This window comes from Vicugna pacos, chromosome 8 (assembly GCF_048564905.1).
Source record: "Vicugna pacos chromosome 8, VicPac4, whole genome shotgun sequence".
NCBI classification, from domain to species: domain Eukaryota; kingdom Metazoa; phylum Chordata; class Mammalia; order Artiodactyla; family Camelidae; genus Vicugna; species Vicugna pacos.
In genome coordinates, this window is record NC_132994.1 from 23,273,878 (window position 1) to 23,345,966 (window position 72,089).

A 72,089-nucleotide genomic window follows, 5' to 3' on the forward strand; every position below is an offset into this window, starting at 1 on the left:
TTTTTACCATTATTTATTTACCATTTCCAAGATTAATCATCATTAGATCTTGAACATCCAAGTTTCTCTCCAGTGAGTTTTCCCTTCTACCTAAAATGGTTCTCTCATTTCTTAGAGTATACATTTGGTACCAATGAGTTATTTTTTAATCTGAAAATATCTTTGTTGCCTTCATTTCTGAAAGATAATTTTGCTGAATATTATTTTTAGCTTCTAGTTTTGTTGTTGTTATTGTTCTTTCAGTACATAAAAGATGTTGTGTTACTGACTTCTGGCTTTCCTATTTTCTTATGAGAAGTTCATGTTTATTAGAATCAGTTTTTCCTTATATTTAATGTGTAATTTTTTTCTGTCTTGAATTCTGCTTTCAAGACTGTTTATTTTAGAACTTTTACTATGAGGTGGTAATCATGGTTTTCTTATTTTAAATTCTGTTTCTGCTTAATACTGAGTTTTTTAAATGTGTGTGTATATATGTATATATGTGTGTGTGTATATATATATATATAATAGGACCTCAAGCTGTATATATATATATATATATATACACACACACATATATATCTCCAAGGGAATTTGCCAATTGATTAATTGTAAGTTTGTCAGCTTGAGGTCCTATTATCTAGTAGATATGCTATGCCCTTTACTTAGATACTTTTCTGAATCAGTGTTCAGCAGATTAGTCCCAAAAGCTTATAGTCTGTTTAAAGAATTCTACTTTTATGTATTTTGGTCTTTTTTCACTTGTAACTAGTTCTGTAGAATTGTAGGATGTTGAAATAAGAAGGAAGCCCTGTGACCATTTATAATTCTATCTCCCATCTAATGCAAGAATTCCATCTTAATGTTCTTTACAAATGATTATGCAACTCAGCTTCAACACTATCAGCAGTTGGGTGTTCATTGCTCTGATTTCACTCAAAAACAGATGCAAACACTGTGTTTTACTGTGCAAGACGCACAATGAAAGAGAACAGATTCCTCATTATCCAAGATCCCACAGAATTAACCAGATTTGACAACTTAATTTCCATTCTGAGCTAATCAGTGGTATCATCTGATGAGGCCAGGACTAAGGCTGAACTTGTTTTAAAAATTCTGAGAAGCCAAGCAAGAGAACAAAGTTTTAGAAAAGAAAAACAAGTCAAAATTTTAATCTATTCATAGTTAAATTATAGTTGAATTTATGTCCAAAACAGAACAGAGTATATGGGACCATATTTTTATGATTTGTTGAATTTTCTCCTTATACTCAGTTATTTTGCAGTTTTGGAAATCCTGAGAGATTGATTACTACACACCTACCATTGTCTAAAACCAGCATTTTTTCCCCTCGAGTAACTTAGAACAAATAAAGCCAGGTCTACCACTTCTCAAAGTTTCTCTCTGTAACAACATCCTGGCTCTGCCTCAGGCTGAAACAGATATTGAGGCATAGGTTTATAAATGGCACTGAAGGTTTAGATTTCTACACTTCACGGAGACAGACTCAAAATGTGCTTTTATTTAAAATTGAATATACTTCTTTTCAGCCTAAGAAAATTGGTTACTATTTAAATAAACTAAGGAAGTGTAATTTATACACATTCATTCTATTACTTATAAAGTAGGCTTTGCATGTAAATTTCTTTTTACACATTATCTATGTGAGTTTACATATAAATATTTATAAATAGTGACAGAACTAGCTCAGTATCAGTTGGGTGAGCTTTGATATATCCTTTCCTTTTGTGATGCAAGCTATTAACGATTATCTTGCCCAAGGTTTTGCTGTCATGAAGCACATACACTTGTGAGATGACTAGTTAAGTGTGAGAGTCAACATTTTGCTACAAGTTTTACATGTCCATGGAATATAAGACATGACATAATTGCAAATGCTATGATAAATATGATGAAATATGACCTATATATTAAGGTCAAATCAATATATGTGAATTTCTTTAGGGTACCCAATAAAGGTGTAATTCAGAAACCATGTAATTTAGATATGCCCTTATTTATAGATCTTTATCTGTGAATTAAATCAGAGGATTATTGACAATCACACTTTAAAACATCAAAGAAAGAGAATTATTTAAAAGTCTCTAGATTATCTGTTCTACATGTAATTCTTTAAATAAAATTGCCAAAGCTTAGCAGTCTACTCTTTATTTGAGCGGAAGTTGGAAAAAGAAGGTGTTAGGAGGTAATTTTTGGACAATGGACAGAAGAAAATTTTTTTTCTGCTGGTGTAATAAAATAAGAGATTGTGAGATTGATAAAAATGGCTAAAAACAAATTCTCAGGTTTTGACATTATCAGTACCCAGTAGTAAATAGGGAGTTTATCGGTTTGGTGAAATTTGGTAAGGGAGTAAGATGAAAGTGTTATAAAAAAAAAACATAGAATTCTACTTTTATATGATATTTCAAACCTAAGTGATATGGAAGCTGGGAAGCTGTGCCAATGGGGTGTGTTAAATCTGTTCTTCTGCTAGAGCCAAGTACTATGTTTGGTAAATGAGAACAGGTTGCCAAATACACTGGAGAAAGTAAAAAGTCATGAATAATGTCCATATATGAGCTTAGACCATATAATGTGAGAAGGAGACTATAATGTGTATAATTTTTGAAGAGACAGATAAGTTCACAAATATTCAGAAACAGATGCACAATGATTCACAAACAGAAAATATAAAGAATGTGGATAAACATGGAAGAAAAAATAGAAAGTTCTGTTTTACTGAAAGTTACGTGACAAGTAATAATATCTGATACTCTATAAACCCATACTGTCTATAGAGGAAGTATTGAAGATTAAGAAAATATATGTGGCTTAGAAAACAAGGTATTCTTTTCAGTGGCTAATGCCTCACTGTTTATGGTTATGGTGGTAGTTTAATGCTGACTTAGAAACCTGACATGTCCCATTAAGTTGTATGCTATAAAGCGTGATCTAGGAATATTCTAAGAAAAAAATAAAAATACTAATTCAAAAAGATACATGCACCTCAAGATTCATAGCAGTATTACTTACAATAGTTAAGGCATGAAAGCAGCCTAAGTGTCCAATGACAGATGAATGGATAAAGATGTGGTGTGTGTGGGTGGGGGTGTGTGTGTGTGTATACACACAATGGAAAATTACTCAGCCATAAAAAAGAATAAAATAGGCAGCAAGAGAAAAGCGAAGAGTAAGTTACAAGGGAACCCCCATAAGGCTCTCAGCTGATTTCTCTACACAAACACTACAGGCCAGAAGGGAGTGGCAAGATATATTCAAAGCCCTGAATGAAAAAAAGATGCAGCCTAGGATACTATATCCAGCAAGGCTATTCTTTAGGATAGAAGGAGAAATAAAGACTTTCACAGACAAAAAAAGCTGCAGGAGTTTAGCAACACTAAGCCCATGTTAAAAGAAATATTGAAAGGGCTATTCTAAATAGAAAAGCAGCAAGATGCTATAGAAATGAGAAACTCACAACTGGAAAGGTGATAACTCATGAATTACAAATAAACACGAAATTGTTAAAGAAGACATCTAAATCATTGGGAGAGGGAGGCAGGAAAATATAGAATTTTTTTTTCTTTCTTTTTTGAATTTTTTGTTCTCGGTAGGATGGGTTTGAGATCATGTTACTATCAGTTTAATAAAAACAGTTATAGTAATGGGCTAATAGACTTACAAAAAAGGATAACCACAAGCCAAAAACTTACAAGGGAGTCACAAAAACTAAATAAAATCCATGATAATACAAAGGAAAATTACCAAACCACAAAAGGAAGAAGAAAGGAACAAAGAGGAAATACCAAATCAACTGTGAAGATAAGTTCAAAATGGCAATAAACACACATCTATCATTAATTACTGTAAATGTTAATGGACTAAATGCTCCAGTCAAAAGACGTAGAGTGGCAGACTGGATAATAAAACAAGAACCTTCAATATGCTGCATACAAGAGACCCACTTTAGGGAGAAGGACACATATAGATTGAGAGTGAAAGGATGGAAAAGGATATTCCATGTAAATGGAAAAACCAAAAAAGCAGGTGTTGCAGTACTGATTTCAGACAAAATAGACTTTAAAACAAAGGCTGTAAAGAAAGATAAAGAAGGACATTTTATAATGATTAAAGGAGTGATACAAGATGAAGATATTGCACTCATTAATATATATGCACCCAATATAGGAGCACCTAAGTACATACAAGAATTACTAACAGAGATAAAGGGGGATATTGATGGAAATACAATCATAGTTGGAGATTTTAACACTGCATTAACATCACTAGACAGATCTTCCAGACAGGAAATAAACAAGGCAACAGAGAAATTAAATAATACAATAGAAAAGCTAGATTTGGTGGATATTTTCAGAGCATTACGCCCCCCCAAAATAGGATATACATTCTTTTCAAGTGCACATGGAACATTTTCCAGGATCGATCATGTACTTGGGCACAAAAGAAACCTCAACAATTTTAAGAAGATAGAAATTATCTCAAGCATCTTTACTGACCACAATGCCATGAAACTGGAAATCAACAACAGAGAAACAAAGGAGAAAAAAAGAAAAGCATGGAGATTAAACAATATGTTATTGAAAAAATAATGGATCAATTAGGAAATCAAAGCTGAAATTAAAAAATACCTTGAGACAAATGATAATGAAAGCACAACCACTCAAAACCTATGGGACACAGCAAAGGCAGTGCTAAGAGGGAAGTTTATAGTGATACAGGCCTTCCTCAAAAAAGAAGAACAATCTCAAATAAACAAGTTAACCCACCACCTGAATGAATTAGAAAAAGAAGAACAAAAAGCCCCAAAAAGCAGCAGAAGGAAGGAAATAATAAAGATCAGAGAGGAATTAAATACAATAGAGATTAACAAGATCATAGAAAAAGTCAACCAAACCAAAAGCTGGTTTTTTGAGAAAGTAAATAAAATCGACAAACCTCTGGCCAAACTCACAAAGAAGAAAAAAGAGAGAGCACAGATTAGCAAAATTAGAAAGGAAAATGGAGAAATTACAACAAACAAAATAGAAATACAGAATATCATACGAGAATATTATGAAAAACTATATGGAACCAAACTGGATAACCTAGAGGAGATGGAGAAGTTTCTGGAAACATACTGTCCACCAAAACTGAATCAAGAAGAAACTGACCACTTGAACAATCCAATCACTAGAAAGGAAATATAAATAGCAATTAAAAACCTCTCTACAAATAAAAGTCCAGGACCAGACGGCTTCACTGGGGAATTCTACCAAACATACAAAGAAGAACTCAAACTCTTCCAGACGATTGAAAAGGAGGGAATACTCCCAAACTCATTCTATGAAGCCACCATCACCCTGATACCAAAACCAGGCAAAGACACTACCAAAAAAGAGAATTATAGGCCAGTATCACTGATGAACATAGACGCCAAAATCCTCACCAAAATTTTAGCAAATAGAACCCAACAACACATAAAAAAGATTATACATCATGACCAAGTGGGGTTCATCCCAGGAACACAAGGCTGGTTCAACATATGCAAATCAATCAATGTAATACATCACATCAACAAGAGAAAGGACAAAAACCACATGATCATCTCAATCGATGCAGAAAAAGCATTTGATAAAATTCAACACCCATTTATGATAAAAACTCTCGCCAAAGTGGATATAGAGGGAACATATCTCAACATAATAAAAGCTATATATGACAAACCTACAGCCAGCATAGTACTCAACGGTGAAAAACTCGAAAGATTCCCACTAAAATCTGGGACAAGACAAGGATGCCCACTATCACCACTCCTATTCAACATAGTCCTGGAAGTCCTAGCCACAGCAGTCGGGCAAGAGAAAGAAATAAAAGGGATCCGAATTGGAAAAGAAGAGGTAAAAGTGTCATTATATGCTGATGACATGTTACTATATACAGAAAACCCTAAAAGGCCCACACAAAAGCTACTAGAGCTGATTGAAGAATTCAGCAAGGTAGCAGGTTACAAAATTAACGTTCAAAAATCAGTTGCATTTCTTTACACTAACGATAAATCAACAGAAAAAGAAAGTAAAGAAACAATCCCCTTTAAAATAGCACCCAAAGTAATAAAATATCTGGGAATAAATCTAACCAAGGAGGTGAAAGAATTATACACAGAAAACTATAAACCATTGATGAAGGAAATTAAAGAAGACTTTAAAAAATGGAAAGATATTCCATGCTCTTGGATTGGAAGAATCAATATTGTTAAAATGGTCATACTGCCCAAGGCAATCTACAGATTTAATGCAATCCCTATTCAATTACCCAGGACATATTTCACAGAACTAGAACAAATCATAATAAAATTTATATGGAACCATCAAAGACCTAGAATTGCCAAAGCATTACTGAAGAAAAAGAAAGAGGCTGGAGGAATAACTCTCCCAGACTTCAGACAATACTATAGAGCTACAGTCATCAAGACAGCATGGTATTGGTACCAAAACAGACATATGGACCAATGGAACAGAATAGAGAGCCCAGAAATGAACCCACAAACTTTTGATCAACTAATCTTCGACAAAGGAGACAAGAATATACAATGGAATAAAGACAGTCTCTTCAGCAAGTGATGCTGGGAAAACTGGACAGCAGCATGTAAAACAATGAAGCTAGAACACACCCTTACACCATATACAAAAATCAACTCAAAATGGATTAAAGACTTAAACATAAGACAAGATACAATAAACCTCCTAGAGGAAAACATAGGCAAAACATTATCTGACATACATTTCAAAAATTTTCTCCTAGAAGAAATAAAAGCAAGAATAAACAAATGGGACCTAATGAAACTTACAAGCTTCTGCAGAGCAAAGGAAACCAGAAATAAAACAAGAAGAAAACCTACGGAATGGGAGAAAATTTTTGCAAGTGAAACCGACAAAGGCTTGATCTCCAGAATATATAAGCAGCTCATACGACACAATAAGAAAAAAATAAACAATCCAAAAATGGGCAGAAGACCTAAACAAGCAATTCTCCAAGGAAGACATACAAATGATCAAAAAGCACATGAAAAAATGCTCAATATCACTAATTATCAGAGAAATGCAAATCAAAACTACAATGAGGTATCACCTCACACCAGTCAGAATGGCCGTCATTCAAAAATCCACAAATGACAAATGCTGGAGAGGCTGTGGAGAAAGGGGAACACTCCTACACTGCTGGTGGGAATGCAGTTTGGTGCAGCCACTATGGAAAACAGTGTGGAGATTCCTCAAAAGACTAGGAATAGACTTACCATATGACCCAGGAATCCCACTCCTGGGCTTGTATCCAGAAGGAAATCTACTCCAGGATGACACCTGCACCCCAATGTTCATATCAGCACTATTTACAATAGCCAAAACATGGAAACAGCCTAAATGTCCATCAACAGGTGACTGGATAAAGAAGAAGTGGTATATTTATACAATGGAATACTACTCAGCCATAAAAACCTACAACATAATGCCATTTGCAGCAACATGGATGCTCCTGGAGAATGTCATTCTAAGTGAAGTAAGCCAGAAAGAGAAAGAAAAATACCATATGAGATCGCTCATATGTGGAATCTAAAAAACAAAAACAAAAACAAACAAACAAACAAAAACAAAGCATAAATACAGGACAGAAATAGACTCACAGACAGAGAATACAGACTTGTGGTTGCCAGGGGGGTGGAGGGTGGGAAGGGATAGACTGGGACTTCAAAATTGTAGAATAGATAGACAAGATTACACTGTGTAGCACAGGGAAATATAAACAAAATGTTGTGATAGCTCACAGAGAAAAAAATGTGACAATGAGTGTGTATATGTCCATGAATGACTGAAAAATTGTGCTGAACACTGGAATTTGACACAACATTGTAAAATGATTATAAATCAATAAAAATGTTAAAAAAAAGAATAAAATAATGCCATTTGCAGCAACATGGATGGACCTGGAGCTTATCATACTAATTGAATAAATCGAGCAGAGAAAAACAAATATCATATGATAGCACTTAAATGTAGAATCTAAAAAATTATATAAATGAGCTTATTTACAAAATAGACTCACAGACACAGAAAACGAACTTATGGTTGCCAAAGGGAGAAAGTAGGGAGTAGAGACAAATTAGGAGTTTGAGATTAACAAATATACATTACTATATATAAAATAGATAAACAACAAGGACCTACTGTATAGCACAGGAAACTATATTCAATATCTTATGATAACCTATAATGGAAAAGAATCTGAGAAAAATATATACATGTATGCATATAACTAAGTAACTGCTGTACACCAAAAGCTAATACAACATTGTAAGTCAACTGTATTTCAATAAATTTTAAATAGATAAAATAGCCTTGATATTCAAATTAAAGCAATATTTTTAACCATGAGAATATCAGTAAGTCTGGTAGATAAGACCCATAATTAGAATATTCTTAAGAAAGTATGATTTATTAAGAGAAATGGCTAAATAGCACATAGAATAGAACTATCTAAAGGGTTATACATATACATATTTTCTGTATGCTCTATGGAAAGTGAAATATTAATTAACTGTACTATTATACAATAGTTTAAGAATAGTAAACATTAAGTTGTTTTAAGTGGAGCCATGGTTTAAGGATAAAGAGGATAAAGATCATTCTCTTTCACCCTCATTGGACCATGTTTAGTTTTCAGGATTTTTTTTTGTATGTGCATGTCCAAAAACCCAATATAGGAAACCAACTTTGTAAAGGCATTCAGAATTATGCCATATGAGGAAAATCATCTCTGTAATAGTAGGCACCAGGACTGTCTTGTTTACTTCTGTATCATAGGTCTCTAGCACAATGTCTGATATGTTTTACATGAAAAATAAATCTGTATTAAGTTAATAAAATGTGGGGAAAACAGTGAAAGTGGACAAGAAACTATATTCAAATTTATCTTCTGAAAGAAGGATTAGCCTGGCTTTGAAATTATGTAACTGATAAAATTTTGACCAAAGTATGAAAGTAACCAGAAGCAAACAATTTTTCAGTAATAAAGTGGGTTGTCATTTCCTATAGTCAACTGAGAACAGGTTTGAAGATTAATTCTTTTGGTTTCTGTGGAAGGAATTCAAAACATAGTTAGTGGTGAAAGGTTTTGGAAAAATTATTTTGTATTCTTGCTAAACCTTTACAATCTGTAATTGTATGTTATCTCTTTTCTTCAGTTTTCTAATTGGCCAAGTATTAACAAAACCCTGCTGGCAAAATTAATTGAGGTTTTAAGTTGTTGTTAAGTGCTAAAACTTCACATAGTGATAATCAAAAACTATCAGCTATTTCATTTGAAAAGTCAGAGAAGTTACAGCTAAAAAATTACATAAAATGACTATATAAATTCAGTACACTCATACATTAATAAAGCTCATTTATTAAATTCGTTGACTAATTTAGAAACCTTACACAGTAATATGAATAAATGATTAAATCACAGGACCTATAAGATCCTGCTTAATCTGAAAATCATGTATTACACCATTCTTATTTTCCTATACCAGCCTAATGGATTACATACCTCTGGCATTACTTTCCATAACAGCTGCTATTCATCACTTGTATTTATGAGAGTGATTCTTAGTTGGTAGAGGCTTTTTCCCCCCCATTATTGTATAGGTTTGAGTTACTACTGTTGCATAGTGCTATCTCTTTTTTGGGTTATTTTGTAATTTTTAATTTATTTTTAGCTGAGGATGATTTTTCTACTGAGACTATTATAACAAAAACAACAAAAATTAATGGTCAGAGATCTGGAAGAAAACCCCTTTAAGCAGGGGAAAGAGTTGGATAAGAACCTGGCCAATTCCAGGAACCAAAGGACAGTGTGTCGACAAGTAGTAAGTAAGGGGCATGGGCTAGGAAATGAGAAGGAAGGGTGTTGGGAAAACTTTAGGGAGTTTCCAGCAGGGAACTGGCATGATCTGAGCTCTGTTTTTAAAAGGTCACCCTGACTGCTTTGTGGAGAATGGGTAACAAAGAGACAAAGGTGAGAAATGGGTTATTGCATTATTTTAGGCAAAAAATATTAATAGCTTTGAGTAGAGTATGAACAGTAATAATAGAATCTGATAGATTCTATATGATGTATACATTTGATTTGGAGACAATAGAACCTGATGAGGTATTCAACTGGGAAAAGCAGGAAAGAGAACAAGCACCAATTTGATAACTCCTAGAGTTCTGGCTTGCTCTACTGGATCAATCATTATTGCCATTTACAAAAATGAGAAGTACTCGGGAGAAACAAGTTTGGAGTAAGGGATGGGAAATCAAATATTTGTTTTTGACATGTTGATTTTTGGATGTTTACTATTGATGTCAAGCATGTAATTGAATGCACAAGTCTGGAGTTTAAGAAACAGGTTTACAAAATCTCCTTTCTAAGTCAGATATCCATCACTGCCTGGAGAGTTGTCAGAGTTCTTTGTGAGGCTTTTAAAAAATACAATCCCCAAATTTCTGATAGTTTTTCCAAAAATTAATTATTATTCTTCAATTCAACATTTATTCATGTAAAGAGAAACATTTTATTGGTGATTTGCATTTGTCATGTAAACTTTTAGAAACAGACGTTTCTAAAACTAAGAGGACAATAATAATAAAAAAAAGATTGTGCACTTATATCTTGATTCAGAGTTTGAATTGTTTCTCTCTGCTCTTTCATATATCCTAAGAAATTAATCTTGATTGTTGGTATGAATACTGAGTTATAGACTGAGAAAACAGTGGAGGTCTTTTAAATGTAGTTTAGCCTTGACATTTACAGCCTGTCCTCATTTTTCTTCTCGAGAACATTGTTCCTTTGCTTTTTTCTTTTTCCTTTGTATTATCACTTAAAATTTTTTATTTAGAGCATTCTTGCCTTTATAAGTTCACGATATATTTTGTTTCAACTGAAACAACTGGGAAAAGAGCAACTTTGTCAACATTTGTCTCTAAATAAAAACCCATGTGTCTGCCTTCTTTTTTATAGCAAAACTGTAAGCATTAATTGTCTAGACAACTAATTACTTTTCACTTGCTTTGCTTAAAATTGCTAATCTTCATCACAGTCCATAAAAGCTATTTAGTCAAGGCCATCAATGACCTACATATGTCCAACCAAACAAAATATTTCTATCCTAAGCTCATTTGATCTCTCAGTAGCACTTTATACATTTGTCCATCCCATATTTTATAAAATCCTTCTTAACATTTCATACTAACTTTCATGACAATATGCAGTCATGGCTTTTTCCTTAATTTATTGGTCACTCCTTCCCAATATTCTTTCCCAATTAATAAATTAAATCAGCCTCTAAATATTAGAGTTCCTTCTAATTATGTGCTGGGTCATTATCTTTTCATTTTATATGTTCTGCTCACTGAATCTTACTGCCATCTGTTTGTTGATTACTTTTGAAATTATACCTCAAGACAAATCAAATCTTCTGAATCTCAGACTGTTATATTCAAATTTCCACTTAATCATTCCAAACTTACTGTGTGCAAAATGGAAAGTTTGATTCTTTTTTCTCTCCAGACCTGTTACTCATTTAGTAGATGCAACAGTATCAAGTTTACTAAAGCCAAAAATTCAGGAGTCATAATCCACTAAATTTTTTCCCTTACTTCTCATATGCAGTTTCAGAAAATCCTGTTCATTTGATCTCTAATATATATTTGATGTCCATTCAGTTTTCTCCATTCCCACTCTACCCTAGTAGAGCCACCACATGTCTTATGTGGTTATTTCATTGACTTCTTAAATGATTCCTGTGTGTCCACTCTTGCCGCTCTAAAATGTGCTTAAAAGACATGACCCAGAGTAATCTTTAAAAAGAAAAGAACTGTTTTTATCATTCTCCTGCATGGCTTCCCTAGGACCAAGAAGGCCCTCGGAATCTGAAGGGTCCCTTCTTCCCATCCCATTCTTATGCTAATCCATCCTTTACTCAAGCCACTCCATTTCACATTTACCTTCTAATTCTTAAAAACAATGCCAATGCCTTCCTTCTTTTAAGGGTTTTACTGTCTCTCTTGATGGAATCTTTAATGCTAGCCTTTTGCTTATCTACTCTTTTTCTTTCATTCCAACTTAAAAATCGTCTTCACAAAGACTGATCTGTTCACCAAAGGACAAGGCCTCTGTTCATATTCTCTATCTCAGCATTCTACTTATTTCTTTCATAATATGGCCGATAGAAATCTCCTTGAACTTCAGAGACCACATATGTCTTGTTAACCTTTCCCTGTAATATCTTGCAGTGTGCTATGTGCTGAATGTTAGTGTCACCACAAAAATCACTTGCTGAAGCCTAAACCCCAATGTGATTGTATTTAGAGGTGGGGCCTTAAGGAGGTAATTAGGTCATGAGGGTGGAAGTCTTGTGAATGGTGAATGGGATTAATGACCTTATAAGAAAAGACAGGAGAAAGATGGCCTCTCTTGTGCTCTCCACCATGTGAGATAGGAGAAAATGGAATCTGGAAACTAGGAAGTAGATTCTTACAAAACCCAAATCTGCTGACACTTTGATCTTGCACTTCTGAGCCTCCAAAATGTGAGAAATAAATGCTTCTTGTTTAAGCCATCCAGTTTATGGTAATTTGTTATGTCAGCATCAGTAGAATAAGACATTCAGGTTTTGTTTGTTTGTTTGTTTGTTTTTTGTTTGGGTTTTTTTTTTGATAGAATGAAAGAGGAGCATGTCAAGGCAGATATAAGGTACTATATCTTAAAAACCTGTGAAAAATAACAGATAGTGATTGGAGTAACTACAATTTCATGGTCTTATCCTGTCACCAGGGTCTGAGGTTTGGATAGGGTGCTTTACTAGTCCATTGAATAAGCCATTGGTATTTCTTTGTAGTCTATGTAATCTTTCCTTGGAAAAAATTTATGGGTGGACTCTAGTCCGTGGAACACTCTGAAATTATATGCTGTTCTGTGAATTTTTTATTAGGAACATTTGCCAGGGATGAACTGTTGTAGTTTTCTATAGCTTTCACTCCAGTTGCAAAAGAAGAGCTCAGTTAAGAATAATTAATATTCACTGAAATCACTGTCTTGAAATTTTGAACACTACTCTGGGTCCTCAGTCTAATGTTGTTGTTCCTTTCTTCTTTTGGTAAATTACTTTCATACCTGGAATCCACTATGCAGTCACATAAAGAATGTTGATTTTGAAACTCTCAAAACCCAGCAAATACTGATTCCACTACTTACTTCCTGGATGAACTTGAGCAACATAGTTAACCATTCTGAAACACAGCTAAATCATATGTAAAATAAATCTAATAATATCTATCTTGCAGACTAATTATGAAAATAAGGAAAATGTATAGTAAGTACATAGTACCTAGTAGGAATTAATGGTCATTTGACATTGAAAAGCACTGATATTGTTATAATTGTCAGCATCATTATTCTGTATCCATCAATTCATTTACTTATATTTTCAAATAGCTTAGACTTAGTAAAGAATCTGTGAGTCAACTTGCCTATGTCCAAGATGTGCCTGCTATATGTGGGTCTCCCACTCTCCTTAAAACTCTCTTTTTTACCCTTCCCTGCCCTGTTCTGTGCTCAGGGAGGCTTATTTCTAAACATGGCATCATCCAAGCTCTCTTGATTTCTGGTCTCTGATTGGATATGGTCAATAGTATCACAGGATATCAGAAAGCTAGAGGAGAGAAAGGTGAAGGTATTTATCACTTCTAACAACCTCTGTCCTTGCCTTGCTTCATTTTTGGCAAAAGAAAGCATTCTGTGGTTAGAATTCTTATGCGGTAGCTCTGCTTCTATGGCTTCAACCTTCTGTTGGGCTTTAATAACATCATTTCACTCTTGACCAAGGGGGCCTGCCACTGGTACTCTGGTGTACATCCATTTCTTGCTGTGTTCCTTAACCCAGGTCACACCTGTGTAAAGAGTCCCTTCATAAAAATCTGTTAAATTAAAACTAAGTTTCCTAACAGTACCCTGAATGTTACCCTACTGTGTGCAAATTAATGGCCTAAGCATTGTTAGTCATCAGAACAGCCAAGAACAAAATGACTCTGCCTAATTGTACCATCACATAAAACTTTGCATTCAGCTGTGTACAGATGTGTTCTCAGTGATTCAACTCAGTCAGTGTCACAGTTTTATAAAGCAGATAGAAATAGGGAGCAATTTACTTTGCCGTTACAACGCTCCATTGCCACTTGGAAAAGGGAAATGTGCTAAACACAGAATGCTATCTTTCATTGTTCTCTTCTGAAAGAATGTTTCCATAATTCTTTTGAAATCCAAATATGTGTCTGTTGAATTAATGTCAGGGATTGAGTGGTAGCAATTCGCTTCTTCCTACACAATTTCAGGGAAGATGGCTTAAAAAGAAAAAAAAATGCTTTCACGTAAGTACTTTTGACTTAAAGCACAAATGTCAGGCAGGAAAAGTTACAAAAATATATTGATAAGAAACAAGTAGATTTTAGAATGCTGCTGTGCATCGTTTCCGTTTAAACTAGCCCTGGGTTTTGATAGATGTAAAAGGCAACATTATTCATTTAAACATATATAGATAACAATTATAAATATAGAATTAGGTATATACAAGCAAAAGCACATATATACATATATACCTTATCTTTTACATATGTTTCATGAATTTTAGCATTATAAAAATATCTTCCATTTGTTACCAATACTTGGAGAACACAAACAGGGATTATTTTTTAAATGTGCTTACATTACATTCTTTGCTTGGTAGGTACAAGAAGAAAATCTAAGCACATATTCCAAAATCTAGATTATTTAAAAATAAGTATATTAAAAACTTGATAACAAAAATTAGAGCAAGGCAAATACAAATAAAGGAAAAACTTCTTGGAGATTAGGTAAAATAGGCATCTCATTGGACTTGATTTCTATAGAGTGGATGGAATAAATTATATTTATCTTTATATACATTTTTTCCTATTATCCCCACTTCTTCCTTAAGCTATTGGGAAGCTTTATGTTCCCTACATGGGATTAATATCATGAAATTTCATTCATCCAGCATTTACTTATTGAAAGTCTAAAGTGCATTCATAGGCTCTTAAGATAACTTGGGAGAAAATTACTGCAAGGGCATTTGTTCTCAAGAAGCATTCAAACTGATAGGGAGTGTGTCAATCAGGGTTGTCCAAAGAAATAGAACCAATAAGAGATCGATGATGATAGATAGATAGACAGATGATTGATAGATAGATAAAAAGATAGCTAGATTTCAAGGAATTGGTTTATACAATAGTGAGGACTGGCAACTTTGAAATCTGTAGGGTTAGCTTAATAGCATAACTGTAAGGCAAGAACTAATATTGTAGTCTTGTGGTAGGATTACTTCTTTCTCCTGAAAACCCCAGCTTTGTTCTTAAGAACTTACAGTTGATTAGATATAGTCCATCCACATTTTCAAGGGAAAAATGTCTCCTTTACTTAAAGTCAACTGATTATAGATGTTAACCATATGCATTAAATACATTTACAATAACACTGAGATTCATGTTTAATTGAATAAATTCAGACTATATCCCAGCCTATTTGACACATAAAACTAACCATCACAGAGAGTAAAAAGCTCTGGTGTGTTAATAATTGATATTTGGATAGTAATTTAAAATATATAAAATTACTTTAAAAGCCATTATTATGATTGATCTTTGCAAAAAGATTGTAACAGAGATATTAGTGTTAACAGCCCAGTCTTTCACCTGAGGCATATGGACTCAAAGTGGTATGTACAGATCAAATAAGAGGAAGGGCAATCTATAGGAAAAAAAGAGATTTAAAAATTATGAGTATCTCAGGTAAACCCTTAAAGAGAGAAAACCAATAAGAAAAATATTTTAAAATTATAGCAACTTACTTGTAAGCATTTTGAAAGAATGAGCATGGTTGAGAACATTGATTCTCAGGTCAGAAAGACCTGATTATATTTACTTATTCAATCATTCCTTCCTCCCTTCATTCAGTTTATTTGTCTTTCCTGGCCTCTTTTTTTTTTTTTCCATGTGTAAAATGCATGTAAAAGTAGAGTTACCTCATAGGGTTGTTAAGAGGAATAATTAAGGAACTCCATGTAACATACTGAATGCAGAGCTGGAAGTATATCAAGCACAGAATATTTATTAATTGTTAACCTTGTAGTAATCTGTAAGACAAACTCTTTACTAGGTCTGTTTCTTCTATATGGAGAGAATTTTGTACACAATTACCCTTTAGAGGCCTCCCAAACTTTTAGATATATATTTTTTTTTTCATTTTTTTAAACTAATGATGAGGTAGTAACCCTTTTACATCTATGAAATTTTATATATTAAAACTTAAATCACACTATTAAGTGTCACTAATTTGGTTGTAGTTTTACCTCTCAGTTTCTAATGATCAGGGGAAATCTTAGCCTGAATTTGTTAAGGGAAATGTATCTATCCTGTTCCAGAATTTATCCAGTTTCTTATTCTGCATTAACTAATTATCTTGTTTTGATCCAGACAATTTAGAAGTCACAGTTTTCCACAGTAAGGGTCAATTCTTTGGTTCATCTCTTCTAGCATCCGTTGAAGAAACTGATGATTCTTCATCAATGGTATTTCTAGCAAAAGCTACTTCATAGACTTTTGCAACATTGAAATTTGGAAATAAATAAAATTTCCTTTAATTCATTGCTAACTGCTGTCTTCAGCTATTTATTGTCTCTGAGATTTGACTTGTTTCTGAGATTTTTTTCATGCTCTTTCAGCACTCCTTTCTTACCTAAAAACATACCAGAGTTCATTCTCAATTATCATCTCTGGTCAAGGTTTAAAGCAGACCGTATGAAAACTTACATTAACCTTTGGAACTGAGGAAAAACCAAATGGTAAAATTGATTATTTTTTCTTTGACCTTTCTTTGGTCTCTTACTATAGAGTCAAAATACAACCCTTCAAAAATGTAACTAAGTATATGTACCTGAAGTACATTAAAAGTACAGGAAGAAAAGCATAAGGCATAAGATAAATTTTTTAAATGTTCTTAAAATTAAGAAAATAAAAGTTTAAGAACAAAGTATGAAGAAGTAGCATATTGCAATGATGGATACATTGCTTACATTGTTAGGATTGACAAAATACAAATTGCCATGAATTGATAAAACAATGAGGGAGAATGACCTGAAAAATAATTTGGTAAAGTATATAAAAGAACATTTACACACAAAAATTATTAATGTCTAATAATAAACATAATCATATTTGAACTCTTTTGTAGTAAAAATATAAAATTAAATACTATAAAATACTATGTCTTACCTATTAAATTTGAAAGACTTATTTATGTAGCTGTTTAACCATCTATCTGCCAGTGTGAATAAGGGGGCAGGTAAGGAGATATAATGCGACAGTGTTGGTAGTGGTATAAAGTGGTATGAGCATCTGGAAATCAAGAGGAAATGGAAATGAAAAACTCAAAAATAACATAGATTCTTAAGAAAATCCTCATGTAAGGATTTATAATTATAAAAAGAATATAAACAACCAAATAGCTTATAAAGGTATTCATCACAATATTATGTACAGTAATACAAAATAAGAAACAGTCTAAGTTCTCAAATATAAAATTGTATATGTAAATGATATTCTGTACAATTATTCAAAGTTAGGTTGTAGAATGCTTTTTTGTGACTGGAGAAAATAAGCTTAGAGAGCAAGCCAAAAAGCAGAATGCGTAGTAATTATAGCATGTGCATGTATGCAAAAATATCAGAAACGTTTTACGCAGGGACATGGAATTATTGGGGAAAAATTTTCTGTGTCAACCAGTGTCTTTTCCAATGAGCATAAACTGGTTTCCTAATAAATAACACTGAATTATGAAAATGAATAAGAATTTACAAAAATGTATTGGAGGAAGAACATCATTAAACCTCAAAAACAAATGCTTTAGATCTAGTAAATGACAATCAAAGTTCTAAATTCAATAAATATATATATAGTGAACTTTTTCTAGCAACTCTGAATTAGAAAGCAAATGTGTGATTTATGATTAGGTTTAATTTTGTGACTTGATGTAGATCTTGATGAGGCTTTTTTGAGAAGCACAAAAAAATTGCATAATAAATAATATTTTATATTTATTTAATTATGGCAGGAAAGAAAGAAAAAGAACCAGTTGATTATGTCAACAGAAAACGTACTTTGTAAAATACTATAGGATTATTGAGAGTTGTGTATAAACAAGCCTGTGATCTCTTTCAGAACTGTAACTGTTCATCCATAATCTCTAATAAACCTGTTGAACTATACACTGGGGATAATATATCTGATCTATAAGCATTTTTTTTGATCTAAAGAAATTGTAGATTCAAATTCATTTTGCATATTTGACCTCTGCCCCTCCATTCTAAATGAAAAAGGATATAACAACTGTGTTTCTTCCTGTCAAATAAAATAAAAACTATCATTCTGAACATTAATAAGAACTTTATCAATTGATTTAAACTTTAGCTAATTATTGTGGATGTCTCCTTTTGGTTTTGTTACTTGAATATAAAGACTGTCAATATTTTATTGATTAGAAAAATGGAAAATCAATGGTTTTATTCACTACATCAAATTTAATATATCCTTATAGTCAGATATATTACTAATAATTACTTTAGAAGTTTATTACTGTAAATTCTTATGATTTAAAAATAAAAATGAGTAGACAACTATATACATACAAGCTTCCAAAGATAATTGGCATTTATTCCTCAGATTAATTGTAGTAATAAGCCCATGAAAATCCTAGTTAGCATAATGTGATGACATATTTTATACCCATGAATCAATATTTGACTTGCTATATAAATATCTTATTACAGTTTTTTTTGAATACATGATAAACTTAAACTAATCTAATACCAAAAGAAAAGACTATAAAATGCTGTAAGAAAGAGAGAGGAAGGAAGGAAAGAAGGAAGGAAAAAAGAAGGAAGGAGGAAGGGAAGGAAAAACGAAAGAAAGATTCTCTCTCAGTGGCAGAGTGAAAAACTTGTGTGGAGTAAGAAACTCCAACATTTCCTTTTTCACCTTATGCTTTTAACTATATTGTGCTATTTAATCTTCTATCTGGATCAGTGCTTACGAGTCCATTTTGAAGGTCTTTTTGCCATACTAGTTGCTCTCCGATTTGAAGGCATTCTTAGGTCATTAGTTTCATAAGTAACATTTTTTCAGGTCACTAGGTTCTCAGAGTTCTTTTTTTATGATATATTTTACTTGATATTTCTGGATGTGGTCTCTTGATAGACTCCTCTGGGTAAAAGAACAAAAGAGAATAAAGGGCAAAATATGTAGTCAGTAACCTAAACAGCAGTGCCCGAGTGTATTAAATTCTACTTTATTTGAGCAGATAAAGTGCATACACCAATTTTATTGTTATGAATGGGCACTTTTAAAAGGTGTGCAGCTGTGCATGTGTGTGGGCGTGCATGTGTGTGGGCATGCATGTTTTGTATGTATATATTGATAAACGAATTTTAAGCATTTCTTCACTTCAACTCTAGTCATAGTTATGAGAAGGCAAATGTATTGAAAAACAGAAATTGAAGGTGTAATTTCATGTTCTTAACTATTGGACATGTACTCTTACCTTTGAATGTATAAATGAAAAGAAGAACATATGATTTAGTGTTATAATCCTTGTTAATATAAATATATGCAGGAATACAAAAGACATTTTTTATGTCTTTTCCAAAGAGGGTGAAATAGAGCATTTAAGTCCTTGAGGAAAGACTTGTATCTTCAGGTTGCTTAAATCAATACGGATATATGGTAATAACCACTGGTCTCCTACCTTCTTTAACACCAAGACATGTGAAAAATGCCCATGACTCTGAGGGAGCAAATTCACAATGTGGACAGTTTTATGAATAGTAGTCAGGGGTAAAAAGAAGTAGGAGAAAAGTAAAATGATGAAATCAACAAAAGTAATTTTGAAAAATCCAAGAACCAAATGGCAGGGATTACCTTACAATGGGGAACAAATTCAGAGACTGAAGCAGGAACTGCTGGAAAAGCCACTGAGGTCAGAGTTGTCCAGAGACAGGGTTTGAATAGGAATGTGTTAAATACAAATGGAGAAGCTCCAGGACTATGGCTGAATAACGCTGTAGTCAGGTGGTGAATGTGGTTGTGGCACTTGTGTTTATATCATTAAAGGGCCAAAGACAGGATAAGATCGGTGTTTCACCCAAAACATCAATAATAAAAATACCAAGTGAATAAACATTAAATAACTTAAGATAATTTTCTGAGTGATATAAGCCCATTCATTTGTATCTTTTTCATTTGCATAACACAGGAAAAATTTTCGGGATTAACAGGTAGTAAGCAATACAACTGTTGTAACTATTAATATTATATAATTACTATTATTATAACTATTATAATTACCCACCAATAGAATAAATTATAATGTTTTAAAAGTATTTGCTTAAGCAGAGACTAAAAGCAATTATGTTTGCTGTTAACTAGGGAAATAACTGGATTATCTTAGCCATTTCTTTCAATGCTGAAATTCAATTGTTTTTTGAAGCAGATAAGACTTTTTGAGACAGGACTAATATATGGTGGAGTGGACCTCATTTTGTTAAAATTAGGAAACATAAACAGTAAACTGCCTGAAACGAAAATTGAATCATCTTTGTTCTAAGTTGGAGTTTCTGTAAGTAAAGTCAGAAGACTTCTAATAAAATAATTCTGATTCTGCTCTAACACATGAGTGCATATTTATATTAGCTGCTTATTTGATTATTTAAGGTTATACTCACTCTCAAGCAGCAGACATAAACAGGGGCCTGCTTGTAGTACCTTTGTACTTCTCATTCCCTGGCATGCTGAGGGTTTTCTTCTGGAATATTGGAAATTCCTTTCATTAGAGAAGACAGGGAGTCATCACCCCAAATTCAGCTCACAGCCAATAATGAGTGGAAATCATTGAATAACATTCAGTTTCTCTATTGTGAGGAATTCTCAACAGATTATATATGGCCTCAGTTACCCAAAGTAAAAACTTGCTTATTAGTATATCCGTGGTTGATCTTCTTCCCTTCCATGTCACTTTCATTCCTCTTCCAATGTTTATTTGAACTAACTCTCACAAGAACAAAGCATGAGACAACCTCCATTTATTTTTTCCACAAAGATTTTGGTGATAGCTATAAGAAAATAAATGACTTAATGAAATGGAGAATAGAAATAAGTTCCTAAATTTATACATTGTATAGCATAAAGTAAACTTGAAAGTTTCAAAGCAGTTATTAAAGTCAGACTATTATAGGGAGAAAAAACCGCTACTGTTTTTAACAACATTTTTTTGAAATCACAATAACATCTTTATTGAAAATCATTATTTTTACATATGCCCCTAAAATAATTTTCTGAATATCATTATTTATGATCCATTTAAATGTTGGAAGCATAAATTATTTTAGAATTATTAACATCAAATAATTTTTTTGTAAGATTAACCTTCTATTTGTTTGTGAAAACAAAACTATGTAATGAGTATCTAAGAGGACCTTATCTTTTTATGTACTACAGGAAATGGGACATAATTCAGATAATCAGAAAACAGTTGCTAGTTTTTAAGACATAAGTTGCATGAAGGTACATAAATATATTGAAATTTATATCTTACTATGTGTATGTGTGAGGATGAAATTGTTTATGTGGCCTCTGTTTCTCAAAAAGTATAAATATAAATATTTTCAACAGGATGGGGTAAATATACTTCAGCCAATTCCTCCCATTAATATAGCTAAACACAGTGGACACGGATAATTTTAAAATATGAGACTACTCTGAAATGTGGAGAGAAGAAGGCAGACTGCCTAGGAACCTTCAGACCAAGGGATGTCATGGTAGCATAGAGTGATCCTGAAGACAGAGTAATAGGTATAATACAATCTGAACAATAGAAAGAAAATGGACTGAAAAAAGTAAACAGAGCATAGGACGTGTAAGCCTATATATATATATATATATAAATCTAACATTCATCTCATCAGAAGGAGAGGAAGGAAGAAGATGGATCTGAAAGGGTACCTGAAGAAATAGTGGCTAAAATTTTCCCAAATTTGACAAAATCTACAGATTTTATAATTCTACAGAGTTAAGAAGCAGTGAACTTCCAATGGGCTTTTACTCTCACTCAACTATAATGAGGGGAAAGCAAGACATTCTCAGATGAGGTAAAACTAAGAGAATCTGTTACGAGGAAGCCTATAAAAAAAAAGAAAATAGAAACTGACTAACAAAATTTTAGAAATAGAAAGTGAGTTTTAAAAATAACATTTTTAAATTAGAAGAAAACACCTCATTTATAAAAGCAAATAAAAAGATAAAAACACATCCAATGTCTTCTCATGGTTCTCAGAGCAGAATTCAGTCTTCTTTCCTCAAGCAACAAAGTCCTATACGGTCAACTCCTTCCTATTTCTGTGACTTCAGCTTCTGTCATCTCTCCCTTTTCTGCTTTGCTTAGGGCCTTTTTCCAGTTTTTCAAACCTGCAAGCTCCTCACTGCCTCCAGGCCTTTGTGCTGGCTGTTCCTTCTGCCTTTATTGCTTCTCCAGCTTCAGCATTCCTCCTGCTCAGCCACTCATGCCCCACCTCAGAGAGTGAACTTTCCAACCGCAAAGCTAAGCATCTCTTGCATTTTTTTTTCCATTAAACCATGTGCTTTTGTCTTACACAAGCTGTAATTTTGTGTTTATGTGTTTTGTGTTTATTTGACTTCTAGACCATGTCCTCTGTGATGTTGAGTTCTTGCTGCTTACCACTGTAACCAAGACTTGGTACATGGTAAACATTCAGTAAACACTTCATGACTTGAAAAAAAAAATACTAATGATAGAAATTTAAGTGTTTCGATATACATATATGTGTTCAATATAAGATTATTTCAGTTTTCTTATATGTTTGCAAATGTTCATAATAAAATGGAGAAAACAAAACAAAATAAGTATTTAAATGAGAATTAATAACTGAGAACCAGTAGAGTATCCATTACAATTTATAATGAAATATTCATATGAATAAATACAATGATCAGGAAAGATCAATAATGCTACAAACAATTTTCTGTTTTTCTTGACAAAATGTTTCAGGAGATGACAGAGCATCACAGTGATCAAAAATAGAATTATTATGCTTACATCCTTGGGTTTTTTAAATATATTTTGTGAAATAGAATAAGGAGGCCCTATCTGGCAACTCATTAATAGTGTTCATTATATGATGGACTATCTAACCATTTAATGAAATAATATTTTAAGAAAAATATAGACTACTCTATTAGATCCACAGGTATAGACAATATGTTTAGTGCATTTAGACTAAAACATGACTTATGTTTGTTAGAATGGCTAGGAATCATCAATATATTCAGAGCTCCCCCATTAGAGTAGACATTCAATAATTCTAGTAGCTAAAGCATTTACTGAGTGCAGTTAAATCAAATGAAATATTTGAAGAAAAAATACACACTTATGAGACACTAGGCACCAGGAAACCAGAGGCTTTATTTCAAATGCTGTAAAATCTAAGATCTAAGCATCCTGAACAACATCTGACATCATTGTTTATCTACACCCTTTTTGTGAGTGCCAAAACTTGACAATCCATGCCCCAAATCCATTTTTATTATCAGTTCTTAATGTTAGACCTGGGGCTCTCCAAAATGGTTTGATTTATTAGTCTTATGCTTTTGTGATGCAATAAGAAATTTATGGTAAGTTTAACATTTTATAGTCTCCTAAAATGCTTCTTCAGTGTTTGATTTCATATCCTGCTATGTCAACCTTGCCAAGGACTCAAGTCTGTTTGATTTTTTTCTTTCTGTGCCCTATAGTCTGTCAAACTAGAAACCAAGAGGCTGAGATTCATAATTTCCCAAAGAGAAAAATTCTCAATTTTGTTTTCTGTAGCTTGTCTTTTATCCCCATTTGTGTAATCAAAATGAGGAAAGGAATTAATTATTCTTGATTTCTCAAAATAATCTCTCATACAAGGCAGGCTTATAACACAGAACACACACATTACTGGTGGTGAAGTAAAAGGCTAGCACAAAATCTAGCCAATAAATTGTAATTTAACATAACACATCTCTGTTCTTATAGATTGGACACAGCTGCCACTAGTCATTTCTTTCTGGCTAACTTCTTCATTTTGAGCTGAGCTCTGATCTTGCATTGATGAGAAATGCAGAAGTAAAAGAAAGGAACTTGAGTTTGTTTGTTTGTTTGTTTTAAGAAATGACAATAATATGAGAGAGTGGTAAATAATTAGGTAAGATATTTACATGGATTGGTGCCAGACTCTTGACAGTCTTATAAACCATGGAGAATGTTGTCAGTCCAGGTCCTCCAATACACAGGCCCTGAGGTGAAATTAGAAGTGCAGGAGGTTTTGGGAGGATAACACCTGTGAAAGATAATGGAGGATAAAGTAGGATTGGATGTAGAGTGAGGTAGAATGAGAGGAGTAAAAGGCAACTTCCTAGATTTTTACAAGAGCAGCTGGGTTAATGATGGTGCCATTTGATGAGGAGAGGAAGACTGAGAGAGTAGGTTTGAGAGGGAGAAAAAAATAGTTTTGTCATGTAAAGAGTGAGGTTCCATTTAGTAGGCATTTAAGTATAAGGGTTTGAATCTCTAAGGAATGGTCTAAACCAGATATATTTATTTTATAAGTTGTAGCATACCACTTACTTTTAAAGCCATAAGATTGTACAGAAGCAATCAGGCATACATGTCAATGAAGAAATAACTTTTGGAATAATTTAATATTCAAAGTCTTGAGAACAATGCAGAAAATGAAGTTGAAAAGAGGTAACCAGTGAGGTAAGGGGGAAACTGGGGGAGTGTGGTATTTATGAAACCAAGTTTGCTAGTTAGGGTTCTCCAGAAAAACAGAATCAATAAGAAACATAGATACAGGTATAGGTATAGATACATATAAGAGAAAATTTGACATCTAAAGTCTAGAGAAAATGGATGTCCCAGGTTAAGAAGAGAGAGAAAGCATGCTCTTCTTCCACCTTTATGTTATAGTTGGGCCCTCAATTGGATTGAATAATGCTGCCCACGTTGTTATGGGCACATCTTCTTTGTTCAGTCTACTGGTTAAAATGTTTACCTCTTTCAGAAACACCCTCACAGACACACTCAGGAATAATGTTTTATTATTATCTGGGCATCCCTTTACCCAGGCAAACTGACACGTAAAGTTAGCCATTACATCAAGTGAAAAATGTAGTTCAAGAAGGAAGAAGTAATCAGTAATGACAAATGCTGTGTGAGGCTTTTGTGACAAGACTCTGTGTCTTAGACTTACTAAAGCAATTTCACTTAGGACCGCCTTCTGAACTCAATTATTCCCAAAGTTTCAGGAAACAAATTTGGATTTTCACCTTGGGGCCTGCATTATATATACAGAAAAGCACATTAAGTTACTCTGAAAAAAACTGTATCTATTAAGTTATCAACTTTCAAGACCACAGAAACAAAACCTTAGTTTCTCACCATTTACTCCTTCCCTTTCTTTCCACTGAAATTTGGGTATGGGAGGAGTTATATACAATTTATCTGTTACTGAGAAAAACTATGCTACTCTATTCATAAAGTAGGAAATTCCATAATAAAATGTATTTTGACTATTTTATAGAACATTTTTCTACTCTTCTTGCCTCATTTGATTATTAAAGGATGTTGGAGTGACTATAAGACCGAGCACAGGCATGTCCTGTGGTTCCACAGAGTTTTATAAGTATCAGTTTTACACTGAGAGTACTTCGTTTCCTTGTGCCTTATACATTGCAAGAGAGACTCAGGGGGAGTCTAGGCTGTGGAGTTGACTAGTGCCCCATTTATCATGACAACTGATTTCCATTGTTTTGTTGTTCTTTGTCTCACTTATGACTGAACCATGGTAAATCCTATTATAGATTCATAACCCTAAAATTGCTCCAAACTAAAGGATCTTTACTTTTGATATTAGCAAATGTTTTGTGGTTTCTGGTATTCCTTAGCTATATAATTTCTTCAAAATACGCTGAACACCTATCACTGAGAGCCTTCTGGGATACTATGTGAAAAATCAATCATTTTCTCTTGTCACTGTTATAGTTCCCTTTTCTATGCACTGATTCCCTTTTTCTTAATTTCTAAAGTTTCCAACACCCTTTCTTTAAGCAAACTCTGTTTGCTACTTCTTGTGTCAAACTGTATGTGAGTGACAGGCCACATAGGTCATGTTTATTTATTAGCACTTTACATTTAATGTAAAAATTATGTACTAGATACAAAACAACATCATGAATACAAAAGCATCTTGAACATTTTAGGAAAGTTGTCTTTCCAAAATTTTAAGACATTTCATTCTGTTCCAGAAAGAAGTAGTGATTTTTACATATCAATCACATAGATTAGAGCACTGTGACTTTGTGTGCATGTGTGTGTGTTACTGATTCTTAATTTCCCATAGGGCCCTGTCGTCTACAGAAATTCAGTAAGCGTTCCAGTAGAAGGGAGTTGGGGTTGACTGTGAAAGACAGGGCTCCTTCTATTATACACTCACTTCAACAAAATGGAGAGGCAGAGACCAGCTAAAAATGTTTTATAATGCATTGCCAATGACACAAAGAGAGCTTGTTCAATGGTTTATTTAATATGCAGTAAAACTTCTTGGATCCTGAGGTTTTGGAAATTTCTATGGCCCTTCACTTGGTTCTTAAGGGAGACCAATTTTAAGGGTTGAACATAAAATTGTATGAAAAAGTGTTTTAAAAAATATTTCCAATGAGTAGCGTTTACACAGTTACAAATATATACCCATCTCTGATCATGTTACTTATCAGCAAGGGTGCCTGCAGCCAGCTAAAGTGGAAGAAACATTGGGCTGCAGAGGATGTCCCACAGAAAACTGGGAGGAGGACATACTGAAGAAGATACTGAAAAATTCACACATTTACCCTGGAGAGGACATGTATTTGAACTCTTAGCCTACAAAGAGCATCTCTGTTCCCCAGGGTTGTTTAGAGAAACTTTAAGAAAATTACAACCACACTATAGCAATTTGCAGAGCTTAGCTAATTTCCCTCTTTCTCCCTGTCCAATACACAAAAGGGACTAGACCTTGAAGATTAAAAAAAGAAGAAAAATAGCTCAGAGCTAGGGAGTGCCTCTCCTTCTTTCCATGTAGTCTAGAATCCCAGCCCAAGTCAGCCTTGAGGGCACAGGAGGCAATAAAGTTTAAATACACATTGAAATTGCAACTTTAAATTTCATTTAGAAATAGAGAGAGCCTCAAGATTCATGGAATCTGCACAGGATATAATTGGAGGGGAACAAAACAAAATTTAAAAGAGCATTTATTGATTCCTTTAGTCAGTTAATATTTGTAGCAGGAATTGCGCTAGTTGTTGAGAACACACCTGTGAACAAAACAAAGATGTCTGCCCTTGTGGCACTTAAATTTTTATTCTATTGAGTCCTTTTAAGACAGTAATTGGAGAAAAATTAAAGCAATTTTTGTTTTGACTTTAATTTACCAACTTGAAACACATCATTAAACTTGTTACAACCAATATAAGAGTCTCACATTGTATACTTGAAATTAAAATGTAAGCTGTTTTTGCCCCATAAATGTATGGTTGCAGTTTACTGCAGTACATCAACTTTCCCACGGTGCTACACTCTGGGAGTTGCTCGTCCTTCCATGTTGACTGTATCTGAAGGGGCCATCAGGGAATGGATGGAGGATAGCATTTTCAGCTTGTTTCCTGCCCCTGGTCTATTAGGGGCCTAAAGATAATTTTAAGTCTTAAATAGTAACTTTAATTTTTTTTTATTTTTGCCCACATCAGTGAATCATTTAGCAGTACATCTTTCATAAATACTTAGTGAAATCCATTGCTAAATAACGAGCCCGCAGTTCTTTTTGAGACATAATTCCCAGGAGCAGTATATTCCTTTGCTTTTGTATCCTCAACTTGGTTTCACTTTTCTCAAGTGCGTTGCATATGCATATGCTTATCTAACTTTGGTGAGGCAGTCAGTATTCTTGTTTTTCTTCCATGAATTATTTTCCTCAATTGAAAGGATTTGGTTGTTCCTAGAGCCTTAAATATTTTTTGTGTGAAAAACTTCTCTCCAGTTTTTGGTTATAGTAATATGACTGATATCATGCCCCTAAATCATTTTTTTCCCCTCAATAATTTTCTTATTTTGTTTTATTATTGTTTAGAGTCTAAAATTGGTTGGCTTTTCCAATATTGCAAAGCTATGAATTTCTGACATTTCTCTAAAACCTTACCATCTTGCTTGCAAGCTGGTAAATTCTTTCTGAGCTCATCAAAGAGAGGTCAGTGCAAACAGACACCTACCAATAACATTGTTCTGTGCGTCCTCCTCATCCTACAAGTTTATTTCATACATTGTGCGCCTCCAAGTACTTTCAGTGACACTTTTTACCATTTTTTTTTACCACTGTCTAATGCTGATTGACATCTTTCAAGCATACAAAATAGTGTTCCTACTATGCACTCCTTGGCCTCCAAGCAAATGCTCACAGATCTTTTATTTTCCTTTTTCCTTCTGTTTTTCTTTTTTTTTTTTTTTAAAGAAATATCCTTTTTTTTTACAATGAGTGGCAGGAAGAGAATAGGAAGCACTTACATTTCATCTACGTACGAAAGAGCTGTGAGAGCCCTATTGGGGAAGAGAGAGTAGAACTCCTTTGGGCTGGGGACTGAGAAGGAAAACTTTGAGATGGAGAAAATAGACTCTACAGGGTAGACTAGATAAATCAAGTCCAATCCTATTGAGAATATAAGAAGAAATGTTGGGGGGTTAGGTGTTGCTTCATTTTATTGAGTTTTGAATAATAGATGTAAAGAATACATTTTCCTTTATGTTAAATGGTTGACTGTCAAATTTTGTTATAGATGCAAAATTCCTTAGACCTTCAACACTGGACTGTAGTTTCAAAAGAGTTTACATATAAATCACATTGTTCTCTTTTTCAACTTAAACAAGTCGTTGCCATAATTTATGGATGTAATAATAATAATAATTCTAATACACAAGTATTTTATTTTGTTTTATTGTAATCTCTGATTAGATGTCTATAAGATTTACTATGCAGATTTAAGAAACTATTTTCCCTTTATTACAAAATATCAAGAGATTTCTGTGTCTTTTTAATGTCAAAGATGGTTTTGAAGTTTAAGTGGGAGTAAGGCAATAAATAAAACTCAGTATTGTATTTTCCATCTGTCAACCCAAAAAGTCAGTAAAAAAGCCACAAAGATTGTGCTATGTTTCTTTCATACCTATCATTTTGATTCACATTCACATTAATTTTCTCTACTTTTCTCCAAAGCAGAAATACAGATGGATGGCCCAGAATAAGAGAGCAGGGAGCAGTTAAAAGTGATTATATATTTCAAGTCTCTGATCCTTGGATTGAATTTATGAGCTGTAGGCTGATTAAATTGAAGGATAGATATTAAATATCAGTTTTTGAACTTTTATTTTACTGAATTTTTTTCACCATATTTACCTTTGGACATGTAAAACACAAGGAATAATAGAAACCAAAATCTGGGGCCCGAATTCAATAGAGTATTCTTAATGTATTGTATTGCTTACTAAATGTATACTTAGTATGAGAGACAAGAAGTGACAGAGTAGTTTAAAGAGTCCGGTGCTAAGAGTTAAGAGATCTTGATAACTATCCTGCCTCTGACACCTGCTGTAACTAGTATTCTAGCTAGTCACTTACCTATCCAGGTCCTAATTTTCATGTCTTAATATGTAGAAGTGCTGATTTTATTAAATTCTATTCTACTACAATTCAATTGCAAAATGAATTTGATTAGTTACATATAACAAAATATTTTGTGCTTTATAATTAATGAAGGCTAGAAAATATGAGCCCATTATTACAGTTTTCTCTCAGTAATTAGAAAGAACATTTGAACTTGAGTGTTCACTCAAGCACATACTCCCTTAGATGAGTCAATTCACATCTCTAGGTGTTTTTCCCCCAATTTTCTTACCAATAAGCATGGCTAATAATATTATGCATGAAGCCATGCAGACAAAATAGTAAAATATATACTCATAAACTGTAAGACAAAATGATGTGTTCTATTTCTTAAAATATAATTAATGAAATAGTATGGCTGTTCAATATTTACTTTTCCTAAGTTAGGCAGAAATAGAATCATATTTTAAACACAGAAGTCACACTACAAGAATAACATCATTTGTAAGGTCATAAGATAGATGATTTAAAACCAAGGGGAAGTATAGTCAGTTTTATACTTCAATTAAAAAAAAGAAAAGATAAAAAAAGGGGAAGTATAAAATAATAATGACCCTAAAATGCTTACCCTAACTTGTGTTTTGAGGACATCAAAGTACAATAATGGAAAGAGATAATAACAAAAAAGCTCTTCATAAATAATTTTCTTTTCCTAATTACTATTTCTACTAGCACCAACAAGGTATTAAAAAGATTAACAAACACAATAAATTTCTGATAATTTTTATAAGACAAAAAAATTGGTTATTTTAAGAATTCTAGATGCCTAACCAAGTATCTTTCTGAAAATAGGCATATAGTTGAATACATATGTATTCATATATAGATATACATATGGCTAAGTTTATGAATACATATACAATATACATTCTTATCGTGTGTTTTTTTTAAATGTAGTCTATGTTATTTTTGTAAAATGGAGAAAATTTCAAAGGTTTTGCCTTAAAAGTATTTGCAGGTATAATTATTCTAAATTCTATGATTTGAAAAAAAGAGTATCAAAAATAGAAGTATTATCTTTTAGGATGTTCTATTTTTCACAAATATTTAGGTATTTTAAGGATTATAGTTTTTTTAAGGCAGGCAGGAAGTGTTTTCTTTTCCCCTTCTTTTGTTGGCCAGCATGAATTTTGTAGTGAAACATGACCCTACTTGAATGAAACTTAAAAACTCTTTCCAATGCTCATTAAACCCTAAAGAGTTCAAGTTACCATTTCATGGATTTGAACTCTTTTTCTGGTTAATGTCTTTACGTTTATTGTTCTGCCCATTTGTCCTTCCAGAGAAATAGATCTTTCACAGTCTGACCTTTGTTTTCAGTATGGTGCGTGTAACTGATAAAGTGAGATAGGATGAGATCTTTCTTTATTTGCCTCTTAACTTTGTATGCTGTGTTTCATCTGGCTTCAACTCCTGGGAAATTCATTAATATTCAATTCAGAGAAGTCAGAAATCTCTTCAAGTTAAATCAGTGAGAATTGCTGTAATCAAGTTTTATCAGAGTATTTAAACAATTACGGTTTTATAGAACATTTCTTAGAAGAGAAGATCCTTGATAGATGCTAGAGGACAATTTTAAAGTAGTGAGTTTGAGTCAAAAGTTATTTTTCAGTTAGGGAATGTTTGAAGAAGTAGGTGTATAAAAACAAATCACAAGTATCTGCATGAGAGCTCCTATTCAGTGTTATTATTTTTACTTAATCCTTGGGTTTTTATACCACTGCTAACATATATCATTATGATTCTTAATTTCAAAAATAAATATTCATTGCATCACACCAAACTTTCTGAGTAATGTAAAAATTATAAAGTATATTTCAAATTTTGAAAACCAAAACTGCAGAGAGATATTTTAAATTGCCACATCTTTCTACCATATTTGAGTGTATCTCCAATAAAGCAAGATGACTTCACCTTTACTGTCAATTAAATGTTTAATATTTTCCCTTACTTAATTTTATTTTATTTTGAATGAATGCCCTTTCAAGTATTTCATGTGTTTTTGACTAAATTGACTTATTAAGCAGTTAAAAGTATTAGCAAATAAAAAGTAGACACACTTTTGCACTGTAAGATTTCAAAAAGAACATTTAATAAGGTATATTATACAGTATTATCAATTTAGGAAAAATAGTGAAGTGGTAATAAATAAGAAATATATTATGGCGAGAGGATTGATTTGCAGTGAAGAGAAGGCCAAAGAGTATAAAATGGCTATTCAATTTTGGAGTTAAAACATGATCTGTTTCATTTTATACTATGGTATTTCTAGTCTAATCTTCCTGAAAATCTTCCTGAGAGAATTGAGATAATGACAATCTCATGCTTCTTGGCTTATCTTCCCATAAATCCTTCTCTCAAACACTGAATGAATATCATTTGTCAACCCATTTGGTAACCAACTTTTTTTTTTAACAAATATTACTAGAATGCTCAATTATCAGCTATTAAATATCTGAACAATATCCTTTGTCTGGCCAGCTGCTAACACGTCCAGTTGCTGGGCTTATTTCATCTCAAATACATCGGCGGCCTGCCAATACCGTCAAAACTCAGCCCCCTTCAACTGGTCCTGAGATCATCCTTTCAGTGGCCAGCTGTTGCATTTATTGCTAAATTGTTGCCAAACCAAAGGCCACAAAAAACAACGCCTTGTCTTTTTTTGGGGGGAACTTTTATCTCACCCGAGCTTCATCATCAATGTCATATTGCTCTGAGCTAGCGCCAGCATCCCACAGATCTCCAGAAAGCTTTTAGAACATATTTTGTATTCATCATAGATGGCAAATAATTGAAGCAGTCCACCTGCTCTGGGGCTTGGCTGTCAACTTTGATCTGGTTGTGGCATGAGTGACACTTTCTTATTGTTGTAAATTTGGATACTGGCTTTTCAGGCAAAAGAGAAATCTATGTTTTAAGATAGATCATTGTAGGTCCTTAGGTTCTTGAAAAGTACAACTAAATTTTACAGTTTTTGGTATTCATAACTACTGTACTGTTTTATCCATAAACTTTTTTAAAAATGAAAATAAATGGAATTCTGTTTATAAAATAAATAATAGCTTAGTGTGTAAAAATACTTGTTACAGGCAATGTATAAAGGAATAAATTATCTATATCCCTAACATTGAAATAACTCATTTTAAATGTTAGGTTTTATTTCTAATTTTTTCTTCTCAAATTATATGTAGATGTGTATGGATGTCTCTGTGAATTAAAATCTTTAGGATGCTATATGTTACTTCAAACACAAATTTGAAATGTTACCATTCTTATATATGACTTTGTGAAAGCAATATTTAATAACTGGGAAATCAGAAAGAATATTTAAAATAAAAATATTAATAATTCTTAATATTTTGTGGCAAGTTACTTTATGTTTTTCTATTTGTGTACCTATTTATAATAGTGTTAAAATTTTAAATAACTCTCTATATGTTTATTTTCTTTAATACATGCTTGTAATAAATAAACAATATGCATAAGTATAAAGGAAAATTAATCATTTCCCTTCTCTTTAACATGATGTTTTATAAAAAAATTATAATATTTACTGTTACTTTTCTAAACCTATTTCTATGTTTTTACAAAGTATATGAATGTGCAGATAAATACTACACAGGTGTTTTTACTTATAATACCATGTTGTACACATTATTCTATAGCTTGCAGTTTTCATTTAAGAAACATGTATGTCATTTTGTGCAGTTATTTTCTCATATACAAAGTTAATAACATTTCCCCATGTGAGTAAATATATTTGAAAACTTAATTCTATGGAAGAGAAAGTTCCACCATCTTTATTAGCAATATTTCTTTGATCATTAAACAATTGTTTGAAATGTATAACTTTTATCTTTTAAACACAGTTACAATGAGCAATATGATCTATTTGTGTTGGTAGTGGGTTCTCACTATTTATTAGGCTGGGTTTCTAGAACTGAAATTAATTATAAGAGCATAAAGTTAAAAGTATATCTTGATATGTTTTGTCTCTTGCTTAGCAAAAAGGAAATGTATATTCTAACAGTTTTAAATAGAATAAAATGTCCATTTTGACATAGATTATGCTACTATTTATATATATATAAATTATATATTATATATATATATATATATATATAAATCCTATATTTGGTCTTGTCCAAAACATCCATAAAATATTTGGTCCATAAGACTTTTGGTCCACACTGAAAGGTCCTTGATATGGTCCTGTCCGAAACCATTTGTCATGGACCAAAGATGTTCAGGGACATTTTAGATAGGACCAGATTTCAAGGGTCAACTTTTTTGGCCTTGGACCAAATGGCTTATAGACATTTTGAACAGAACCAAATGTTTGCTAACCATATAAATTTATATTTCATTTTCAGACATAGCCATTATTTTTATAACTATTATTTTAAAGTGCCTATGTACAGTCACTTTAAAAAATATTTTATGGTTGTTATATGCAAAAGTTAAAAAAAAGTTTTAGAGAAAATAATTACTAATTGCATTTATACATGAGCATATAAATTGTATATTTCAATTTAAATAGATATAAATTTGATTACAGATGTTAATGCAATTGTATATACATGTAAATATATGTTTGCCACTTTTGTAAATGTGGAATTACAGTTTACCTTTGAACTATGCAGGGATTAGGAGCACCGAGCCGTGCAGTTGAAAATCTGCTTATAACTTTTGACTCTGCGATAACTTAACTACTGACAGCCTACTGTTGACCAGAAGTCTTACCAATAAGGTTGATTAACACATATTTTGTGTGTTATATGTATTATATACTGTATTTGTAAAATAAAGTAAGCTAAGGAAAAGAAAATGTTATGAAGAAAATCATAAGGAAGAGAAAATACATTTACAGTACTGTACTGTATTTATTGATACTGTAAGTTTATGCCATCTGCAAGATGAATCATCAATCTGTCAGTACATACATCAATACTGTCTTACATAATACAAAATGCTCTAGATATTATACATATTACTAACACTAGACATCAAAAATGAAAAGATAATATGCAAAAGAAATTCATACTTCTTTATAAGTATAATGATTCATGCACTGATAACAAAAAACCAGCAATATGGTTGCTTTATGTTAGCCTAGAGTAATCGGTAAGAAAGCTTCACATACACTAATGAATGCATCATTGTAAAATTGTTATGGCTACAGCATTATACTCCTACAATAAGGTATTGGAAACATTGTTATATTCAAGCACCATTTATCTGTGATGATAGGGTGATATGCATTTTTCTCAACTATAAGAGAGACATGCTGTATGGTAATGTAATTCTTTGAAAGCAAAGTTATAAAACAGTAATAAAAACAACACATTATTAACTTTATACTAAATATCACTCACCTTATGCCTATGTTTGGCAATAGGCTTTCTACCTCAGTACAAGTCTTGCACATGACATTCTATACAATGAATACTTAGGCTGATGATGATGATGACACAAAAATGTCTCATACAATTCTTGCTGTACAGTTATTAGATTTTCACATGAAGATATTCACACACATAAGTTTATTAACTGTATGGAGTGATGATTATTTAACATTCATTAAGTGGAGGTGGATCATCATAAAGATCTTCATCCTTGTATTCTTCATATTGAGTAAGCTGAAGAGGGGTCAGTCTTGCTGTCTCAGGAGTGGCAGAGGCAGAAGAGGTGGAAGAGATGGAAGGAGAGGCAGGTGAGGCAGACACACTTGGTGTAAATTTGTGGAATACAGCATCATTTCTGTCTGACTTTTTTACTCTTTCATTTCTCTAAAAATGTTTCTGTACAGTACCAATTCTCTTCCACAATTTGCTTCCATTTCAGTGCCCAAACCATAGAAAGGTCCATGTTGTAAAAGAGGTCAAAAGCAATCCTGAGTAATTGGAACTCTTCTGCCACATTGTCGAATGTCACTTTGTTTTCTGACACTGTTTCTACATCCTCTTCTTCATTGTCTTGCACTGGTTTGGAAGCACTTGTCACCATACAAGTGATTTTCTGTTAATTCCTTTGGTGTGGTGTCTATTACCTCTTGAATTTCTCTAATATCCATATCTTCAAACACTTCAGCCCCCACCTTTTTTTTTTGCCATATTCGTAATCTCTTTTGATTTCTTTGATTGGCTCTGTTGTAAATTCTGTGAAGTCATGCACATATGGACACAGTTTTCTCCAGCAGGAACTAATTGTTTAAGGCTTGATGGCTTTCATGGCTTTTTTTTATAACATCAGTGGCATTGTCAATGGTGTAATCCTTCCAGAATTCTAGGATACTCTATCGGGGTTCTCTTCCATAGTGTTGACAATTCTTTCCATAGATTACCATGTGTGTTGAACCTTCAAGTTTGGCTAAATTAGAGACATTGTGTTTGAGGACAAGTAGACCACTCTTCGATGCCTTTGATGTTGAACTCCTGAGGTTCTTGGTGGCCAGTGGCATTGTCCTATATCAAAAGAACTTTAAAAGACAGTCCCTTTCTGGCAAGGTACTTTCTGACTTCAGGAACAAAACATCCATGGAACCAATTCAGGAAAGAGTGTTCTCTTTGTTCAGGTCTTCTTGTTGTACAAGCAAAAAGCTGTCAGCAAACCTTGAGGGGAAAAGATAAAGAGCATGCTTTATCATAAACATGACAGCATTTTCACATAACAGTAGAGTTAGTCTATTCCTTTGTGCCTTAAATCCTGGTGATTGCTTCCATAGTAAATGTCCTTTGTGATTTGTTTTTTTTCAGAATAGGACTCTTTTGTCTACACTAAAACACAGTTCAGGCAGATATCCTTTCTTCTCAATGATTTTCTTAATGGCTTCTGGGAATTCATCTGCTACCTTTTCATCAGCAGAAGCTGCTTCTCCTGTTATCTTGATGTTTTTTAAGCCAAACCTCTTTCTAAAATTATCAAACCATCCTTTGCTGGCACTAAATTCTCCAGCTTTAGATCCTTCAGTTTCCTTATGCTTTAAGTTGTCATATAATAACTTCACTTTTTCTCAAATCTAGTCTGTAGGTATGCCTTTCTTATAGCAATCCTGCACTCACATAAAGGCTGCATTTTCAATAAGAGATAAAAAGTTATTTTGTCAAAAAGTGCAAGGTTCTCACTCCTGCTGGCAGCAATGGCTTCATGAATGTCCTCCTTTTTTCTTTTTCTTTTTTTTACAGTGGTCCTTACATTAGATTCATTTATCATGAAATGGAGGACAACCACAGCTGCAGAAGTCAGTCTAAGGTACATATTACACTATTCAACTTTTTTTTTTTTTTTTTGTAATTTCCTGGCTTTTCTCTGCCTCTTGAAAGCATTTTCAGCATTGCTAGTGGCACACTGCATGGGTCCCATGCTGTTATTCAGAGTTTAAGGTATTGCACTAAACATGATGATGATTAGCATCACAGGGTGTTTTAAGTGAATACTGGCTACACTTGAGCTCACCACAACAGCAATAGGAGGTGGGTGTGAAATTATCACAGTAGTACAATATATACTACATTTAATTTTATACGATTATAACTTAATACTGCATTCTTATGTTGGTTTAAGTTTCTTTTGACTTGAAATGTCTCCATGTATGGTCTGTAAATGTTTGTGTGCATAACTTTTGATAAATTTTAACTTTTTATTATAGATTTATATATTTTTTATGATAGCAAATGATAAAATAAACTAGTATCTACATGTATTTTATGCATTCATGATGTCCCTAACTTTTAGTTTTTTCTAATATTTTTAGGTTATGCAGTTCATCTGCAACTTTTTTTTCTTTTTTTTAATTAAGTTTTTATTTTATTTTTTAGTGGAGGTACTGGGGATTGAACCCAGGACCTCATGCATGCTAAGCACACACTCTACCACTAACCTATACTCTTCCCTCTGCAAGTTTTTTTTCAAATTGCCTCAAATCTCTAAACATGTTCCAATCTATTTATTGGAAAAAAAAATCTGCATTTAAGTAGATCTGGGCAGTTTAAACCCGTGTTGTTCATGGGTTGACTGTACATTTTAAAAACTGTTTTATAATCAAATACAGAGCAGTAACCAACAAAACAATTACTCTAATCAATAAATAGTATTCAGTGAATTAATTGCTTTTTATATTTATATTTAAATGCTTCATGATGAGCAGAAATGAATTGCAAATAGATAAATATTTAAATATAAATAAGCCAAAACTTGAAAAAAGTAAAAGCAAGTAATTCTGTGATTTTTGTAAAAGTTTATATTTTCTTCAACAAGATATAAAATGTAAAAAAAAAAAAGTAGTAAAGGGAAATAGTGATATATACAACTACAGAAAAATGGAATATTTAGATATGATTAAAAATTCCACTTGAAACCATAAAAATAAATGACTTGTTGGAAAGGTTATGGGAAATACATATTTATTCATTGCTATGAGAGTACAAATTATAACCATTTGGAATACAATATGATAGTATGTAGTACAATTTAAGGCCTATTTAGGATTGCTACCAATTTTAAGAGTTCTATTTTAAGCATCTATTTTAGAAAAGCACCCACATGTATACCTGTGAACACAGGTTATATAAAGCATGACTAGTATCTGTATGATGAAAAATCGTGAATCATGAGATGAGGCAGTAATTTTGTTTTCGTTTCTCAGTATTGTTTTATCTTTATTTGGTGAAGTTAGTAATTTTTGCTTTTAATATTTTTATAGGACTTACTATTTTCTGAATATTCTGAGTCATAAAATATAATCTTAAAAAATAAATAGCAACAAGAGAAAGATCAGTCTTATATATAATAATCATAATCATAATCATAACTTTAGTTGCATTATTTTCCAAACCTGAATTCCACCCTGTAGTTAATGTGGAGTCTCTACTCTGAGAACAAAAATATTGTCAGGTTATAGCTTCTTTACTTTCCTCATTGTTGTTCACCTTCACAGTTACTGTCTCCCTTATTGTCTAAAGATGGAAGTTTAAGGATGGAATAAAATGTGAGAAATTAGAAGACACAATAAGTCTTCACAGACTGGTAATATATCATAAGTTAACATTTTCTTGTGCTGGCTTAGAAGTTGTTAAAAGCAGACTCCTGTCCTGGAGTGATATTGTTGTTATCAGAGCAACTCTTGCATCACTGGGTATATCTCACAGCAGTGCCCTTCCTGGGGGTCATGCTCTTTTTCTCTCTGGCTGCACCAAGTGATTTGTTGGGCTTACCAGTTTTACTCTGCTGAAGTCTATTTCCTTTGCTAGGTACATTTTATGGAAAAGCCTAGCATGACATCCTCCTGTATACTCTCTTCTCAGCCTCCAACTAGTCTATGGAAAATACTAATATGTTCATCCTTTACCCTAAGTAAAATCTAGTTCAAGCAGATCCCACTCAAGCAGAAAGATCTACTTTGGCTTGTCCATCAGCAACTAGATAGCCCATCTCTACACCTGTAGAGCTGTCAGCAGGAATTTAACACCAGTCCATTATATCCCCCAACCACAGGAAATGCAAATGGTGGTTCCCACATGGGCCCCTTGAGTCCCTGTCATTCCACTAGAAGTGATCAGCAGGCACACTTTATCCTGTGATGTCCTGGAAAACCAACAGCTAACTCTAACAATCCTCCTCTAAAACTCACCCTCTATTAATCTTCAAATGATGAGATTCTTACTATTTATGAGATTATTAGGAGTTATGTTATAACCATGTACTGTTTGGGCTGAGGCTGAGGAATCTTTTTCCTTGTAGACCCTTAGATAGCAAGACCTTAGATAATCAACCTATCTACTTTTATTTTCTCTGATCATAAAGTTAAAAATACTAATAACTCAAAGAGGTGTAGGGAATATTGATGGAATAGTATCCAAAGGCATTTTGAGGTGTTTTGTGTTAAGCAGAAAATATTCTTATTCCTGAAAGGAAGTGTAACTTGTAAAATATAATTTGGATATGCTTTGGTAGAACATACAAGAGAAATTATAATACTCTCTTATGTTTATATAAAGACATAAAATTTACCAGTTACTTTTATATATAATATTTTGTTTCATAGCTTTATTATTTATTTTTCTTATTGAATGACTATTCTTTGAAGAAACAATTGAAAAAATAAATACAGAAAAACCTATAGAATAAAACTTTAGGATGCACTACCCAGCTATAACTAATGATTAAATCCCATTTTCAAAAATTTTAAGACATTTACCTGATTATCTAAATTGAATGTGTTAAAATGTACCTCTTACTTGAAAATGTTTCTATTACATTTAAGAAATATTTACAAACAAAATGTAATGATGACACTAATTTGCATGTTGAGACCTCACAACTATCTCTCAGGGAAAAACAAGAGAGACACAGTGGTGGGAGTGAGGTGGAGGGAAGGAGGAAAAGAGAGCAGGAGAGAGAAGAAAGGAGGAATAGAGGGAGGGAGAGAGGGAGTAATGACGGAAGGAAAGAAGGGAGAAAGGAAAGGAAGAAAGAAAAGAAAAGAAAAGAAAGAAAAAGAAATTTTTTCAAAGTAGCCAGGAATTGACAATGCTATGTAGGAAAAGTGTGTTCTATAGCATCGCTGACTTAATATGCAATGTTGGAATTAGACACTGACGTGAAGTCAATGAAGACGTTAGTTAGTGACTCTTTCCTGAGTTTGTATTAAAGAGTAGTAAGCATCATCTGAGCCCATCCCTCAAAGCACCAAGTTACAATACTCTAAATGCATTTGGCATATTCTTATTGGTTGATAGACCATGGAAATAATGACAGAAAGAAAGAGGTTCTGCAGAGATTTGAATACATTTATTGTGGCTCTTGACAGTCTCCTGATAATTTGACTATCAAGTGGGGCTTTGGGGCCTGTTAGTGGCAAAGCTGTGAAAAAAAAAGCAAAGTCACTTTATTTTAAGCTACTGGAAACTTTAACAGCGTTGGACTGCCAGTGCGTAAACTCATTTCTACTACAAGTTTTCAGTCTACTAAACAAGAATAAGATAGTGTGGATTTGTGTAAGATCAAAATAATAATTCCAAGCGACTCTTTTCTATTTTTCAGCGGCTCTTGGGAGCTTTTTGCACAAAAGAGAATTCCTAAGGAGCTGCAAACCAAAGAAGTGTTTTAATAAAAAACTGTGCTTTACTGCCAGCTCAAATTGAATATTAAGTAATTTTGTTTTTAAAATATCAAGGGCAAATGTTCCATGTAAGCACTGTAATGATAATAATATAAAAAGTAACTGTAATAGATCTCACATTTATGGAGTTATCATACAGATATTGTACAAAATGCTTTATGTATATTTTCTCAAGTCTTCCACACAACTCTGTGAGGTAGATTCAGTCATTATCTTCCTCCATAGCTTACAATACTCAATCATAAAGCGATAAAGTACCTGGAAGAACAGATCCAGTAAGCAGTAGATCTGGGATTTAAATCCAGAGAATTTCCTCTAGAGCCTATTCTTTGAAACACTGTTCCCCAAATCAGATTAATTTAAATTAAATGAGCCATAGATGAATGCAGAGGCAAAACGTTGGACATTGTCAGGAGGATGGATTACATTTTAGAAACATTCTTTGTGATTTTTCCATTCCCTGTGTTCCAATTTACCTCCTTTTCCCTGTCTTCTATGACTTTTACTTTGGCTCCAACTGTGGTTAACTGTTATTCTGCTACTTGTTTAACCGATCCCCTGGACATAGAAATATTTCACTTTGCCATCTTTAGGTTGTTAACCAAAATTTTAGTAACAGACATCTGATTGAAATAAAAAGGTGTTTGTTTGGGGTTTGTTAGGTTTCTGTAAGATTACAGTTAGCTACTTATCAAGAATTAAAATTAGAGCTGGCAAGAAGTAATGGTGCTTGTTAAGTAGGGATTGATTGGGGCCCTAAATGGTTGTATATTTACAAAGGGAGACCTTGAGACCATAAGCTTGCATCTGGCAGGTGACGTCCCTGGGCCTGGTACAGTTTAGACAAAGTTCAGGGTCTCAGCAGGGCAGAGACGTGTCTGAGACCAGATCCACAGTGGCCACCCGACTTCATTTTTGTACACCTGAAATGTAATTACTCCATTATAATTTTAGTTTGTTATCAAAGTTAACTGAATAACTGAAGCAATGGAGTAGAAAAAATGTTCATATTATGTGATACAATATTTCAATACGAATAGAATACAAAATAGTCACAAAGAGATTAATATCTTAAAGGAAAAATTAGGCTCAAAAGATAGGCATGCTGCCACATGTTATATATTTTTTTTCATGGCATTGTAGGCAATCCAGCAAGTAGCACTGTATTCCCTGTCCAAATTGAGACCCAGTGGAAACATAGAAAGAGGTGACAGAGAGACAGAGATGGGAATATGAATCTTATTACTGGTAGGTAATGAAACAATCTGCTTTGATCTGTGGTGTCTGCAGTGTCTTCACGTTTCACCCATGAATAGGATTTTTTCTTTGAACAAACATTGACAGAGCTAAAAGTCTGCTGGCCTTGTGTCCAGCACAGGACAGGGTCTGTTCCACTGAACTCACTGCATGGTTGTGGTGACATGGGACTCAAACTTGGAAGGGAGGAGATATCATAGTAGGGAGGGGAAGGCAAGGGGCTGAGTAACACTTTCACTATCTCTTCTTTAAAAACATTCATCAGATAATGTACTGTTTCCCTGGGGGAATGTGGAGTATGTGTGTGTGTGTGTTTGATTTGGTAGAGGGTGCCTGGGGGGTAGGACAAAGGCTGGTATTGGCACTGTCATCTGAAACAACAAGAATCAGGAAATTATATACCCCCTTTTCATTATTGTTTATTTTTTAGTGAGGACAGTTGCTTAATCTAACCATACAAATATTCTCATTTTATAATATTTAAAACATATACATATTACTATATATAAAATAGATAAAAAACAAGGACCTACTGTGTAGCACAGGGAACTATATACAATTTCTTGTAATAACATATAATGGAAAAGAATGTGAGGAGAAAAAATATATATGTATGTATAAAAAGCATATATGCAAAAAGGAGAAAATAAAATACATCTATGATGGTTTATTTTATTTCTATGATCTCTCTATAATACTTTTATTTTATTAATTTAACAGAAAAAATAACATTTTTATTTTCATATCACTTTAGTTATTTCTCTTGTTTTTCAAAAATTAAATTATGTATATACTATTACTCATATTACCTTGTCTCTCTTTGTCTTTCTCAATCTCCCTCTCTCTCACACACAAACACACATCATGACAATCTTTTCACGATATTATGTCTTATTCTCCAGTGCTTTCTTCATTGCTGCATTCATAAACTATTACACAGGTTTTACTTAACCTTCTTTGCAAAAAACATTTGATTTCTTTCTGTTTGTAATTTCTGTCCTCACTCATTGGAACTGTCTGTCTTCTTCAACTTAAACATACTGCTAGGTATCACCTCTTGGTTAAGTAGCTTTTCATAAGTTTATTGGCCATTTGGATATCCTTCTTGTGTAATGCCTGTTCAAATCTCTTGCTCATTTTTCTTTTCATCTTTCTGCCACTTCTTGTTGAATTCTAGTCCTTTTTGTAATTCCAATATGAACTTTTTTGTCCTAGATACTTTGACTCCATAGCTTCCCTTCTTTATCTTAAGTAATTTAATAGATGTCAATTTTATGTAGTTCAGTTAAACCATTTTTAATCATTTAAATGATTAATATTTTTAGGAAGTCATTGTTTATTTTCAGATTAGGAAGGTATTCTTTTGTTTTCTTCTAGAAATTTTACTAGTTCCACAAGTTGGCTGAAATTATTTTCTGTGTAGGATCTGTTGAAAAAATTAAGTTTGTTATTATTAATTTGTCCACATGTATATTCAATTGATCTAGCACCTATTATTAAAAAAGATCATACTTTCCCACTGTCTTAAACCACCTTGATCATAAACCAGAGCTAGATGCTATTTCTGGATTCCACACCTGGTCATTTTCTGCCCTCTCTCCCTAATTAGTATGGCTTTAATATAATTCTTGATGTCAAAATGAACTTCTTTCCACTTTGCTCTACCTCTTCATGTATGTATGAGACATCCTTGATGCTTTGCACTGCTAATAAATTTTGGAATTTTCATTTCAACTGCCACCACAAAACATTTGAGATTTTTTGTTGGAATTTCATTAAATTTGGGGGGGATTATTAATATCTTTAAAACATTATGAAAACTGTCTCATAATATAATATATCCCTCTATTTTTCTTTATTAATGTCTTTGGCAGTGTTTTAAATTTTATTTAACCCTTTTATGTAAATCTTTAGTTTTTTCTCTAGATTTTATATTTTCAAATTGCGTGCTGTTAAAAATTACTTTCTTTTATGTTAATCTCTAGTTGTTTGCTATGTGCTTATAGATATACTGTTAATTTTTATATATTGACCTTGTGTTTATCATCTCTTGCTGACATACTTATTAATTTTAATATCTTTTGGTAAGTTTGTAGGTTTAATTTTTCACAATTAATATAAATAATAGTTTTATTTCTTCATTTTCAATAACTCACCTTACTTTTATTTTTTTTTTCCCACTGGCTACACCTTCTAATAAATAAAAATGATAACAGGCCTTTTAAAGTTATTTCCAATCTAGAAGTATATATATTTTTTACATTTTACTATTAAATGTGGTAGTAGCTGTATAAATATCATCCCTATCTACCCATATGCTTTCAGATTGACGAATGAATGCCCCCTCTTCCTAGTTTGCTAAATTTTTACCATAACAATTTAAATAATAATCTGTTAATATAATCATGTAAACTGTTTCCTTTATTCTGTTAATGTGGAGAACTCCATTGATTGAATTTTTTTTTAAATGTTAAACCAAAATCATATTTCTGGAAAAACCAACTTTGATTATATTGCATAATCCTTTTGTACACCCTAATGAATTTGCTAATACATTTGACTCCATGTTTTTATTATGGATTGTTCAAATTGTTGATATCATTACTAATTTTTTGTTGTTCCATCAGTTTCTACAAGAATATTGTTAATATTTTCCCATTATGATTTTTGGACATTTTCTCTCTCATTTTTGTCCATTTTTGCTTTATATTTTTGAGGCTATATTACTAATAATGCACAAAATTAGTATTGTTATATTTCCCTGATAAATTTTACTTTTTTAATCATTATGAAATTAGTAATATTATGTGATGGTATTACTGCACTTCTAAACTGCAAATATTGGTTCAGTCACTTGTTAAAACCCATCAATATATGTGCACGATTAAGACTGCAAGATCTTTCTAAGATTAAGACAAAAAAACCTTTAAAAATTGCTATGTAATCAAGAATAAATTCCATCACATGGCATTCAAAAGCCTTCCATGACCCTCCATAAAATTAGCTTTTTTTAAAAAATTTAACTTAATTTTTTTTTTTTTTTTTTGCTAGGGGAGGTAATTAGGTTTATTTATTTATTTTTAGAGGAGGTACTGGGGATTGAACCCAGGACCTCATGCATACTAAGCATGTGCCTAGATCCTTCCATTTGGAGATCTCCAAATCAGGAACTTGAAGGCAATTTTATCTCCACTCTAACTCAGTAGTCAGTACTTTTCCACTTTTACCCCTTCCCTTTCTCTCCCTTAACCTACAGTCTTTGGGTCCATAAAATAACTGGAGTCCTTTGTTCAAGGTTCCATCCACAGTGAGAATCTGCTGCATCTGCACTGATCCTCAGTGCTGTTCCATGGGGAAAGCAGATGCTTACTCCGATTTATGCTCTTGCTTATACTATTACAAAGTGACTAAAGACTTGACTGTTACTGGGTTTTGTCTTAACTGAACTACCCCAACACTTGGCAGCTCAGCTTTCTTCAGCTCAGCTCATAAAAAACCTACTGTAGTTTTTCACTTGCTTCCTCCTCTTGCTATTAAAGTGACTAGAATGTCCATCCCCTAAATTTTCCCCCCTACAAATTTTCATCTTTTAAGAGTTATCTCAAATACCAGCTCACCTACAGAGACATCACTCTTTGCTATTGACTATATTTTCACACTAGATTTATTAATTCTATTATATATATTACATATAATATGTAATTATAATTAATATAAGTATAAACTGTGTAATTATAATATATAGTATTATATATTATGTAGAGTTTATATAACTATATAATACATTATAAAATAAATAAATATATTTAAATGTATATTTAATAACAGCACATTTATATTGTTATAATAAATAGTATATTTACATTGTTGTAATAAAATTTTTAATAATAAGTAGTATATATTTACATTGTCTCCTTCTAAGTTGCATATATGTGTAGCCAGTTACATAGTGGCAAATATAGTGCCTGATGCAAAGCAGATACTCTTTAAATGTTTAAAAAAATAATTGAATGAAAAATTCTCAAAATAAATAAAAAGTAAATAGCATCCCCTAGGGTATTTTTTAAAATAATTTTTAATGTTTTATTTAGTGTTAATTTAAGAAAAATAGAACCTGATTACATACCATTTAAATTTTGAAATAATTGAAAAAATGAAAAAAGATTTTCCTTTGTTGAGTTCTTATTTGTTAGCTACTTAGGTTATTCTTTGAAACAATGGCTTCATGTAAAAGTTGTAATGCATATGGAAGTAGCACATTTAAAATATACAATTACTCTACAATCATAAAAGTGAGGTTGAAAAGAGATTTTTTTAAAAAACAAATCTCTAAAAAAAGTATAGCAATCCCTTCATAGGATGGATGATAAAAACTTCAGGTAAACATTGACCACAGTGGTGTTTAGTTTCAGGAGTTATGCATATATTCACTTATCTCTCTCTCTCTCTCTCTCACACGCACACACACACACACACACACACACACACACACTTACATTTTTAAATTCTGACTTAACCCAATTTGAAATTCTTTTAAGAAAAATTATGATAGAAATACTTTTTTTCTATTCCATAAAAAGTTGCCAAGAAAAACAGGTATATTCTTACTTCAGTGCAAATGTGTTTGCATGTGATTCTATTTTGAAACAGTGACACTATACATGTAGGGGCCATACTATAGGCTGAAGAAGATGGGAAGGTTTAAGGCCAAACCATAAGTGAACCTTCTTCTAGATTTCTTAGCGTGTAAGATAAACATTCACATCATATAAGCTTTATTTATTTTAAATTTCTGTAATTTAATCCAAAGTCATATTGTCAGGCAGGTTATTCAGTAGTTTTAAAGAAAAGATCCTCGGATTTAGCACAGAAGCCAATACTGCCGTCACAAATCCTATTTGTGCAAAGATGTTGATTAGATGAATACGAGAACTGACATGGTTGTTCCTATGTAGGCTGCTAACTAATTACCCTGATTATATCCTGTTTCTGCATCTTATTTCTATTGTATGTAGACTTCTACCTTGACTCCTCTCTCCAAAGTGTCTTTAGATTTTTGGTGGAGTCCCACCCCCACTTCCATCTTCTCCCAAATGTTTGCTTACAGTCTTCTATATGTTGGTGTATTCCTCAAACTATCCCATTATTATCTTACAAAAATTTAAGTTTCTCTTATGTTTCTAGCCACTCATGTCTACTCCACCTAGTCTCAGTGTCATGAATCTACCCCTTTTAGTATACTTTCATCGTCATTTTAATGAGATTAAGGGGTTGGGGTGCAGTATGTGAGAGCAGTTACCTCAGCTAACAATTGTAAAAGAAAAATTGCATTGGACTTATTAAATAAGCATTAAGACTGTATTCAAGGCTATTGCAATAAGGAGAGATTGAACTTAACTCCTCTGAAACAAAGGAGGGATAAATACAAAAGGGTGAGCTAGTAGAAAAATTACTAGAGGACATTAGAGAGAGGTTGGTCAATGTGTGTGGCCATCTGTGCTTCTTAATGGGCCCTTTATCTAAGTTAGATTTCTACCCTTCCACAGGGCCTGGGAGACAGGAGTCCTATCTTGATGCTTACATTCAAAGGAATGTCTGTGAGGTCCTTGGGAAAGACATTTCTGGATTATAGAAGATTTACATCACAAGGGGGCAGAGAAAGAATTCATAATGATAAGTTGTCTAAAGTAAATGCTCTCAGTAAAAAGAGGTGAGGTGCCCATAGTTAGGAAAAGAAAACAAACAACAACAACAACAACAACAAAACACCTGTCTAAAATTTCATCAAGCTGAGAGGAACTTTAGGGCCATCATAATCACTATCTTTATCAGATTCTCAGAATTAGTATTTCTAAAACCTTCCTAAATAATTCTTATGCATGGCTAGTTCAGGTACAACACAACTGTAGTCTTTTATAATGGTTTAATTCAAACTGATGGCTAAAGTAAACTCAAAGAGGACACTTTGTCTTCTTTCTTATAAAAGAAATTCATTTTGCTTTTACCCCACCTACAAATAATTCTACTAATTGTTCTCACCAAATGATTGTGTTATATTTGGTATTTATTATTTTGCAGATTAAATTAAGACCAGAAAATACATATTTTTTTTACATTCCTACCAACCGTGTAGGAAGTTTCCCTTTTCTCCACATCCTCTCCAGCACAGAAAATAGTTTCTTAATTTATTAAAATCAGTAACATAGTCCAAGAAATCTCATATGTTACAACAGTGGTAAAGCTAATTTGGGCTCTGTTACTGTAAAAGTAAAACTTTTTGTCATGGTTAGGCCATTTTGGGGGGGGGGCTTAAATTTTAAGCAAATAAGTAGATAGAAGAAGCTTCTCATGAGGATTATAGTAATGAGTCCTCCAAGTGTCTAAGGCCCTTTCCATTTCTCAGAACTGAGGGGCCTTCTAGAGATAACTGGTCACTACAATCTAGTGAGATTGGGCATTAGATGAAACCTGAGTGCTTCTCCCACTTAAGCAGTGATAGAAGGACACTGGCTGCTATTTTATTGCCTCTACTGTACTCCAGGGGATCTCTTCTGGTCACTGTAACTTGAACAATCTAAAGGCTCTCCTAATGGACCCTTCAGCCCCAGACTTCGTCACTGTACTGCAGAATGCTGGACACCACCAGAGTTCTCATTTTAAGGACCCTTTTTCCTGCCTTTAGCAATTGAACTAAGTTAATGAATTTCACCTGCTTCTACAGTGCCCCTTGAGGCTCCCGCAAAGGATTTAATCCAATTTCACAAGGAATCTGGAGCCTCTAGTGATTCAGTTAGCATCACTAGTCAGATGGCCGTGAACAAACGTGGATGATCTGCATGACCTTCACTGAGATCAGCATTGCTAATGTAGGCAGGAAAAATGTAGCTGATGGCATTTGTTCACCATCTTTCACAGATCTGGGCTCTGGTTGTATCTCTACAGGACACAGTCAACTGGTAATAAAGTTTCACAGATTAAAATTAGGCCAATAGATATTGAAATGAGATTTTTTTTCATGTTAAACCAGTTAATACTTTTTTCTCAGAATTTTCTTCATTTGTTTGACAATTATGCTTTTATTAATGCAATAATTTCAATCATGATGTTTATACTGTGTTTCTTAATTCTAGAATGCTCCTATATATTTTGCTTGTTAAAATATTTTATCAAAGTATATGAATTTTATACAAAAAGCATAGGAACAAGCTTATCCAAAATATATTTCTTCTCTTCAAAATTAAAGTATAATACTTCTATCATCACACTTACACTATTTTTAATATCTTGTTGAAAAATAGGGTGTATATGAGTTAGTTTATCAAAAAAATTACTATTCTGTCTTAAAAGAGAGATTAAAAATGGATAAATACAATTTTATACACCAATGTCAGATTCAGAAATCTAGTACTGTACTCTTGTGGAGTACCCATCTACGACTATTGAGCTTTGGAAATGCGGTCAGTCCAAACATGTTTGTAAGGGTAAAATACATAGTGAACTTCAAAGACTTGGTAGAAAAAGAATAAGTAAAGTAGCTCATAATTTTGTATTGATTGCATGATAAAATGATAGTATTTTGTAAATCTTGCATTAAATACAGTTTTATTAGAATTAATTACTTTTTATTTTACTTTTGTGGCTACTAGAAAATTTAGAATTGCATACGCAACTTTTCAATTTTCAATATTCAACTATTTTGAACCTATAAAAACAGCTAGTTGATGTAGTTCAATTTTTCCATCTTTCATTTTCCCTTTTGATTTAGAAGCTTGCTAGAGTTTCTCTTGTGGTATCAAATGACCCATGACCATCTCCTTCTTACCTCATAGCATCCAACCTAATTAATGTATCAGGACTGCTCAAAAGTCCCATCTTCATAAGAGATTTATTTGTGACAATATATTGGGCTGGATCAGAACCCGCCTAAATTTATTTTGAGGAATTACACAATAATGCCTGTATGGTTTTCTGTGGGTTCCTACTCTTATGACTAGTATAAAGCTTAGAGTTTCATCTTAATAGTCTCAGAATGTTGCAGATACTGAAATATACTCAGTGATGCTGTTTGATTTTAATGGGGAGAGGAGTTAATCTTAATCTACTAGTATGACTCTAATTAGAATAAATCTGTCTAATAGACTAAATGCCCCAGCAGCTGGAAATAGAGAGAGATAATGAAAACTAAGAGGGAAAATTCATAGAGGTGATGTAGTATGGCTGTCTGAGCCATGAAGGAAGACAGAGACTGAATGTAAGATTAAGTAGTTTCTTGCTATACTGTGTATCTGTGCCCAACTGCTCTTTGATCTGCCTCCCCTTAAAGCTACAGTGTAAGTGAAGGAAGTACACCACTATTAGCCCAACAGCTCTGCTGTGGATAACTTCTCTGAAAAAAAGTTGAGTATGAGGAGAGAGGGAGGAGTTTCCATGTTGAGGATGGGGAGAGAAAAGAGCACAGAGGTTGACAGGTTGGACAACCTCAGTTGGGGCAAAACCACTGACAGTGGGAAGAGTAGGTTGTTGACAAATCAAGTGAACATAAAAGCGGAAAAATTAAAGTTACAAACAGCATGTCTGATTATAAATGGCAATTCCACAGTATCAGAAGTGGTTACAGAAACACTTTAGGGAAGAGAATTACAGAAATAGTCTGAATTTTGAATTCTAGAAACATCCTTTGTTTCAAGTCAGGAGAAACAGAGCTTTGGGATATTATTGTAAATATAGCAAAATTTTGCTGTCTGGTGCTTCAGATGAAAGGACAGACAGAAAACATATTGTAAAAAGTTTCATTCTTATTCAACTCTCCCTGCACATGTATTTACATTATCTCTTGAAAATACATTTCATAGTGTCTGTATCTTGAGGTTGAAGCATTCTGGTCAAATTTAGAATTTATCAAAGGCCCCTTTGAATATAATTTGTATGGAAGACTTCATAGATTTTCAATAATGAACATTTTGTCCTAGAAACTTCAGGCTTTTCCCAAGTCTATCTTGTACATGGAGACACTTTCTGCTATACACTTTAGATTATAACATGATATGTCTGTTACAGTCCAATGCCATTGTTGAAAACTTCACCTTAGCTCAGTTGTTACTATCTGTTTCCCATAGGTTTCAAACGACTTGCCCTAATGCCTTCAAGCAACTCTGTGATAAAGCAACCCAATAGGCCCCTCAGTGAAGCAACTGTACCAGGTAAGAAATGCTACTGAAATCATTCTTTGGTCTAATATCTTGACTTGTTTGCCTTCATACACACATCTATACACATGTGGATCCTTTGTCCTCTTTTATCCCCTGAATGATCCCCTGCTCTTTCTTAGCATTCTGCTATATGTTGACGATGGAGTATAAATAGAATTTTAACACAGGATGTATTAAAATAAAACTGTTAGCTCCCAATAGTAATTAGTAGTGAACCTTTGCCTGGGACTATGGGAATTAAAAATAACCATTTTTAATGCTTTTGTTTTCCTAGATGATATGAAATTCTTGTTCCCAATGAATGTAGGTCCAGATAATTATGTGACACCTTGATATCTAAGAGATGCTAACCTAGGCATTGTCTCTCTTCAGTTCTCTTGTTCTTCATTGATAGTGGCTAATTTGAAACTTGCTGTTTGGGCAAAAAAAGTAAATTTATAATATTTCGTCTACTCACTTATTCTTTCATTCAGTAAAAAAAAAGGAAGTAGTGCTAGCTTGAATTTTATAGTCATTAATGGTAACTATGACGTAATTAGTTAATAGGGCCATCTTAAACCCCTTTTGTGTTCTCAAGATAAATTTTATTGATGAAAGCCTCTTAATGTCTTTCACATTTATTTTCCTTTCTAGTAATATTGCTCAGAATGCATAGTTCCTGCCCTGATTTGCTTTCTGCTGGGTATTGAATTTTTTGCTTTAGCAGGATTACTGAAATAGACTGGTGAGAAGGAGATTAGACATGAAGAAGATCTAAACTAAGTGAGGAGGCAGTCTGACTCATGGTGGTAGATGTGGAGATGCGGAAAGGGTTGAAAATATTTGGAACACAGGATTAGAAGGACTATTTTTTTTGAAAGGATACATAGGCTGAGGAAAAGTCAGTCTGGGAACCTAGGATGGCTTGTTCAATACATAAATGCTTTGCAAATATTTTTCATGATTTTTTTTTTCTGAACATGTTTTGCCTGGTCATTTGTGAAGTGCCATTGGATTGACTTCAAGTGTGTGGGATTTTTCAGATAGATATGGACCAAAAGAAACATAACACAAATACTGGTTGAAGGAATAAAATAATTGGGAAAGAAATAACTAAATGTACAGACACATGAATTTCCTGAAATTTGAACTAGTGATGGTGAATATTTATTATGGAGTGCTAGGTACACTCTTTTAAATGTTTTACCTATAATAAAAAAACTAGTATTTATAATAACTCTACAAGTTAAGCACTATTGTTTTTCCAATTTAACAGATAAAGAAACTTAAGTCTGAGTCATTTAGCGTCTTGTCCAATGTTTTATAGCGTGGCAGAGTAAGGATAAGAACAAATTTAAGTCTGTATACCTACAGCCTAGTAATATTTATACTTTATTGTCCCTATTAAATTTCTGAAGTACTCCTTAAGGATAAATACTGTATCTTCTTCTTTTTTTTTTTTTGAAGGCTAAAAAATATATACATTAAAATTTCATTTTTTGTACCTACTCAAAAATATATTCTAAGGCTACTTAGGACTTTGATAACCAGCACATCATAATTTCATGTGTAGAAATCTTACTGCTTAACTTTATCCATATCAACAGATTAATTTTCTATTTCCCTCTGTGGAAATTTCACACAAGTTGATATTCCCCACCAATGAAACATTATTAATGGAGGTTGATAATTCCTACTAGAGTTTGCCTAAAGTAAAGATTTTATTTTTGACAACTTCATATCAAACTGATTAGAAGAATTTGAAGGATAATTACTTTAAAGTATTTATTTTCAAAGTCATTTTTAAACTGTATTATGGTTTTCAAGTGTGATCAGCCTCCCAGAGAAGAGGCAATTTGGGGAGAGAATCTATAGTAGCTGACACTTATTCTCACACTTTTTTTTAGTGACAAAAAAATAACAATATTAAAATAAACATAACTAAGTAACAATTTTCAAGTATTCCTCCATAATACATTTGACTTTAGAAAACTTAAAATGAAGATAAATATAGATCTCTGTAATGCCCTGAGAAATGTACACATTTTAAAAACATGTTAAGGAAGCTTTTTGGATTTTAATAGTAAATAAGTCTTCTAGAATAGTTTTTTAAATTTTAAGTTTAGCCTGCATCATGATTATCTGGGATGCTTATTAAAATGCCAGTTCCTGGACCACAAACCAAGAGATTCCGATCCAGTGTCCAGGATTGAGCCCATAACTTTGTTTTAGTGACAAGCCCCCAGATGATACTGATGTTGCTGCTTCATGGCTCATACTTCAAGTGCCATTGTTTTAGAGCACTTTTGAGATATCATGAAATGAAGCAAAAAATAAAACAGTTAAAATACAAAAAGAGCTAGATCTATTCCCAGAGATACTTCTTATTTTGTGTATTTGTTTGTTTACTTTTGAAGCTGAATGTCTACCCAGAAAACAGAAAACAAACACTAAGTATTTTACTTGCATAGTCTCTGTATAGTAAAAGACAAACTCTGCATGTCTGTGCTGAAGAGTACATTCAATCAGCCTCTGGACATAAACCGATCCCACCTGTGTTAATCTCCATCTATTCTGGCCATCCTATTCTCATTAGATCCAAAACACACTAATCATGTATACTAAAATTAGAAGCTTCAATAGAAAAATAGCAAAGGCAGGCCATGAGAACCAGCAATCTTAAGATTGTAATTTACATTCCAGTGGGAGTCATCTATGAAAAGACTTATTTTAATTTAATCCTCAGTGAGAGGTCCTATTTTAAGAGAAAAAAAAAAAAAAGAAACACTGAAATGGGCTCTCTATGAACAATGCAGATTTTTAACATAATTAGATTATAAGGTAATAACATTTTGCAAGTTTCTCAAAACTTATGCTCCCACACAGGTTTAATTGCTCCAAGCCATTAGTGGAGAACATTTTCCTGAGAAATGTATTTTAAACAAAAAGGTGAATGGAAAGCAACTGTTTCAAATATCTTAAAGTGTGGAACTTTATGTAAAATGTTTTTGTTCTATAAAAAAATATTATGGTCTATTATAAGTTTAGAAGTTCTCAAATTGCTCAATTGAAAAAATACATCAGTGGGAACAAACTCCCTTATAAATGAAAAAAGATAACTTTATCCGAATTTCCTTTTTGTGTGTTATTTTAGGAGACCAAGTTAATCTATAAGCACAGTAAAATTTCAAAACAATCCAAAATCTAAAAAGTGTGCTGTCTTTTCCTCCATTTACCCTACCCCAGCTCCATTCCCTACCCTTTTCTATATTGCTCTCAGTTCAGGATACTGACCCCTGGACACTGTCTCTCTACGATTCCTTTGATAACTATCTTTAGTTAGATTTGGATAATGGTAGCACAGGCAATTTAAAGGAGGAGACGAAAGTTGAAGTATTTTTTCCCCACCAGATGGTTCTGATGCAGACTTAAGTTCGATAAGCACTATATTAGAGGACTTATTTAATACTGAAATCAGATGAGCTTCATTAACATTTTTAAATGTATAATTCCCCAAGGCATTACAGAGGCCTGTAGTTATCTTCCTTTTAAGATTTAAGTTCATGCAGTCCCTGGCAGTCCCTGCATCCCTCTGGGGTAATAGCTTCCACCAGCAGGCATACTTATCCAAGTGTCTAGCACCAGTAGCTATTTCCTCCTTTTCCCTGAGGTCCTTAAGGTGTTAACTGTGTCCTTCTGTAGGTACTCTGGGGGTGTCCCACTATCTGGTTTGATTTCTTAACACAGTTTTCCACCTTTACACCACTGATGTTTTGGACTGGATGGTTCTTTGTTGTGCAGAGGTATCCCGTGCACTGTAGGATGTTGAACATCATTCCTGAACATTAAAACAAGTAGCACTTCTTCCCAGGAATGACAGCTACAAATGTCTCCAGACTGTTAGATGTTTCCTGGAGGACAAAATCTACTACCCCAACATCACACACACTCTAGCTGAGAACCGCTAAACTATCTCACACTTCTGAAACTATTCTTTTCTTTCACGTCTCATTATTTCAACCTTTGGAGAAAAGTCTTGATTCATAACAGAAACTGATTACCTAAAAAATATTTTAAAATGGACTTATTGACCAATAATGGAAAACTAAATCATGATTAATTAAATCTATATGATAAGATCATATTAGACCACAGAAAAAACTTTAATCTTTACAAATGTATAAGTATAGTTCTTAATGGTATAACTATGGAATTTACTTAACAAAATAATTATTTTCCAAATTGGAACTTTGTTTAAGTAAAAATAATATAACATTACTAAAATGTGAATGATATTATAAAAAGAATCGTATTATATGAAGTAATGTAAACTTTTCTCAAGAGTTTTAAGAAGAGTCAAAAAGCCCAAAGCATATAAAAATATATAGCTGTTCATCAGAATGATGTAAAATGATTATTACTAACACCAGGAAATATGAAAAATAAGTAATGTCAAAATACCAATGAGCATATTTAAAATATTATAAAATAGTCCTTATTAACGCTGTACAAGCATTTCCAGCTCTCTGCTTACTGACCATAAGATAAGACTGCAGACAGCAAGTCTAGCCACATGACTCTCTTTACCCAAAAAATACGTGCAGAAGCAGTTTATTTCTCTTTTCATTTTTTTGGAATTGATGCCTTATGATTGGCTCTCATATTTAAACACAATGATAGTAAATACTAGTCAACCTCACATATAATGATAAATAAAATATATCATCAGTTAGTCATGATACTGACCTCGTTCATCTGTTTTAACAGTTTTTTATGCCTATTCTAAAATTTCAAATTATTAAAAACAAAATTAATTTCTTGTCAACTCATCATTCATGATGAAGGTGGGAATGAAACACTGCATATAATTATAAAAACTTAGATTAGATTTAGTATCACTAATTCACAGGGAAATATACTTGAACAAATAAATGAAAAGCTAATATTGTATCGTATAACTGAATACTTTAAGAAGAGTAAACTATTTTGCAATTAATTCTCTCTAAAATTGCAAAGTAATCCTTTAATTATTAGCTCATCTACTCTCAACCCTTGAGAATTGTGAAAATTAAAAGTCTGCTAATTGTAACATACCTGAATTTTAACCTCATCCTTTAAAACCTCATCTAGTGATTTTTCTAATATACTTTTTTTCTTTTCTATGCATTACTTTCTACATCATAAAGTGTGATTAACAAATGTGGATACATAATGTATTCTATTAATTTCTAGATCATAAGATATTGTAAACAAATGTGGGCTGTCACATAATAATGTGGTAGAAATAATAAAAGCAGCAAATTAATATTTAAACCTGTGCATGATATTCTGGAAATCATGAAGGGGGCATTTCAAATGTAAATTCACTCAGTCTTCAAAATTACACTATAAATGTCTCTTGCTATTGTTGTTTGTGTGATATTTAAAGTTATAGATGAACAACTCAAATATATTACTTTATTTTTCAAATTATTACTCCAATTGTACCAGTAGCTGCTCTTAAAGCAGCTTTTCTTTCATAGAAAGACTATTAAAGTACCAAAAACCACTCTCTTGCAATAGTTAAGAGAGTCTCAAAATTTAGGAAAAAGTTAGTTCACAGAAAAGAAAGCTTTAGGTTGTCTTTTGGTTTTCACGATCAAGGACATTTATGTATAAAATATATATGCCAATCAATCTGGTTATAGTTTAGTGATTCTTCATTGTACTTGTGTGTCATTGGAAGGGAGAATGATCTCATGCCTCACAAGGAAATGTAGAGTAGAATGTAAAGTCCATGAAAGTATAAGTTTGTAGCTGTAGAATATGCTTGTATAAATTTGAATTTGTCTTGTTCTATGCTACATCCCCAAAATATTGGCTACAGTTTAACATATAGTAGGTATTTCACAAATTTTGCATTGTTGAACACATCAGTAGGTAATCAGAGCTATATTTAGATAATAAAATGAGGATATGGAAAAGAAAATCGGAGGAAAGGTACTGTAAGAAGACACTGAGCACATAAAGTTATTGTAATTGTGACTTTACCTAAATAGTAACCTATATTTTTGTCTAATAAACATTTTTTTCATGGTGTTCCAATAAAGATGATAGCCTAAGGACTTAATGTACATTTAGTGAGAGAAACTTGCACAGGCCTATTTTAGATACTTTCATATTACTTTTGCTATCTCTGTACAAAATATACATTGTAATAACAGTGATGCCAATTTTCCCGCTAGCAGCAGTCCAGTAGTCCTGTTGTGAGTATAGCCAAGTTTTAGCACATTAAAGCTCAGAAGACTAGGTTTCTAGAATATGATTTGTGAAATCTTACTTGTTCCTCATTTGTATATATCGTGTGTGTGTGTAATTACACCAGATGCTAATGTCTCTTTAAACTTCTAAATGAATATTTGGTTTATTATTATTTATTCTCTTCCTGAGCCTTATTATGTATCCTACCTGAATTGTTATATCATGTTTGTGAGTTTGAAAATTAGCCATGATTAAGATTATACTTAATTTTTAAAATTAATTACCATGTTTCAGCTTTCACTACTGTTTTTCCTCTCCAGACCGCCCTCCCGCAATTGACTTCACTCACAAACAGGTCTTTAAAATACTCTGCCACATTATAGCAGAATAGCATGGTGGGTGAGGCGCCAGGAGTCATACCAGAAAGCATTAAACCTTACACAGATTATGCCAGTAAGGTTTGCCACAGCAGCAGTGCTGCATTCAATTATAAATAATAACACAACTGCAAGTGCACGCCCTGGGCTTTCAGCTGATTAAATATCATAACTACACAGGCTCCAGTACAGAGGCATGAAAGAAAGATTCCCAGTTTTTACCTAGAAGCTGAAACTCTATCACTTAAGTGTTAATTGGTGTTACACTGAGTAACAACTCTGTGAACTGAAAAGGCAAGACAAGGGCTCCCTGCTGTAATGTTAAAATGGTATGCATCTATTATCAGCTCCCTAAATTACCGGTAGTGTATACACCACCTCATCCAGTTGAAATAATGCAGGAGAACAGTAGGGGGTAAATGGGGCAAACCTGCAAATTGATAAACAGATTCAGTTCATGGACATCTGAATTATATTTCACTATCATGCCTCCTACATCATACAAATCATTAAAAAGAAGCTATTAAATGAGATTCAGTTATGTATTTTAGAGTTAATATTATGTATTTGTAATTAATGGACGTGTAATATTTTGTACTGTGAACATAAATACACAAATAAATATAAACATTTAAATGTTGTCAATGTTTATATTGAGTTGTAATGTCAGAACCCTGGGGACTGTCCTGAGCAAAACAACAACTTTTTTTTTTTTTTTTTCTGTGTGAGACTAACCTTTATTATCCATGTGTATGGCAAATTTCTCATTAATGCCTTCGGCAAGGTGGGGAAACATTCAGTGTTGGAGAATCAAGTTGGATTCTGGCTTAGATGCTTACTAGCAGTGGGATCTTTAGCATGTAACTTAGAACTCTCCTGAGCCTCAGTTTCTTTGTCCATTAAATGGGAATAGTCACTCTTACTACCCATGAGCTAGTTCCCGTTGTAAAAAGTAACTGGGCCAGTCCATGTAAACTGCCTAGCACGTAGTAGGCACTCAGTAAATTTAGTTCCATTTCCCTCCTTCCTGACCATTTAACAGAATCAAATAGGACTGAGGTTGAGAAAGAGTAGAGTGAAAAGTGTAGGTTCATTCAGAGTGGGTTGGAGTCCCACTCACTGGCTGTGTGGCCTTGGGGAAGCACTGTCTTTTCTGGGCCTCGGTTTCTTTTTCTGGAAAAGAACAGGACCCACCATCACACCATCCTTGAAATACGTATAGTTCTTCTGCACTGTTAACAACTGCATAAGGTAGATCATTATCTCCAATTTGCACAAGAGGAAAATGACACTCAGAGAATTGGTGCTCAAGACAGGTGCACAGTCAGCCAAGATGACCATCTCTAATTCTCAATTTTGATCTCTTTGTACTGGAGTATGTTATTTGTGAACATGTCAAAATTGAGTGCAGTGATAAGTTTGTCCCTTTATTTCAAGTAATCATACTTTTAAGAATTCATATACATTACATTATATAACAGAAAAGTTCCCATAGTCCCCTAGGGAGTCCTGGTGTCTCTTATTACAGTGATAATATAAAAAACTAAAGTATTTAATTGTTTGAACTTTTGTTCAAGAAATATAATCCGTAATTTCTTTCTTTTTTATTGTAGTCAGTTTACAATGTTGTGTCAATTTCTGGTGTACAGCAAACTGTTTCAGTACAGTCATACAAATACATACATGTATGCATTTTCATGTTCTTTTTCACTATAGGTTACTACAAGATATTGAATATAGTTATCTGTGCTATAATATTAAAAACTTTTTATTCATTTATTTTATAGATAGTAGTTAGTGTCTGCAAATCTCCAACTTCCGATTTATCCCTTCTCACACTCTTCCCTCCCTGGTAACCATAAATTCATTTTCTATGTCTGTGAGTTTGTCTCTGTTTTGTACATGAGTTCATTTGTGTCTTTTTTTTTTTTTTTAGATTCCACATATAACTGATATCATATAGTATTTTTCTTTCTCTTTCTGGCTTACTTCACTTAAAATGACAAACTTCGGGTCCATCCATGTTGCCGAAGATGACTTTGTTTTTATTAATTTTCATGACTGAGTAGTATTCCATTGTATGTATATGTATATATATACATTTCACAACTTCTTTATCCACTCATCTGTGAACATTTCGGTTGCTTCCATGTCTTGGCTGTTGTAAATAGTGCTGCTATGAACATTGGGGTATATGTATCTTTTCAAATTAGAGTTCCCTCCAGATATATGCCCAGCAGTAGGATTGTTGGATCATATGGTAAGTCTATTTTTAGTTTTTTAAGTAATCTCCATACTGTTTTCCATAATGGCTGCACCAAACTACATTCTCACCAGCAATGTTGGAGAGTTCCCTTTTCTCCACACCCTCTACAGCATTTGTTTGTGGACTTTTTAAAGATGACCATTCTGACTGGTGTGAGGTGATACCTCACTGTAGTTTTGATTTGCATTCCTCTGATAATTAGCAATATTGAGCATTTTTTAATGTGTATGTTGGCCATTTGTATGTCTTCACTGGAGAATTATTTGTTTAGGTCTTCTGTCTATATTTGGCTTGGGTTGTTTGCGGATTTTGTTACTAAGTTGTATAAGCTGTTTGTATATTCTGGAAATTAAGCCCTTGTCAGTTGCATTTGCAAATATTTTCTCCCTTTCCTTAGGTTGTCTTTTTGTTTTGTTTATAGTTTCCTCCATCTGTAATTTCTTGATTAAGAAAAATAATTTGTTTTTTGATAGTCACCAATGTGTTTAGATATGGATGAAAGATTATTTTTCATGCTTGAAAAAATCTTAGTATGAATACATCTATTATGAACACATTGACCCTTCACATAGTGGGCTATAACAAAATTTATAGTATTTTCTTTATATGTACCCCAGTGTATACTGGAACACTATGTGCTGAGTTAGATTTCCTTTAATTGAAAATGCTAAGCTTACACTTAGGTTTGATAAATTCTACAGTTGTGCTAATGTGGTAGTCATCAGCTTGATGTGGCTGTTTAAATTTAACTAAAATTAAATAAAATTTAAAATTCAGTTTCTCAGTCACACTAGCCACATTTCACATGCTATCTTGGTATAACTGTCTAGTGGCTATCAAACTAAACATTTTAATTGTTGCAAAAATCATATTTAACAAGGGAATTTTATAGCATATAAAGTTGCCTACATTTGAGGGTTTATATAGTTTTTCATGCCAATTATATGAGAAATGCTGAATATATCATAATACTCATTTCAAATATATAATATATATGATACAGATGTTGCAACAACCACATAGAAACAGTAAAATAACTATAGTTAATATGCTAAAGAATTGAGTGCTAAAAACAAAAACATTACACAAGATGTCTACAAGGAATTTCTTTGACAGGTTACCAGAAGTAGGAATACATCTGGGCAATCAATCAGTGAATTTAAAGATAGCTTGATATGTTATTTAAACTTAATAACAAGGAGAAAAAAAGAATGAAAACATCATCAATCATCATCATTATCATAATCATGAAGAAAATATAGGACAATGTCAAGCAGTCTTGTATATGTAATTGGAATCCTAGAAAGAGAATAGAATGAGGCAAAAGAAATACTTGAAGAAATATATGAGAACTTCCAAAAATAATAGAAGACAATAATCCATAGTTTCAAGTAGTTCAAAGAACTCTAAGAGGCAAACAAATGAATGTATAAAGAATAAAGCAGAACACAGCTTTGCAAGAGAGAATCTCAGAGTTCTACAGAGAGACCTCCCTGAGTATGCAGAAGAATACTGATCAGTGCATGCAAGTGTTGCCCAAGTCTAGGGAAATAATCATTTGAAAAATTAAAGAAAACAGAGCCCAACACTTTCAAAGGGCTAGGAATAGTGCCTGTTTCCACTCCTGGAAAAATCACATAATTCATGAGTAATGAGTGGAGTACATAGAAAAGTTTTCCCTCAGAAGTAGGAAATATTTAGTCTTAAACACTCCACCAACCCTCACGAACCTTAAAAGCAAGCCATGAAAGGAATAAAGTAAATTAACTGTATTAGGAAATACAGAAATATTCAGCACCCAAAGTGTAAAATTCACAGTGTATGCCATCCAACCAAAATTTTCCAGGCATGCAAAGAAAGGGGTAAATTTGATCCATCAATAGGAAAAAAAAGTCAATCAAACCCTCTCAGGACTGATATAGATGTTAGAAAAGAGGCCATTAAAACTATATTCTATATGTTCAAAGAGTTATATAGGTGCATAGAAATATGAAAAGACTCAAATATAACTTCTAGAGATGACTATAATATCTGGGACAAAACATACACTAGTTAAACACTGCAGAAAGAAAAGATTAGAAAACCGTAAGACACAGTAGTAGAAATTCTTCAAAATAAACATAGAAGCTATTAAAATAAAATAAAGAATAAAAATTAATAAAAAGAGAAACATTCATGGGACAACTTCAATAGAAATCTAACTGAACTCAAATTTGGGAGGTCAGAAAAATATGTGAAGAAATATTGACTGAAAGTTTTCCAAATATGAAGGTACCCACAGATCCAAGATTTTCAGTGATTTCCAAGTACATGACTCTTGAAGATAACATCAAAAGACATTATAATCCAATTGCTTAAAACTGCTGATAAAGGAAAAATCTCAAAAGCAAGAAGAGAAATAAAGACATTATGTACAAAGGAACAAATATGTAAGATTTACAGTAACTAGTCTAGTGAAAACAATTGAACAATGTCTTTCACTGTTTTCAGTGCACTGTTCATTTGGTGTAGTAAAGGGGGAAAAACACTATTCAGAATTCCATGTCAGATGAAAATATCTATCAAAAACAGGCAAAATAAAGACTTCTATAAAAGCTGAAAGAATTCCTCCCCAACAAAACCATACTAAGGGATTTGTTAAATAAATTTCTTCAGTAAGAGAGGAAATGATGTCAGAAGGAAACTTGAAGCTACAGAAAGGGACAAAGTACACCAGAAAAGGTAATAATATGCAAAAGTGAACTTTGTTCCATAATTTACACCATGTGAAAAATAAACGACATGGATCAGAGATTTGAATAAAGAGTAAAATGATAAGGCCTTTAGAAGAAATCATAGAAGAAAATATTTCTGTTCAGGAATTTGACAAGGTTTATTCTTGGCTATGACACCAACAAAAGAAAACAAAACATAAGCATTTGAGTTCTATTAATTTTTTTAAAAGCTCTGCAAAATGCACTAAGAGAATAATAATAATAATAAACAGTCTAATAAAATATTTGCCAATAATGTATCTAATAAAGAAAGTTTATGCACAATGTCAAAAATCCCTCACAACTCAAAATAAGACGAACCCAAGGTGGAGGAGGGGTGGGGGCAATGAAGTAGGATTTCTAGTTTCAGTTTCTACACATAAATATCTTGGAGGTCGTCACTCCCATTCTTATAATAAGAAAAATCTGGACTAACTGAAAATAAATGAATTTTCTTAGGTGCTTTAGACAATTAGTATTTCAGGAAAACTGTAGAGACAAGTGCATCCTCAGAGCCACAGCTAAGGGTAGAGTCTGTTTCCCAGTAGCAGAAGCCTTTGAAGCCATAAATTAATAACAATTAAATGGTAACTTTGATGAATGGCTGGACACTGAGTGTGGAAGTGTAAAAATGAGAAGTTCCTAAGGTTTAAATTCTTAAGGAAGCCGCATACTTTTTTGGGCTTTACCTCAAGGAACCCCATCAGGTTCTCAAATTGAGAATCTAAGTAAGATACTTTCATGGTTCTAACAGGGTAAAGGAAGGAGTAATCCTTATGTCCCAGATATATTCCCAGAGACTTTTCCACACAAAAAGACTAAGTAAATAAACAGAAAACCTATTCTCCAAGGAAGAACACTTTGCTTGAGACTTATTCTTGCTGGGTGAAGATCATTCCTCCCACTTCAGCCTCCTCTAGCATTTCTGCCTCACCTAAGGGAAAGAGAGAAAACAAAATCAACAGGACTCAGGGCTTCAAGGAATGGATTGGGAATGCTGCAAGCAGAGAAAAGACAAAAGAACAAGGGAAATAGCTATAATACTAGAGATATATTTGTAAAGGACATAGCCCAGAGACACAGATCTATTAAAAACTAAGATGTTATCTTGAGATTATAATACCCTTCCTCTACCTGTTATAAGCATGCCAGCAGTGCTCCAATGTAACACTAGATTGCAGCTGAAAAAAAGCTATAGGCACAGACTCTGTCTCTAGGAAGTACCTAGGATAGATCAAAGTCAAGAGGAAAAATAAAAAAAGAATACCAGACAAATCTGAAACTTCTGGCACATACTGTAAACAAAGATTAAACTACGGCTGCAACCAACATCAAACTCAGCCCCAAAATACATGTAGGAATACCACATTCAAATTACAGAAAACCAAGATAAGAAAAATCTTGAGGTCTGTAGGGAGAAAACAATACACATTACCCATAGATGAATGAGAATAATAATTACAATGAAAAAACATCAAAATCCAGATGATCAGGAGTAGGTTAGAGTGAACTATTTCAAGAGGTGAAAGAAGACTGCCAACCTAGCAATTCCATATCCAGAAAAATTATACTTCAAAAATTAAGGACAAATAAAGACTTTCACAAAGAAATAAAAACTGAGGGGTTTGATCAATAGCACATCTGTACTGCTAGAAATGGCAAAAGAAGTTCAGGCAAAGGGGAAATGATATAAGCCATAAATTTGGTTCTACATAAAGAGAGGAAATGAATTGTAAGAAAAAAAATACATGTAAGTAAAATTAAATCTTTTTTTCTTATTTTTAATTGACCTAAGTGTTCACAGTTTATTTAAAGAAATAATAGTAAGAAAGTATTGGATCATTATAGCACATGGATAAGTAAACTGAATTACAGCAAAGATGCAACTGGTGTGACAAAAAGTTGGAAATACACTCTCATAGGTAGTTGTACTACATGTGATATTATATAGTGTTGTTTGATGGTAGAAGGAAGTGTATATAGGAAACTTTAGGACAACCACTAAAACAATTTTAAAAAGGCTTAAATTGAGAGGCTTAAAGGGGATATAAAGGAATATTATTAGATGCTCAATGAGAACCAGGATGAAATGCAGGGTGAAAAAAGGAAACAAAGAACAAATGCAACCAAAACAGTCAATTGTAAACCTGAGAGGTATTAATGAAACTCTACAGATAATTATTAAAATGAATTATCTAAATACACCAACTAAAAGATTGCTCTAATGGATTAAAACAGTATATATGTTGCCTATAATTTATTTATTGTAAATATAAAGATTTATATAAAATTTCAAGTAGATTAAAAGCAAAAGGATGGGAAAAGATATATCATGATAATCCATACAAACAGCAAGATGCTGGAGTAGCTGTTTTAATTTAAAACAAAGCAGACTTCCAAACAAGAAGGACTATCTGGGATAAGGCAGGACATTATATAAAGATAAAGGGGTAAGTTCTCCATGATGATTTAACAACCCATGATGTAGCCACACCTACTACGGAGCATCAAATATGAGGGAAAAACTGATAGATCTGAAAGAAGAATAGACAAATATGCTTTTATGGTTAGTAATCCACATCCTTCTGTAAATAATAGATCAAGCAGGCAGAAAATCAGCAAAGGTATAAATAACATTGACCAGCACTAGCAATCAAGTTGACCTACTTGACAGTTATAGAATACTCTAATCAACAGTGTAAGAACACACATTCTTCTCAAGTTTACGTGGAACATTCAACAAGATAGTCACATTCTGATTCATAAAATACAACTTAAAAATTTAAAAGAGTACAAAGCATATTAAATGTATTCTCAGACCACAAAGAAATTAAACTAGAAATGAATAGCACAGGTACATCTGGAAGCCTCTCAAATATTAAAAAATTAAGCAAGACACTACTAAATAACTTGAATCATATTAAGTGTCTCGAGAATTTAAGAAATATTTTGAACTTAACAAAAGTGAAATACAGCTTTTGGAAACTTGTGGGGTACAGTGAAAGCCACATTAGAGAGAAATTTATACCATTAAATGCATATGTTAGAAAGAAGATCTAAAATCTGTAACCCAAACTTTCACCTTTGTAAACTAGAGGAAGAAAGATTTAAGGCTAATGCAAGCAGAAGAAAAGAAGTAATAAAAATTAGAGCAAAAATTTAAATGAAATTTTAAACAGGCCAACAAAAGGGGGAAAATCAATGAAATAAAAGTCTGGTTTTTTAAAAAGATTGATAAAATTAGTAAATCTTTAGATGGGCTAACCAAATAAAGTGGTGAAAACAAAAATTACCAACATTATATAAGAAACAGGGTTTATCACTACTGTTCACACAGAGGATAATAATGAAGTTAACAGACAAATCTCTGTCCACAAATTTGATATCATAGGTGAAATAGACCAATTCATTGAAAGACATGAGCATAATTATATAGAATACCAAGGAATCTACATGACAAATGCTTTAACTAATAGACAGATATAGCAAAGTGGCAGGATACATGTCAATATATAAAAATCTGTTGCTTCCCTATATACCAGCTGTGAATAATTGGAATTTGAAATTAAAAACTATACCATTTATGATTGTACCCCCTCATCCCAAAATAAAATTTAGATATAAATCGAACAAAATATGTACTGGATCTCTATGTAGATAATTACAAAACCCTGATGAAGACAGTAAAAGGTGATCTAAATAAATGGAGAAATACTTCATGATCATGGATTAGAAGATACAATATATTTAAGATGTTAGCTCTTCCTAACTTCATTTATAGATTCAATGCACTGCCAGTCAAAATCTCAGGAAGCTATTTACCCAATTAATTTGAACACTTATGTCAGCACAGAATCCATACATGGATATCTATAAAAGCTTTATTCACAAGTGCTCAATCCTGGAGACAATCAAAATGCCTTTCCACAGATGAATGGATAAACAAACCAAGATACATCCATAAAGAGAACACTAATCAGAAGCAAATATTAATATTCTATAAAACCATCCAAAGGCATGTGTGAATGCTTATTGCAAAGTAAAAAAAGGCAGACTTAAAGGGTGGTATTCCATTTCTCTGGAAAAGGCAAACTTATAGAGACTCTGTATGGATCAGTGTTTGACATGGATCCAGGGACAATAGGAAGACTTGAATAGTTGGTGCATGGGGAATATTTTAGGAAACAAGATTTTCTTTATGATACTGAAATAGTAGATATATGAAACACTTGTCAAACACAGAACTTTACAGCACAATGACCTTAATGTATGCAAATTTTAAAATAAATCAGATAGTCAGAGGATCACAGGAGAGAATCAGACTGTGACAAATATTCTAATTGTATTATAAATGTATGAAATAACCTCACTGATAAGGTTAGCAGAAAGAGTATCAACCTATGAAGTTTTGGAAGTATGTGGAATAATTAAAACAAAAGGCAAAAGAACTTTACAAGAGCACTGTATTTTAGTTGATAAAGTTGTTTCCCATAGGAATACAAGTAAACAATTCTGAAACCACCCTATGTGTATACTACCTTGAACAATTAAGTAAATAAATACTGTATGATGGGAGCCAGGTTCCTCACTGTTGGACTGGGAAATTACAGATACACAAGGAAAGAAGGCTACCATTATCCCATTGGAGATGTTAGTATGAACTCATGTTTAGCTTAATACAGACATAGTTGGTTACATATAAACATATTTATAGATATATGTACCTACTTGGTATAGTGTACACAGATGTATCTTCTTTCTCTGTCAACTGACACAGCTTAGAATGAACACCTCAGTAGCAATCAACAAACCATGCATTCAGATCTTGGTTTGCATTTCCTTTCACCATAAATGGATCCAGGGTTCCTTGGGAAATGACTGATTCTAGGATTGGGGCAGGAAATCCAATCCAGTAATTCTCCTTCTTGGTATTTGGTCAATATAAATAATAATATATGGTCACACAAAAACCTATACATAAACATTTGTAGTAGATTAATTCATAACTGCAAAAAAATGTAAATAAGCAAACTGTTCATCTTATAATTAGTTGAGTAATTTTTGCTACATCTATCCATATACTGGATGTCGGAAAATTACTTTCAATTCTGATACTAACTATTCTAGAGATAGTGCAGACCCCACAGGTGAAAGGCTCATTCTTACAAGACTGTCCTCACTTTAGATACCAGTTGCAAATCCAGGCTTCCCATACTTCTGACCAACTGGCTATAAATCAGTGGTTCCCATCAATGGAATCCCTTAGGTTCTATAATTCACGAGAATGGTTCACAGAACTCAGGAAGACACTTTATTTACTATCACAAGGTTATTATAAAGAATACAACTCAGGAACAGCCAAATGAAAGAGATTCATAGGGAAAGATATGAGCAATGGTGCACCTCATTTTGTTTACCAATCCATAAGCTCTCTGGAGGACTTCATTTAGGAATTTTTAATGGAGGTTCCACTATGTGGGCATAATTGAGTAGATAATTTGCCATTAGTGACTGTACCTAATCTCTAGCCCTTCTCTCCTCCATGGTAGTCTGGAGGTGGGGGTGAAACTTCTGATCATCTAATCACATTGTTGGCTCCTCTGCTAATCAGTTCCCATCCTGACACTATCTAGGGGACCACCAAGAGTCATCTCATTAGTGTAAATTTAGATATGGTTTAAAAGGACTTGTTATGAATAAGAAAAGATGCTCTTCTCAACCCCAAGGGTTTTAGGAGCTCTGTGCTGGTTATTAGGACAAAGGCAAAAATATATATTTCTTATCATATCACACTACTTTAATATTATACACAAGCAAATAACAATTATTAATACCTTAGGTCTTGGAGAAAATATTAATATTTTGGAAAATACTAATGTGGATATTTGATTTTTCTACTAGAGCATGATGTGTAACATCTTTGAGCTTCAGTTTCCATTTCTATGTTATTACATATGTTTGTGCAATAATCAAAAGAGATGACACCTGTATGCAGTCAGGAAGTACCTGCACACAGTGCTCCAATGCATGACACACACTGCCGCTATCTTGGTTGCTACCACCACTATTACTACTGCTGTAGCCTATGTCTGTTATTAAAATTTGTAAAATAGTACACTTGATTAAGGCTACATAGTAGACATAAGGCTTAAATATGTTTTAATGTAAAAACTGAAAAAGTTTTAATATGTAAAATAGAAGCTGGTTGGAAGAATTTGGGAAAAAGCAGGGCAGGACCAGGTTATGGGAGTGGACAAGACAAAAGCCTGGGATAGCTTCCGAAAGAGTCCTCCTTATGTACTTCCACACAATATTTTGCTTACCCCCATTGAAACATTTTATACTCAGTTTTGGGATTATTTGTGTCTGTGTTTGTATCTAGATTATTCATGATTTGTAAAGAGAAAAAGAGTTTGTTTTTCTTTAGTGTTTATATTCACAGAGTAAACCCAGAGCCTACCATTCAGTATGTACTCAAGAAATACAAGTTGAGCAAGTAAGAATCCATGTCTAAGATTTTGTGTTTTTTAAGCTATATGGCTATTTTAGTAAATTTTGACCATACACCTAAGACTGAAGATATCGTGCGTAGGTATCTAAAATTGTATTTGGTCTTCCAAAAAAAAAAAGAAAAATACAAAAACCACAACAGAACCTCGGTGCACTAATTTATCGGTCAGAAAACCCATCTTTCTTTTACTCTTCACATTTATATTTTGTATAATTATTCCTTTCCATTTTATTGATATATAAATGTTCATTAAGGTTTTAAAATTTATTTTGCTATATACAAAATATTTTTGTTCTAATATCTAATGTATTTTAAATGTAGTAAATTTCTAATTTATTATTTTACAATTAACCTCTTGCCTGAAAATAAATTTTCTCTTGGCAATTGATTATAGTAGTCATTATATGTATAATGGCAGTCATAATCAATAAATCATACTCCAAAATAATATTTTCACATTAGTAAAGTATGTATTATTTGACAACACTTAAAATAAATTGCATACTATAAGGAAAGAAAAATAATAGAAAATAAAATTTAAATGTCTAGGTTATTCAACCTAAACATATTCCCATTACCCTTGGAGTACATCCTAAGTGTCCATGTTTAAAAACCTATATTTCCATTAATCTACTTTTTAAAAATTACAAATGAAATATGTTTAGTGAAGAAATAACATTTATAATAAAAAATAAAAATATGGGGAGAAGGATTAGCTGTAATCACATGCCACTCCCTCAACCATTGCTTACATGTTATACTGGCTTCCAGTATAATTTCTACATATATTTGTAAAAAAAAAAAAAGAAAGTGGACTCTCCTAATAAAGGCAATAGCATAGTGTTATTAAATGAGGAAAATCAAACCTTTGTACCTATTCACATTGACAATTTTCCAAACACCTGGAAAATTTACCTTCAGTTCACTACATACCAGCTTGTTGCCATATTTTACCTGCTATTTTACATTATAATGACATGATAAGGAAGAGACAAAATTGTGTTTCCCTGCTGACGATGTAATCAATACACACCTGTTTTCTGCTGGGAAAACTGCAGCAGTAGATGTGGTAGCGTTTTAAGCTGTAAGATGGTGACAAAGTAGCATGCTGAAAACATATGAATTTGACAAACTTTCACATACTGTTTGTAAATTGAACACAAGCAGTGGGATGCTGGCATTTGTTACTATTTCCATGATGACAGATTATGATGCTTCAGGTAAAAGTTGGAATCATTCTTGAAAAAGAAGAGGAAACTCAGTCATGAGATAAAGCTATAGGGCATATACTTCATGTTTTCTAATATCTCCCAAATATATTTATTTTTATATGAAGTTTCTTCTAAAAGCAAAAAATACTAAGTCAACAATATCCATAAAAGTGGAGGAATGTAAAGTACATTAAACGTTTTCTTAAATTATTTTATTAATATATTTCAAACAAATTTGAAAGTCTAAATATGATGGTTGAGTAATTGTTTTAATTTTCTTTAAAATGAGTTATTTGTGCAGTGCATATGTAAAGATAAGCAGTGTCTGAATGTAGGTACAGCATCAGTTACTCTTCCTCCAAATTAGGATGTATTATCTACATTGTTCATCTGCTTCACACAAAATTGAACATTGGCCACGTGATCAAATACTTTCTTACATAGAACAAAACAAAAAAACTATTGAGTTTTTGATCAATTATACTTTGTCATTTGGAGAGAGTGCTTTCAAAAAATGCAAAGAAGGCTATTATTTTACTCTTTTGATGAAGGGAAATCCAATGGCACTTTAGAAACTGTTCAAAAGTTATTGGAGTATTCTTCATTAATAATAACAAATAAAATACAGTCTTCGTATATTTATCAATACATTTATTGCTTTACTAGTTAGTTATTTTTCTTCATACGTGATCATACAAAAATAAAGTCTATTTGTCTTCAAGCTCTAATTAAGAAAGTTGATCTGAAGATACTCTGTAACCCAAACAATGGTATTTTGAAAGAATTAGATTGGAATTCATCTAAAATTACGGTTTTAACAATTTTTTTCTGGAAAAAGAGCACAGCTTTTCTAGTTACTCTTTGTTATCTGTTTATTTTGTAGAGTATATTATAAGTTTTAATTTAATTGTTATTTATAGTTTGTACAATGCCATTTGTATCCAGTATTAAATAATAAAGTGGTTTAGAATGTGATGCTAAAAAATCTAATTGCACATGATTCTGTTTACAGCAGGAAATTATAAATGCTTCTATACCAGAAAAAGAGAAGGAAAAACCTGAGATAACATAAAGTATTAGCTTTCCCTTTTCAAAGTTTGGTTTGTATAATTAATAAAATCAACCAATCACCTATATGGAGATTATAGGAGATATAGCATCAAACATTTCTCTTGTCACAATTAGCCAATAGACCCCTCCATCATTTGCAATTCATAACCTACTGTTTACCAAAAGACCAAATAATTATGCTGTTG